We start from the raw sequence: 70553 nt of genomic DNA on the forward strand, positions 1-70553 counted from the left end.
ACGCTGACCTCTGGAGCCAAAAAATCTTACCGCGTTATAGGTGAAACCGCGTTATATCGAACTTGCTTTGATCCACCAGAGTGCGCAGCCCCCCCCCCCCCGGAGCGCTGCTTTACTGCGTTATATCCGAATTCGTGTTATATTGGGTTGCGTTATATCGGGGTAGAGGTGTATAATGGTATTAACGCTTCCCTGTCTCTACTGGAAATACCTCGCCTGATGCATCCTAGGGTTGCATTAGCCTTTTTTATGGCCACATCACATTGAAGTGAAACTAGATATTCTAGTGTGACAGAATACACTCCTGTATTCACACCCTACACACTATTGTAATCTCTGTACAAGGTATGCCTTGTAAGGGATCATTTGAAAACTCATAATTTGCTGGTCAGTATTGTCCTGTTAAAATGTGTGGCAACACTGTATGTAAAGTTACAAAATTCCCCTGTATGGTGTTAACACATGTTCCAAATCCCACAACCCTGCCCAAGCAGAAGAGGTTTGTTTTGAACAAAAGAGTGTGTTTGCCTTAATTTGCATGTAAGCAGTAAACAGAGTCAGCAAGCAGGAAGGGGAAACAAAGGCAGCTCAAACAGGTGAAGAAGAAACAGCAGGGAACATCCTTCCACACAAACTTTGTCTCCTAGTGCCCAGCTGGAAATGGTTTTCAAGAGGGGGGACTGAAACTATAAAAAGAAGGGGTAAACAGCCCAAGGCAACCCCCCCCCCACACCCCCGTGTGTGTCCCTGTCTCTCTGGCATAGGAAAACAGCTGTTGGACTCTGAGTGGTGGGGGTGGGGTCCTGACCTGAAGAGTTTGGTCAGTAACCGTGCTGGAAGCATGTGGTGAGAAATTTTGCTTGACTCTAATATAGCTTAATTTAGACCCCAGTAAGCAATTTATCTTTATTTTTCTTGTAACCATTTCTGACTTTTATGCCTCATTGCTTGTACTCACTCAAAGTCTAGCTCTTTGTAGTTGATAAACCTGTTTTTATTGCTTTATCTAATCCAATGTGCTCAAGCTGAAGTGTCTGGGCAACTCTATTTAAGATAATAAGCTGGCATATTATTCCTTTTAAAGGAATAATGGTCTTAATATATTTTGCACTCTCCAGCTGAGGGCTGGGCAATACAGGACATACATCTCTGGGGGGAGATGGAGGGCTGGGGATGTGCAGGGCTCACCCTGCAGTGTAACCAAGGCTGGTGAGAGCCAGAGTGTAGCTGGCTGGAGCGGTCCTGGGGGGAGCTACTTCAGCAAGGCATTGGAAGGTACCCAAGGTTGCAGGGCAGGGGGGACACAGCCCCTGCTCCCCAGCCTGGATTGTGCCCTGGTATGTCATATAGAGGGATAATGGAAACATGGTGGACTAGTAGTGATGACTGGAGCACAGGTATTGAAGGGTGTGTGTTGTTCAGTAAAGACAGCCGTAAAGGTGGTGTGGCATTGTATGTTAACAATGAGGTAGACTGTAAAGGAACTAGAAGAGAAGGAATGGATAAATACAGGAAAACACACCTTTCCATGGGGCCTCGCCAAGGGGCGTTCGCATTGCATTCTCTCACACGGCTCCCTGCGCCCTCAGGTTTCTTTATACTGCAAGTTCCGCAAGGGAAACCAAGGAGGAGAAGTGACTTGCCCGAGGCTCAGCGGCAGAGCCAGGAAGAAACCCAGGTCTCCTGACTCTCAGTCCAGTGTCCTATCCACGTGACCCTGCCACCTGCTTCTCCGGGGCTGATTTGACCTATGCCAGGTGCCACGCCAGCCCCTCGAGCAGCATGGCATCTGTGAGGCACAAAGATGGCTTAGAGCCATCCCTGCCTGGCTCTGAGAGGGGCAGCATAGAAACTGTCCCAATGTCTTCAGGGGAGTAACTTCCCCCTTGCTCTATTAGCCCCCTTCTTCCCATCTCTGCTGTCCCTCCCTTTCTGCTGGCATCCACAAGCCCACCCCCTCTACGCTGCTCCCCCTCACACGTGCCATGCTCTCCCCTGCCCCTCCCACTGCAGCCCATCAGCTTTGCCACTCTCAAGAGATCAAAAATCATGAGATTGGCCCTCCAAATCATGAGATTTTAAAAAAAGATTACACTGGGGGGTGGGGGTGGGGTTGCTCCATCTTTTGATGAACTCCCCCTGCCCATCTCTAGTGTGTGTGAAATAATTAGTGGGGAGTCAAGGAAACAGCCACCCAGGCAGGAGAGCCCATTTGGTCAGGGCAGCCAGCTGTGGGGCAGGTGGGTCTCCCTGCTTCCTCGCCAGGGTCGGCTCCAGGCACCAGCTTGCCAAGCAGGTGCTTGGGGCGGCCGCTCCGGAGAGGGGCGGCACGTCCAGGTATTCGGCGGCAATTCGGCGGACGGTCCCTCACTCCGCCTGGGAGCGAAGGACCTCCCGCCGAAATGCCGCCGCAGATCGCGATCGTGGCTTTTTTTTGTTTTTGTTTTTGTTTTTTTGTTTTGGCTGCTTGGGGCGGCCAAAACCCTGGAGCCGGCCCTGTTCCTCGCGTGCCTTTAGGCTCCCAGCATTATTTACGGGGAGTTGGGATCCCTGGGCTGCTTTAAAATGGCTACAACAGTGCTATAGCCAGAGTCCATGTCAGGGGCCTGGTTTTCAGGGGCACTCTGCCCCCCCATCCCCAGCTGCCACTTTAGCAAAATAAGGGACGTTAAACTGGGTGGAAACAGAAAGAGGCTTCTGGGATTCCCCATGCACTGGGGAGTGCCCACTGGCATGGCACTGAACTATGGGATCTCCGCTGGCCTGATCCCAGGCCCATTTCAGGGGGTGGATCGGGGCATGGCCAGGGAGAGCTGTGTGTGAGAGCAGCCCTGAGGCTGCTCTAATTTACATCAGGGCCAGGAAGGACCCTGCACTTCCCCAGAATACATGGGACCTGATTTTCCATTACCCTGGTCATTTGCAGTAGTGCAAAGTGGGTGTCAATCACTATCGTCAGGATGGCAGCATTCACGCCCACTGTGCACAAGATGCGAGGCCATGGAGTATGAGGCCCTGAAGTACAAAGGTGGCTTAAAGCTACCATAACACCCTGTCTCAAATACAGGGACAGAGTGATGGAGAATCAGGCCCCAGGTCTCTACGTCGCTTGAGGGGTACAAATCTGGGCCTGTACCAGAGACTGGGCTACCCCAACCGTGGCAGGCATGGGAGAAGGCTAAGGAAGGAATGAGCCTTGGGAAATTAGCAGGGAGGCGGGAGAGGGCAGGCCGTGCCTGGAAAAGTGGGAACTGGGGTGGGGCTGGCAGTCCAGCAGGGGGACACTAGTGGGCCCTAAACTAAAGGCAGGCCTAGGAAGTGATGACACAATGCTGCTATGTAGGGTGAATTTGGAGTCTGTCCTGTCAGCCAGCCTGGGTTCCACATGCATCCGGGCCGGCCACACCAGCTTCCCCCTCCACAGAATTCAGTGCTTCCATTGACACTTGCCCTTTGGCATGCTGTTGTGCCCCACACCTGGACATGGATGCCGAGGTGCATGCAGCAGTCCTGCACACATGCTCCCCCCCAGCCCTGCACACACCAGCACTACACATATACACGCGCCCACCAGTTCCACAAGTGCTTGCACACAGAAGCCCTGCACAGGTACCTCAGCTCAGTCCACACACCAGCGCCCCTCCCTGCATGCATCAGCCCCACTAACACAAACACACATACCAACCCTGCTCATTTGTGTATACCACAGCCATGCACACAACCCCCCTCCTGTGCACAAGCCCCACACCCCAAAGGCGCAGCAGCCACTGCACAAGGGGAAGCTCTCAACCCCCTGCCACGAGGTTACTTGTTTTTAATCACAAGCTAAAAAGGAAGTGAGGTAACAAGACTGAGGGTGAGAAAAACATACAAACCACAGACTGCCTAGAAGAGGGGCTGGGAGACTGGCTTACGGCTGGGGGGTTAGACATGGGCTGGGCGGTTGGGGGCGTAGCATCCCTCAGGCCTGTCTGTCAGGCAGGAGCGTAGACACCAGAGAGGTGATTGCCAGGGTGCCCAGGGAGGCGGCCACCAGAGTGCCCCGTGAGAAGGGCTGTGTGTTCCTCCTCAGCCACTCGTACTCCTCCTCCAGCTGGCGTCTCTGCAGCTCTGGTCCCACGCGCTGGCGGATGGTCTCATAGTACGTGTTGAGATACTGGATCTGCAACCAGACAGGAGAAGGCCATGAGCGGTAGGTGTGATGGGCAGCTCCAGCCTGCCCCGAGAGCACCCACTCACCTGGTCCTCAGACAGGAAGCTGATGTCGATGAGGTTCCGGTCATAGGGCACCAGAGACACCACCTCGAAGGTCAGGTAGGCCTTCTCCCCTGCCCCATGCTGCAGCAGGAGAGAGAGAGTGAGGGTACTGAGCCCACCACCCTCGCCAGGCTGCTGTTTACACTCTGCCAGCCCTCCTGAGCTCTGACCTCCTCCTCCTCATGGTGTGTCATGGCCCCAGAGCCACAGCCTCGCCTATCTGCCACCACATCCCTCACTCGCTGCTGCGTGTCATGCAGTGCCTAGCTCTGTGCCACATGGTCAGTACACTGGCATGAGAGACACTCCCCCCTCCCTTGTGACCTGTGGCCAAGGGAAAGGTGCACGAAGCTAAAAACCCACACGTGGGGGTTTCTAATCCCAGCGCCTCCTCCACTGACTGGTCTCCATGCCCTTCACTACCTGCATCCTCCTCTCTCCCCCCACCAAAGCATCTCCCCATTTTGCAGATGGGACAAGGTCACTGTAGACCCCCAGTCCCAGCCCCTGGGCCAGCTGCCTTGTAAATGGCTGGGCCGGAGCAGCTCCCTGTGTGACACATTGTCCCACCCGTGGCTAGAGCTCACCGAGGTTTGTGAGGCTGCTGGTGGGCCCTGTGGTGTCACTCAAGCACTAGAGGCACAGGCTTACAGCTGCCCCGAACAGGGTGCACCTGGCTTTGCTGTCTCTGGTCACTGGAGAGGAAGGCTGGCCCAAAGGTTTGGCATTAGCCAACATGGGAGACCTGGGAGTCAATTCCCTGCCTTGCCACAGACTCCCTGTGTGACCTTGGCCATGTCCCTTAGCTGCCACTGTTACAAGCTCTGATTTGGGTGGGTCACAGCCTCTCCCCCTGCAATTAGCACCCAGGCCTCTCCCACATGTGAGCCAGTGTGGACCTCCCTCCCTTCCCTCTAGCAGTGGCAAGAAGACAGAGCATTTCCCTACTGTTGGTAACCGCTCCCCCCCCCCACACACCCAGCCCAATCGGGACAAATGGGGCATGGCTTAGTGCAGAGGCCAGTGCCTAATGGGGATGCTCAGTGTTGCTTATCTGGGGCCAGCAGACAGCCTGGCTGGAAGCAGGGCATGCAGGGCCTAGCAGAACAGCCCTTCCCTGCAGGCAAAGTAGGGGAAACTGCTCCTTCCCCTCCTTCAGCCTGGCCTCAGGGAAGGGGCCAACTGGCCAAGCCTTGCTGACCACTCATGGACAGCCAGACTCCCTGGAGCACATGTGTACAGCCAGCCCTGCAGCTCTCTCCAAGCAACTCTGTACTGGAGCTGCTCAGCGCTCAGGGACTCCAGAGCAAATGGGCTCAGGGGACAAGGAAAAGGGGGTTTCCCTGGCGGCTGGTTCTGCAGACTCCCTGGGACACATGAGTCCTGCTGGGCTCTCTCCAGCCCATGCATCGTCACCGGTATCTGACCCAGCAGGGGCATCCCCCTACATACAGCTCCAGGGAACCATCGTACAACTGGACTCCGCTATCAGCGCTGCGTGAACGGGACTAGACATCATAAGAACATAAGAACATAAGAAAGGCCGTACTGGGTCAGACCAAAGGTCCATCTAGCCCAGTATCTGTCTACCGACAGTGGCCAATGCCAGGTGCCCCAGAGGGAGTGAACCTAACATGCAATGATCAAGTGATCTCTCTCCTGCCATCCATCTCCATCCTCTGACGAACAGAGGCTAGGGACACCATTCTTACCCATCCTGGCTAATAGCCATTTATGGACTTAGCCACCATGAGTTTATCCAGTCCCCTTTTAAACATTGTTATAGTCCTAGCCTTCACAACCTCCTCAGGTAAGGAGTTCCACAAGTTGACTGTGCGCTGCGTGAAGAAGAACTTCCTTTTATTTGTTTTAAACCTGCTGCCTATTAATTTCTTTTGGTGACCCCTAGTTCTTGTATTATGGGAATAAGTAAATAACTTTTCCTTATCCACTTTCTCAACATCACTCATGATTTTATATACCTCTATCATGTCCCCCCTTAGTCTTCTCTTTTCCAAACTGAAGAGTCCTAGCCTCTTTAATCTTTCCTCATATGGGACCCTCTCTAAACCCTTAATCATTTTAGTTGCTCTTTTCTGAACCTTTTCTAGTGCTAGAATATCTTTTTTGAGGTGAGGAGACCACATCTGTACACAGTATTCGAGATGTGGGCGAACCATGGATTTATATAAGGGCAATAATATATTCTCAGTCTTATTCTCTATCCACTTTTTAATGATTCCTAACATCCTGTTTGCTTTTTTGACCGCCTCTGCACACTGCGTGGACATCTTTAGAGAACTATCCACGATAACGCCAAGATCTTTTTCCTGACTCGTTGTAGCTAAATTAGCCCCCATCATGTTGTATGTATAGTTGGGGTTATTTTTTCCAATGTGCATTACTTTACATTTATCCACATTAAATTTCATTTGCCATTTTGTTGCCCAATCACTTAGTTTTGTGAGATCTTTTTGAAGTTCTTCACAATCTGCTTTGGTCTTAACTATCTTGAGTAGTTTAGTATCATCTGCAAACTTTGCCACCTCACTGTTTACCCCTTTCTCCAGATCATTTATGAATAAATTGAATAGGATAGGTCCTAGGACTGACCCTTGGGGAACACCACTAGTTACCCCTCTCCATTCTGAGAATTTACCATTAATTCCTACCCTTTGTTCCCTGTCCTTTAACCAGTTCTCAATCCATGAAAGGACCTTCCCTTTTATTCCATGACAGCTTAATTTACGTAAGAGCCTTTGGTGAGGGACCTTGTCAAAAGCTTTCTGGAAATCTAAGTACACTATGTCCACCGGATCCCCCTTGTCCACATGTTTGTTGACCCCTTCAAAGAACTCTAATAGATTAGTAAGACACGATTTCCCTTTACAGAAACCATGTTGACTATTGCTCAAGAGTTTATGTTTTTCTATGTGTCTGACAATTTTGTTCTTTACTATTGTTTCAACTAATTTGCCCGGTACCGACGTTAGACTTACCGGTCTGTAATTGCCGGGATCACCCCTAGAGCCCTTTTTAAATATTGGCGTTACATTAGCTAACTTCCAGTCATTGGGTACCGAAGCCGATTTAAAGGACAGGTTACAAACCTTAGTTAATAGTTCCGCAGCTTCACATTTGAGTTCTTTCAGAACTCTTGGGTGAATGCCATCTGGTCCCGGTGACTTGTTAATGTTGAGTTTATCAATTAATTCCAAAACCTCCTCTAGTGATACTTCAATCTGTGACAGTTCCTCAGATTTGTCACCTACAAAAGCCAGCCCAGGTTTGGGAATCTCCCTAACATCCTCAGCCGTGAAGACTGAAGCAAAGAATCCATCAGCTCCCTCTCCGCAGCCTGTGAGTCACTGCAGTGACAGCTGGGAGCAGCTCTGGGGTGCTGTGGCTATTTTGTCAGTCATGACTTTTGGCCCTTGCCTGAGCTATGATCCCTTCACTCCCCTTCCCTTCCCAGGGTGTGCTTGTGAAAGGAGCCGTCACACCTTTCCCACTGCAGGCTCCTTCGCTGATCCCAGTCTGGGCTCTGCTGTGACCTGGCCTGGAAACAGCTCTGCTCCCTGTCCTCTTCCTTTCCTAGCTCTGACTCCTTCCAGTGCCTCGCTCCCCTTGGCCCCAGCCCAGCCCCCAGCCCAGTGAGCTGTGCTGAGGAACTGCCTTCCCAGCAGTGCAGCGTCACTGCCATGGTTCCGGTCCCACCTACATAGTGGCTCCCTTCTGGGATCCCACCATGTTCCTTTCTCCAGCTCCTGCTCCTTGCTCCCTGGCGTTGCCCCTCCGCTCACTCCCAAGCCGACTCACCCATGCCTTTCCACACCTCGCTGCCTGTCTGGGTCAAGCTTCCGGGGCTGTTTCTCCACTTCCTGTGGCTGGACGGCTGAGACAGATGTGTTTGCGTTGAGCAAGAGGTGCCTGCCCTGTCACAGCTCACTGCCTCTCCCTTCCGACGTGGTACCATTTGCCACACTTCCTACAGCCCTGTGTGGCCTGTCCTGCTCTCATACCTGGGGCTGCCAAGCCTCCATAATACCACCCAGGGGTGAGGGCTACTCCTCTCAGCTCCTGCTCTGCACACAATGTGCTCTGAGCTGTGATCGGCTCCATCCCAGCCCGTGCCGCACCCTCCACGTCCGTGCTGCAGCCTCTCCCAGGGATGCTGCCAAAGTGGCACCGAGTTCACTGATACTGGTGCAGCCCCATGTGTGGATCCCTTGTGGGGCTCACAAGACCCACGCTGACTCAGTGGCATTGGTTTAACACATGGCTTTAAAATCACCCTGTTGGCTAGCACCAGGAGACCAAATCCAGCTGGACACCTATCTGGTCTCCCTGGTGCCCTGCCTAAGGCCCCCCCACCTCAGCTGGTGGGTGCAGCGGGGCACAAGGGCTTTCATCTTGCACACATGCCACGGGGCCCCATCCCGCTTCACAGACCCCGGCACACACAGCTGGGCCCCTCTGCCCCACACAGACCCTGGCACACACTGCCGGGCCATGCTGATCCTGCAGCCAGCAAGCTGAGCTCTTTGATGATCTGGCCAAGAACATGAATAAGTCCACACTCAATCTCCTATGTGTTCAGAGATTCACAGACTCCAAGGCCAGAAGGGACCATTGTTACCATCCAGTCTGATCCCCTGTATCGCACAGGCCAGAGACCTGCCCCAGAATAATTCCTAGAGCAGATCTCTTAAACATCCCTGGCCTCACACACCCTTCCCCGAGTCATTGCTAAGCGGCTGGTAGGGAACTGTCATCAGCTGTCTCCCAGCTAAGCCCTCAAATCCCTTTGCCCTCACCCGGTCTCCAGGTCTGGCCCAGCCCTCTAGAACTGAGGGAGAAAGTGGGGGGAAGGAGGGGAAGGGAAGGTGGCTGCCGACTGATGATGCGTCAGCAAGGCCTGTCCCATCGGGGCAAGGAAGATGAGTCACCTTGGTCTGAGCTTCCACCACCAGTGCCACGTCTTCAATGCGGATTCCAAACTCACCCTCCTGGTAATAACCGGGCTCTGGGGAGCAGACACAGGGAGGCCAGTGAATCCAGAGCCCTGACAACCCTGTAACTGGGGTCTCCCACACACCCTTGGGATCACAGAGCTCCAGCTGCATGATCCCCACTTTGCCAAATACCTCCAGGCCACATGCTAGACACCAGGGCCCTGTCCCACAGCACTACCCCCCACCCCCTAGCCCTGGCAAGAGCCTAGGACTGCCATGGGAATGCATGGGGTCTGGGAGATTTCATGAAGGGCGATGCTGCCTGAGATTAGAAGGCACAAGAGCCCACGTCTCGGGGCACAGGGGTATTGGAAGTGCCCGGGGTGTGGAGGGGCGGGGGTTGTGAGGGACACACGTACCTATGGACGTGAACATCCCTTTGACCAAGGGCACGTTGTTGGACTGGAATCCCACTGGCCCTGCAGGGAGAAGATGCCAAGTTTATTTCTCCTTCTGGATGCTGGAGCAGGATGAGCCCTGAGACTGGAGACATCCACTCCCTCCTCCACAAGCAGGATCTATTGGAGAGGTGGCTGCACCTTCCACTTGCATAGGGCCTGGGGACCTGTGCTTATCGTGCATCTACCCAGAGCCCAGCATGCTTAGCAACCCTCGCTCCCTGGGACTCCCAGTTGATTCCCTCCACTGGGCCTCTCAGGCCAGCCAGGCATCCAGCAGGCTGAGCTGCCACACTGCCCAGCCATCGGTATCCTCCAGGCACCGTGATGACAGGTGCTGTGCTCCCTGGGGCCATGGCGAAGTCACTGGGCAGGTGTGGGGCATCCAGTTGCCAGCAGGGGATTGAGAATTCTTGATGGGCAGCCACCACTGGTGTAGGGCGCCTCTATCCCAGACACTGGCCGAGCAATGGGAGCAGGGAGACAGGGAGAGGCAGAGCTGTTGGCGCAGCTCCCCTGTGCCTGTCCAGTCCAAACACACAGGGGTAGGGGTGAGAGCCAAGAGGGCACAGGCCCTTGTGCTGTTTCCCTTGGGGACAGGCAACCAGCAGAGCACCTACACTCATGGACAGACAGAAAATTGCCAATGCCATGGCCAGTCCCGTGGCCGTAGTTGAGTCCAACCTCCCACAAGGCTCGGCGTGCGAAGGCCTCAACCACTCTCCCTGAAACACAAAAAGCCAAGTCCTGAGAGGAGAAGCCATGCCCATCCCCAGTGTGCCTGCCTGCGTAGCAGAATGCTAAACTATATTATACTGTTCAGCCACTGGGTGTCGCTGTGTGTGTACTACCTTGTTTAAGCTAACCTTAGCCATACCTGGCAGAGCACTAAAGGATCTTACAGTGACCAGGGCTGGTGTGTCTCTCTCTGGGAAGGAAGCTCTGTGTCCAGTCAATAGCTGGTACAGAAGCCTGACCTGCTAGTAGCAGCCCTGATGCTATGTACAGGAAGTACATGACATGGTGTCAGAAGTAAACTAATGCCAGAGAAGAACAAATAGAAGGAACAAAGCAGCAAAGATTGCAAACAGAAGGGAAAAAGGAGGAAAGGTTGCAGGATCTCATCCACATGCCATTCTTCAATGCCCCTGAGAACTTCAGCTTTGACAAATGGACAGACTGGAAGCAGTATTTTGGAAGATTTCCAATTGCTACAAATTTATTTATTAATTAATCTTTAATTTACACTGTGGGGAAGCAGGCAGAGCATATCTTTAAATCCTTTGACTTTACTGAAGCCAGTCACAAAGATGACGAAGAAAGGGCTCTGGCTATATTTGATGCATACTTTATACCTCAGCAAAATGTGGCTCATGAAAAAGCACATTTTCACCAGAGAATTCAAGGACCGGGGGAAAATGGTGGATGTTTTATAAGAGCTCTGCATGCATAGGCTGAAAACTGTGATTTTGGAACTGCAAAACATGAAAATATCAGAGACAAGCTGGTTACGGGGGTAACAGATAAAAATCTTTCACAGCAGCTACAACTGAAGATGACTAGCTGTAGCTACGGATAACAAAGCACTCTGAACTAGTCAAACAGCAGAACAAAAGGCTGGAGCATCTTCAGAAACCTGAAACTAGTTTAGACACTGTAAACAGACACCTGAGAGCACTAAAAGCCATTATCATAAAACCCCTGAGGCAAGAAGAGAGAACTCCAGAGGGATAAATTCCAGCCTGCATGCATGAGGTGTGGAAAAAGTCCTATCCCAAGAGATGATGCATGTCCAGCCAGAGGCAAAAGATTCAATACATGCACAAAATATGGACAGCACCAAAGCAGTGAAATTGAATATTCATGGCAAGACTATTGACTTTAAAATTGACTCAGGAGCTGAAGTCAGTCATCTCAGAAGGGACTTACAAAACCTGACTAGCCCTGGAGGGATTCGGAACTGCATGGGCCAGTCCCCCACAGAAACAACTTTCAAAGACAAAAGCTTTGCATTCAGAGTGCACATATGAGCAAAGGACCACAGACCAGCAGCCTTCTCAGCCGCAGCATGGCTGCCAGGATGGGCCTAGTGAAGAAGATGAAAGAACTCGACGGACTGTTTGGTGATATTGGACTTCTGAAAGGGGATCCGGTACAAATAACCTTAAGAGACCATGCTGAACCATATAGTGTACGTACAGATCGCAGGATTCCCATCCCGTTACTTCATAGAGTGGAAATCGAGTTAAAGAGAATAGAGTGGACTGGCATAAGCAAGAAAATCTCTGAATCAACGGCATGGTGTGCTCCAGTGGTGCTGGTTACAAAGAAAAATGGGGGGGAAAAATTGGTGTGACTCTTAAGAGACTCAATGAAGCAGTTAGTTGTAAGAGAAACATATATTCTCCCAACTAGGGTTACCATATTTCAGGTTTCCAAAAAGAGGACACTGCCAGAGGGGAGGTATTGGAGGGGAAGGGGGAGCTGGAGGTGGGGTACAGTTGGGGGTGCTGAAGGGGGTACCTGTGGCGGGGGTACTCACTGGAGGTGAGGGGCAGTGTTACTCCCTGTCACAGTGGCAAGGTAGTTGGCACAAGCCCAGGATGCAGCAACAGACGTCAGTCAGCCTCTCCCCAGGGCTAGGAGCCCGCCTGGGTGGGCAGGATCCAGCAGCTGTGCCTTGTAGGGGAATGGACCAATCAGCTGCAGATGCATAGGAGGGACCAATCGGACAGCAGACCAATCAAGGCTCTTTCTGAGCTGCTGCTTGCCTGCTATGCAAAACCCCCAGACATTGCCTGTTATTTTTTAAATCCCCCAGGGACAGAGAAAGGAGAATCAAAAAAGAGGCTGTATCCAGGGAAACCCGGACGTCTGGTAACCTAACTTCTAGCACTGGGTAACTTCCCCCTCAAAGTGAAAGGAGCTACAGTATTCTCCAACCTGAATGCCTCGAGCAGATTCTGGCCAGTTCCTTTAGCCAAAGGAAGTGCTAAACTGACTCCATTGATCACACCCTTTGGGGGACTTTGCTTTTGAATGTTACCTTGTGGGATTCCCAGTGCACCTGAAAGTTTCCAAAGAAAGATGGCAGAACTGCTAACAAACACAAATGGAGGTGTAGGTTTCATGGATGATATTATGGGTCTTCGATAGGAGAACACAACAAATCCCGCAACCAAGGTCTAAGCCTAATCAGTTGGTCTGGACTGAAGCTAAACAAGGAAAAGTGCATTTTTACCTACCCCAAATCAAGATTTTGGGACAGACAATAAACAAAGATGGAATCAGTCCTAGCCCTGAGAAAGTGGAACCAATTCGAGAATAGAATGCACCAACGAATGTACTGGAACTGAGACGAGTACTGGGGATGGTACATTGCCCTGGTCAATACCTACAAGACCCTTCTGCAGAAACAACCCCCCCAATTGAACTGTTAAAGTCCAACACATCTTGACTGTGGGGGCCAAACCAAGAAATTGCCTTTAAAAAGGTAAAAGAAATGATCTCAACAGCTCCAGTTCTCAAGTACTACGATGTGAACAAACTCACAATGGCCGGTGCAAATGCAAACAAGCTACAGCCTAGGTGGTGTACTATTGCCACAACATGGCTCTGAGCGGAAGCCAGTTGCATTTTGCTCTCTCACTCACAGAAGCAGAAAAATGGCAGGCATAGATTGAAAAGGAGGGCCTGGCAAGAACATGGGCATGTGAGAACTTTCTCAGATCTCTGTGTGGACTGGATTCATTTACACAGGTAACAGACCAAAACCCCCTGGGAAACCTCATCCACGGAAAAGACCTGGATCAAGCACCACTGAGATGCCAGGGCTCTTGGGTAGGTTGATCCATTTGAAAAGCCAACTCTGCCCCAGAGCATTGAATCTCAGGTTCTCCCCAGCCTTGTTCTCAGCATGGGGTACAGCCAGCAATCCCAGGGCAGGGCTGTGCCCAGCTTGGCACCTACCTGATGTTTCGGAAGGGAAGACAAGCCTGGCCAGGTCGATGTTTCCCATCAGCACTCGCGTGTATGCTTCCTGCGTGGGACAGAACGAGTCAGTGGCCACCTGCAGCACTTGTCGTGGCTGCGGTGATAGCAATGCAGGGGGGCAGGGTGTCCATGCAGACCCACAACCCCTCTTCTGCATGGCATCTGCTGGGGGTCCTGGGCCCTATGACTGCTAGCAGCTAATGGAGACTCTCCTCTAGCTAGGTGGTGGGGCCCGTGTTTCTGCAGCAGGGGAAGGTGGGCATGTTCCAGCTGGCGCCATGAAGTCTCAAGGCCCATGGAGTGTGGTGTTACCGCGGCTGTGAAGCTCAAGCTGGCTGTGGATTTGAACAGGGTGCTGTCCTGTCCTGCTGCCTCTGGGCCCTCCAGGATCTGGTGTCTGGGAGCCAAGAGATGGAAAGAGGAGAGGACCCTCATTACTGACACAGCCAGGGAGTGGGGAGCCCTTGCCATCTCCCCCACCAGAGATGCACATCAGTCCAGGACTGTGGCACACAGTGCCTGGGACCCAGCCGCAGGCCAAGGGCAAGGGGTCCACATATGGGCATGCTCAGTACCTTCTGGAAAGGGGTGGGCTCTCCCCAGTGGACAGTCCGGGTTATGTCCGTGGTTCCGTCCCTGCAGCAGAAGGAAAAGTCATAAGCATCCCCAGAAGCCGGGCCATGACCTTGTGAGCCTGGGACTCCCTGCCTGCAGAGTGCTGAGCCGGTCCCTCTGCCAGAGTGCAGAGCAGCTCCTGCCCTTCCTCCTGCCTGCTGTGGGACCAGAGGGGCACAGGGCTGGGCATGCCCTGGGGAAGGCGGCTCAGTGTAACCACCATGGTTTGCCTGTTTCTGGACATGGTTAATGCTGTTCTTGTGGGGACAGAGCTGAGGCAGCACGAACATGAGGCCAGGCCATACGCACAGATATTGTCCTCCGGAGTCCGACAGGTACATTTCATCCACAGACAACTTCCGGCTGCTGACGTTGGATGGACTGAAAGGGAAAACCCCCACAGTAACCAAGAGATTCCACTAACAACTCCAGGGGACACCCCGACAGCTGCCTCGTGTGCATGCTCATGTACACTCACATACGTGCTCACACGCTACAGCGGGCCAGTCCGAGGGCGTGGAGAGACAGATAGAAATGGGAAAGCTCTGCAGGCTGCAGGTCTCCTTCCCCTAAGAATGCCCATCTGTCCAGGTGTGTGCCCAGCCCTCCTCACCACAGCATCAGAGCACCCCACTGTGTGGCAGCAGGGCCCCCCACACGCCATGTGTGCAGCGGGGAGCTGAGGGGAGCATGGCATTCAGCTCTGAGAGGGCTACAGCTGGCTTCCCTCTCTAGGGCAGGGAGCCCCACTACCTGGGCCCAGCTCCTGGGGCAGTTCTGTCTCCTGCCCTGCTGGCTGAAAGATTCCTGGTCCCGTGGGCAGTGAGTGGGGGGGAGGTCCCGGTTGTGGAGGGTGCCAGGGCCTGTCCCAGTGGCACTGATCCCGTCCATGGAGAGGCTGCTCCATTGGTACCTGTAGTGGGCCAGCGCTGCGTTGAGCCCGCTGGCAGAGATGGTCTCGAAGCTGGCGCCCCTGCAGTGCTCCTTCTCTCTGGAAAGGAGAAAGGATCCCAGGAATGCGGGAGGGATGAGACAGTGCAACCAGGCCTCTGGGGGTGAGGAGGGGGCAGTGTGGCTGCCTCCAGGGACTGGGAGGGCAGGGGGCATGGCTGGGCCCTACAGACCCTGGAGGGGCCAGATCAAGCCCTGGGGAGGGTGCAGCTGGAGTGTGAGGAAGGGTAATCTAGCTGGGCCCTGGCACTTGGTTCTCTGGGCTCCCTCCCCCCCACCCCGCCCCCAAGCCATGCATTCCTTCTTCCTCTTGGTTCCCAGCCTGGGGGTGGTCTGGGGAAGGGAGGGCACGGCAGGCTGGGGCTCGCCCTGGCCATCTCCCCCAACACATCTCTCCTGGGGCCTGCTCTCCCCTCAGGCGGTGTACAGCTGCCAGGGAATGGAAGGGTGATCAGCCTATTTCTTCCAGCGCTCAGCTCTACGACACCATCAGACGTCAACATCCCCTCACCACTAGGGGGCGCTGTTGGCCTATATAAACCTGGCCAGTGGAATGCTGGCCATGGGCACCCTAATGCCTGCCCTCCATGCGGCGCTACCCCAACAGGGCACAGGGGTCTGCAGGAGTCCCTGTGCGGCCGTGGCCAAGCCCTGCTCACTGTGGGGGGCACCAACACAGAGCAACTCCCGCTCTGGTCACTAAGGGCTCGTGCGGAGCGTGGGCCCCAGAGCCAGATCCTGCCGCATGGGCCCATCTCCCACGAGGTCTGTGGCCCAGTCAATGTCTCATAGGGCGGGAGTGGGAATTGCCAAGCTGGAGCCCGGGCAAGGGTCACGCTCGTACTGACCTTCGTAGCTTGTCCACATAGCGAGCGCCGGAGAATTCATCCACCAACCCCTTGGGAACGTTCTTCTCCAGCCAGAGCAGGTACTGGATCACAGCCACGGCGTCCCGCACCTGGGGGCGACCCGCCGGGAGCCTGATTCTCCCAGGTGAGAGAAGCACCAGGCCCTTTCCCATGCCAGCCAGTCCCCACCCCCAGGCCAGCCCCTCTGCAGAGGGAGAGCCAGCACTTACATGGGCTGCTCTCAGCAGCGTCTGCTCCTTGGCATTCTTCACTGCCTTGGTCGTCATCACGGGGGAGTAGCTGCTTTCCACCAGCTTGTCCTGCAATGGTCAGGATGGGCCAGGTGTCAGCTGGCCAGAGGAGCGAGGCTTGCCAGCCACGCTGCCCCCGAGTGCCCTGTGCATGCTGGGAGCAGGGGGACGGCTATTCACCCGAGCTGCTGGCACACAGCAGCACAGCTAGAGCCTGTGGCGGCTCCAGGCCCTGTACGTACCACCTGGCAGAAGAACTGGCTGGTTTCTGGGGGGGGGGCAGTGGGTGGCGAGTCACACACCTGGGTCCTCTCAACCCCTCCCTTCACACACCTGGGGTCTCTCAACCCCCCTTCCCTTGCACACATGGGGCCTCTCACCCCCTCCCCACACACACCCAGGGCCTCTCAACCCTCTCCCCTCACACATCTGGGGCCTCTCACCTCCCCCCACCACACACACACCCAGGGCCTCTCAACCCCCTCCCCTCACACACCCGGGGCCTCTCATCCCGCCCTGCCCCCCCCACACACACACACCCAGGGCCTCTCAACCTCCTTCCTCTTACATACCCAAGGCTTCTCAACCCCCTCCCCTCACACACCCAGGGCCGCTCACCCCCTTCCCTTCGCACACCTGGGGCCTCTCACCCCCTCCCCTCACACACGGGGCCTCTCACCCCCACTTCCCTCGCATACCTGGGACCTAACCCCCCTCCCCTTGCACACGCAGGCACATCACTGCTGTCCCCTCCTTGCATGCCAGCTCCTTACATGGGTAATGCTACCCCTGGTGCCCCTCACACAGGCAGATTTGCCAAAGCCACGCCCAGCCCTGGGCTGGCTCGGCCTGTCCTGCAGACGCGGAAGAGAGGAGGTGGCAAAAGCCTAGCCCCTTGGTACCAGGAGAGCTGGGGCCAATGCTCACCTGGGGGATCACTCCGTAGAGCCCATAGGTCGTGTATTCCGTCCCGATCCAGACCCGGACGTCTCCCTGGGCATAGGCCTGCACGCTGGCTCGCACCTGGTCATACTCCTCCACCTGCACGCACAGGGGCCCCGGGCACTGTGCGCTCAAGGACTGCAGCGCCTCTGTGCTCAGGCGGTTCCTGTCCACAAACAGACTGGGGGGAAGGAGCTCAGCTCAGCTGGGCTCAGCTGCGGCCCCCACCACTGTCCAGATTGGGGATGTGGGGCCAGTCCTTGGAGGATTCACGGGCTCAGAGGGGATGGGGCAGCTAGTACGGTCCCTGGGGGACGTGCTGGGGCTCAGAGGAGCTGGGGGAGCCAGCCTGATCCCTGGGGGGACACTCTGGGTTTCAGAGGGGCTGGGGGAGCTGGAGGCCAGTAACGAGGGATGTGCTGGGGCTCAGAGGGGCTGGGAGAGCCAGCCCAGGCCCCAGGGGATGTGCTGGGGATGGGGAACTGCTCTGTACCTGATGTCTGATGTGGTCAGCAGTGCGTAGGAGAAGAAGACAGGGTTGTACGAGATGTCATCTCCTCGGAGATTGAAGAGCCCTGTAGGAACAAAGGTGTTATAGACCCTTCCTTGCACACCAGGTTGCCTGCCCTGCCCTGGCCTAGCGTCGCTCCCCGCTGGGTTCCTGGGGCAGTGCTGGCAGAGGGTATGGGCACGAAGTGACACTAGAGTGGTGCCATCGGTCAGGACCAGCACAAGGGGCCCAGATCTCACCCCTGTAACATTGAACAGCCAGGCCAGGCAGGCAGTCTCGGCTTGCTGTGGGATGCCCAGCAGGGAAGCTGCTCTGAGTGGTGCTGAGGGCATTGGAGCAGTGTTGGGGGGCTGGGAGGGTCTGAGGGGTGCTGGGGGCAGTGGGGGGCTGTTGGGGGGCTGGGAGGATCTGAGGGGTGTTGAGGGGACTGGGGGGGTCTGTTGGGGGGCTGGGAGGGTCTGAGTGGTGCTAAGGGCCCTGGGGGGACTGTTGAGTGCTGGGAGTGGCTGAGGGTTGCTGAAGGCATAGGGGGCTGTTGGGGGGCTGGGAGTGGCTGAGGGGTGTGGAGGGCACTGGGGGGCTGTTGGGGGGCTGGGAGGGTCTGAGTGGCGCTGAGAGCAATGGGGGGCTGTTGGGGGGCTGGGAGGGTCTGAGGAGCGCTGAGGGCAGTGGGGGACTGTTGGGGGGCTGGGAGGGTATGAGGAGCGCTGAGGGCAGTGGGGGGTGTTGGGGGGCTGAGGGGTGCTGAGGGCACTGGAGGGGCTGTTGGGGACTGGGAGGGTCTGAGGGGTGTTGAGGGCCCTGGGGGGCTGTTGGGGGGCTGAGCGGGTCTGAGTGGTGCTGAGGGCACTGGGGGGGTCTGTTGGGGGGCTGGGAGGGTCTGAGTGGTGCTAAGGGCCCTGGGGGGGACTGTTGGGTGCTGGGAGTGGCTGAGGGTTGCTGAAGGCACCGGGGGGCTGTTGAGGGGCTGGGAGTGGCTGAGGGGTGTGGCGGGCACTGGGGGGCTGTTGGGGGGCTGGGAGGGTCTGAGTGGCGCTGAGAGCTGTGGGGGGCTGTTGGGGTGCTGGGAGGGTCTGAGGAGCGCTGAGGGCAGTGGGGGACTGTTGGGGGGCTGGGAGGGTATGAGGAGCGCTGAGGGCAGTGGGGGGTGTTGGGGGCTGAAGGGTGCTGAGGGCACTGGAGGGGCTGTTGGAGACTGGGAGGGTCTGAGGGGTGTTGAGGGCACTGGGGGGCTGTTGGGGACTGGGAGGCTCTGAGTGGTGCTGAGGGCACTGGGGGGGGGGCTGTTGGGATGCTGGGAGGGTCTGAGGGCCCTGGGGGGGGGGGCTGTTGGGATGCTGGGAAGGGCTGAGGGGTGTTGAGGGCACTGGGGGGTTGTTGGGGGGCTAGCAGGGGTTATGGGGTGCTAAGGGAACTGGGGATGCTCTTGGGGGTGCTGGGAGGGTCTGAGGGGCACTGAGGGCACTGGCGGGGCTGCTGGGGGCCTGGGACACCGGGGCTGCCAGCGAGAAGCCAGGGGTGTGGGCTGAGGCCATGGTAGGGGGGTGCAGTGGCAGGATGGTCCTGGGCTGCAGCGCTCACAGGCCGTCTCCTCCAGAGCTGACAGCAACACGGCTGTGGGGCTCCTGGAGTGCTTCTCCATCTGGCTCCGGATCCCGGACACTTTCTCCTGCCAGGTGCTGCCTGAAAGGACAGTGGGGGTCAGGCATGAGAGTCAGGTACATGCAGGGCCCCCTTATGAGCCCCTGGCCCATCCCTGCTGGGCTGGAGGGCATTCGTTCCTCCAAAGCTCTCTCCGTAGCCTCCCATAAATGCTGTGCCCTCAGCGAACAAGCCAAGGACGTCCCTGCCTGACCCAGCCCAGCCAGACTCCTCCAGGGGAGCCCAAAACATCTGGAGAGCTCCGGGGAGCACAGGCACCTCCCTGGGGCCAGCTGTGTGCGTGGCACTCAGACTTCTACCCTCCATCAGCATGAACAGGTACACCCTGCTGACATCCCGGCATGCCCGGCAGCACACAGGTGATCGCTCTCCAGTGTCACCAGCAGGGGGTGCCAGAGAATGGGCTCATGTGCCACGCCCACCCGCAAGGAGCGAGTACCGACCCGTGAAGGTCTCTGGCAGGAGGTAGATCTTGCTGGTGGGCGAAGGAGGCCGCTGCGTGCCCCACACCAGGTCCACAAGGTTGTCCTCGATGGGAACCAGGGTCCTGCTGGAACCCTGCAGAACGCGGGCGTAACTGTTCCAGAGATCTGAAAAGGGATGCAGCTGTCGGTTAGGCTCTGAGATATGGTCAGTCTGCTGCGCCCTCCCCAGGCACTGCTCCGGCCAAGGCTTCAGGGGTGAGAGCCAGGGCAATGGGAGCTGGGCTGCAGTATCAGGCCCTCCACCCCCTGTCCTAGGCCTTAGGGGCAGGTACTGTGGAGTGGAATGGGGGGATGGATGCTTGGCTCCTCAGGGCAGGTAGGAGATGCAGGGAGCAGGGGCGATACCAATGGAGAAGAGGAAGGGATCCAGTCCAATGTTCTCGCCAGCGGGAATCTCCTGGAGCAGCCACTCGCCGATGGAATCAGTCCAGACTGCAAGACAGGGCACAGCATAGTGGCACACGGGTTCTGGGGGCGGGGGGAGACGGGCAGGCAGGGAAGGGAGAGCAGGGCCAGGCATGGAGAGCTCAGGTGGCTCGTGTGTGGCACACCTGGAGAAAGGCTCACAGGTCCATAGCTGCTGGGCTGCCAACCTGGCTCTGCCAGGAGCCCAGGGCTCTGAGTCACTGCCAGACTGGCAGCCTCATGGTACCAGAGGCTGCTGTGTACCAGGCCGGGTTTTCCTGGAGCTCTGGAGACCAGGGCTCCCCAGTGAGAGGCTGGGACTCCCCAGCGCTAGGCACTCATGGCAGCGGCTGGGCACAGAAAGGCTGCTGAGGCCCTGAGACTGAGGGCGGCTCTGGGACTGGAGTGGGCAGCAGAGGTCGGGCTTGGCACAATCTCCCTGCCCATCGTAGCTACTGACCTATCTTCTGTAGCTCCCAGTTGCAGTCCATCTGGCGCTCAGCCTGGGTCCAGTACCGACTGTCTGTCCACAGAGCCGCCTTCTTTGTCGTCACCACCCCCGTCCCTGAGACGGGAGAGGAGAAGGCTCATTAGCCCGGCCTTTGCAGACACCACCTTGCAGTGGTGCCAGTTGGGGGGGGCTGTGGGGAGGGAATGCCCCTTCCAAGGGGGTTGAGGGAGGACCCAGTGGGCGCCCTGTTGTGGGGGTGGGGCCCGGAATTTGCTCCCCCAAGGAGTCTGTGAATTGGTGCCACTGGCAGGCACGTCTCACTGCCCCTTCCCTCCCAGAGGGGCTCTTGTCAGGACAGTTGCTGGGGGCGGGCGACTCAAGCAGGGACCCGTTAGCCCCAGTGCCTAGTGCATCACTTGCCCTCTTGCTAATGCAGGGAGGGGCTTGCGTGGCACTGCACGCTGGCCTGTTCTGCAGCTTCGCACAGAACAAATGACCCATCTTCCCAGTCTGCCTCTGCGGCGATGGCAGGGGGCAGCAGGATGGTGCCATATGCCAAGAGCTGGCGGGCGCAGATCGCAGACCCATAGCCCTGGAAGGGACCTCAAGGGGTCATCTACCCCCTCCCCCTGCGTGGGCTTCCCCTTGCTGGGACTCCCACCTGTCTCCAGGGCAACAGGGACATGGGAAGCACCCATGTGCTCACCAGCCCCCAGGGCTCCTTGCCCCGCACCAGCACATGCCCCCCTCACAGTGAGTGATGCTGTAACCTCAGTGCAGTGAGCCTGACAGGGGAGCCTGTTCCCGCGGTTCTGCCTGCTGCCCATCAGTGCCCGTCCTCAGCCCCCTTCCTCCTCCAGACACCGCCCAGCCAGGTGGCAGCAAGACAGCTGGTTCCAGGAGGTCCCCCATAGCCTCAGCAGTGCATGGGCTGGCTTCCCCTCGGCAGCTCGGAGCCCCTCTCTGGCTAACAAGGAGTGCAAGGGATGGCCGACCCAGGGTCTGTATGCTATGGAGGGGGCAGGTCTGACCAGAGCTAGGTCTCCCCCCTCCCCCCCCCCCCCCCCCGGCTGGGACGCAGTCAGCTGGAGAGCTTGGGGCCTGGTTACTTCGTGTCCTGGGCGTGGAAATGGCCCCCCTGCGGGTCAGGGAGAGAGCACACAGGTAGAGGCGCCTTGTTCGGAGGGGGTGCTGTGAGGGGATGGGCCCACCAGGGGCATAATGAGGGTGCAGCCTGGCTAGAGGGCCCTTGGTAGGGGGATCCACAAGTGGGGGGCGGGGAAGGTGAACGGGAACTCAGACAGGCTGTGGGGACGCGCTCACCTGCAGATCCCGTGAAGCTGCTAATCCACGCCAGCCGTGCATCCCGCTCAGCAATGTACTCGCTCTGGGACACAGAGAGACATGCCATGACAGCGCATGCCTGCCCCCTCCCCCCTGCAGAGACACGCCATCACAGCGCACGCCTACCCACCCCATGCAGAGACACACCATCACAGCGCACGCCTACCCCCCACGCAGAGACACGCCATCCCAGTGCACGCCTGCCGCCGCACGCAGAGACTCGCCATCACAGCGCACGCCTGCCCCCTCATGCAGAGACACACCATCACAGCGCATGCCTGCCCCCACCTCCACTCAGAGACACGCCATCACGGTGTATGTCTCCCCCCCCCCCCCCGCACGCAGAGACACGCCATCACAGCGCACGCCTGTCCCCACCCCCACGCAGAGACACGCCATCACGGCACACGTCTTCCCCCCCCCACGCAGAGACACGCCATCCCAGTGCACACCTGCCCCCCCATGCAGAGACACACCATCAGGGCGCACGCCTGCCCCCCCCCGTGATGTACTGGGGATTTTCCCTTGTTAATGTTGTATGTGAACCTAAGTGAGTCATACTGTTGTGCATGAATGCTGTGTGTGCCTCAGTTTCCCTGTGTATTGCACCAATGTCTAGGTCAGAGGTGGGCAAAGTACGGCACGCGGGCCACATCCAGCCCGCGGGACCATCCTGCCTGGCTCCTGAGCTCCCGGCCGGGGAGGCTCGCCCCCGGCCCCTCCCCTGCTGTTCCCCCTCCCCTGCAGCCTCAGCTCACTGTGCCGCTGGGCAGCTCAGCACCGGCGCACTCCCCCCGCGGGGGTGGGGGCAGGGGAGAGCAGGGAGGGAGCCTCACCCACAGCCTCAGGGGAGCAGGCGGGAGGTGCGGGTGGCAGGAGCGCAGCGAACGCAGGTGGAGGACTCAGGAGGAGCACTGGGCGGCCGCGCAGCCGGACGGAGAGAAGCAGTATGGCTGCCCCTGCTCCTCCTGAGTCCTCCTCCCATGTTTGCAGGGCCACATTCCGAAAGGGGCTGGGTGTGTGTGTTTGGACAGGGGGTGGGATCCCAGGGGGGCGGTAAGGGGCAGGGGGTCCCAGGAGGGGGCGGTCAGGGGACAGGGAGGGGGGGTTGGATAGGGGGTGGGGTCCCGGGGGGCAGTTAGGGGCAGGGGGTCCCAGGAGATGGCGGTCAGGGGACAGGGAGGGGGGGTTAGATAGGGGGTGGGAGTCCCGGGGGGCCTGTCGGGGGCGGGGATGTGGATAGGGGTCAGGGGGGCAGTCAGGGAACTGGGAACAGCGGGGTTGGATAGGGGAGGCGGTTAGGGGCGGGGGGGTCCAGGGAGGGGGCAGTCATGGGACAAGGAGCAGGGGGGTTGGATGGGTTGGGGGTTCTGAGGGGGGCAGTCGGGGGCGGGAAGTGGGAGGGGGCGGATAGGGGGCCGGGGCCAGGCTGTTTGGGGAGGCACAGCCTTCCCTACCCAGCCCTCCATACCGTTTCACAACCCCGATGTGGCCCTCAGGTCAAAAAGTTTGCCCACCCCTGGTCTAGGTGGTGGGAATAAGGGTGTGTGTGACTTTTGCGGGGGCTGCTCCGGTTGCCTGCACGGATGCAATGGCTGCCCTTCGTAACCTGAGACCCACGGGGGGGGGGGGGGGGGGGGAAATGCGACCAGGTGACTCTTGGCCCGGGAAGCGAAACAAAGGCCATAGGCGGAGCAACGGGCAGGGCAGGGGCCAGGCAGCTGGAAGCGAGTCAGTCACTGATTTCTGTGCTAACAAGTTCTGTCCTACGCTGTATTCCTGTCGACTAATAAACCTTCTGTTTTACGCTGGCTGAGAGTTACTGCTGACTGCGGAGTTGGGGTGCAGGGCCCTCTGGCTTCCCCAGGAGCCCTGCTCGGGTGGACTCGCTGCGGGAAGCACACGGTGTGGAAGGGGATGCTGGAAGCTTCGAGGTCAGACCCAGGAAGGTCAAAGCTGTGTAAGCTTCTTGCCCTGGCGACAAGAAGGCTCCCCCAGAGTCCTGGCTGGCTTCGTATGGAGTAGTTCCAGAGCATCACCCCGGTGACTCCATGACACCCCCTTGCAGAGACACCTCAGCACAGTGCACACCTGCCCCCACCCCCCACGCAGAGACACCCCAGCACAGCACACGCTGCCCCCCACCACAGACACGCCATCACAGCACACACCTGCCCCCCCGAGACACCCCACACAACACACGCCTCCCCCCCCCACAGACACCCCAGCACAGCACATGCCACCCCTCCCCCCCACTCCTCCGACACCCCAGCACAGTGCTGCTGCCCAGGGACCAGTGCACTGAACAGCCCGTACACTGGCAGACACCAGCTGCCCAGTGGGACTCTGTCCTACAGCCCCTCTCCCCAGCAAGGCTCAAGCCCCTGGGGGGCAGAGGCAGTGCACGAAGGGGAACAGGATCCAGGCAGGAGAAAGGGGCAGGAGTTTGGGCCAGAAGCGCTGGGCCAAACAGCTGCACTCCCAGGGACAGGCAACGAGGGCCTGAGCCGCAGGCAGGCAGGCACTGTGCAAAGGTGCCCATTCCTGATCAGGGTACAGCAAATGCTGGGGCCCCTGCCCCGGGGCATGGAGGGTGGGGTAGATCCTAGGGCGGGACAGAGACCCAGAGACTGGTAGCCTGAGCCTTACCATGTGTGCATCGGTGGCTGGGACAATGTAGGCACTGATGTTGTAGAACTGCATGCGCTGGCGCAGGGCATTCAGCTGTGCGCTTGTGTCTGTCACCGTGGGGGGCAGGAACTGAGGTCACAGAGAAACACACTAATGAGGGGCCGATCCCCAGGGCAGCCCTCCGCCCTCCTGGCCTTCTGCGGGGGCCCTGTGCTGCCAGCATGGAGAGCAGGAGTAGCGTGGACGTGCAGCTACGCTGAGCACTCTGCTCCCGTGTGCTGCCAGGCAGCGCAGCATGTCAGTGAAATCACCCAAGGGCTGGCTGGCTGCTCCCTGGGGCCCATAACAGAGTGCCCTGGCAGCATGTGGACCCTCTGATGTGGACTGCCTGCACTCGGGGCTCTGGGGCTCAGAGCTGAGCACAGAACAGGACAGAGACAGTCTTCAGAAAGGCAGGGAGGCGCCCCTGTCTTGTGGGGGGCTCGGCTGAGGCTCCTCCCACCAGCCCCTTCTTCTCAGGCGCCAGCTGGCTGCCCTTTGGCTATGCTGCCAGGGCATGTGGATCCCTCGACTGGCACTGAGAAGCAGGGAGAAGGCTGGAGGCTGAGAAGGGCAGAGAGGAGGGAGAAGGTCTGGGCCCGAGAGAATCTGGCTAGTGGGGGGTGCAGTCAGGCCTGCCCTTGCGGGGGAAGATCTTACCGGCGGGGATATAGTGCAGTTTCTGATGTCACTTGTGGCAGAGCTGCTTTGCTTCGGCCATCCCATGGCACAGCCTAGGAGCAAGGGACAGAACCACGTCAGCAGCTGCTAGGATGCGCCCCCCTCCCCAAACCACTGAAATCCCTCCTCCTCATTCCCTGCCATGTGTTCCTGGTGCCCCTCAAGCCCCAGCACCGTGAGCCCAGACCTCCCTTCCTCTGCAGAGCATGGCAGCTCAGCAGGCCATGCAGAGACAAGGAAGATGCCAATGCTCTAGCAGTGGGCTTGTGGGGCCCAGAGCCAAGAATCAGGGCCTATCTCCATGTCACACTAGTACGCAGCAAAGAGCCTGATTGTGAGAAAGACTTCCCTCAGCTTGGAGACAGTACAAAGCCCGTGCTGCAAACGCTGGTGATAGCTGATGCCTTTCCTAAAGCTCCAGCTCCCGGAGTCCTGTGAGTTTGGAGAATCTTAGCTTGTGCTTTGTAAAATATCGTATGTTCCCAGACCATGTGGTTGTGGAGAGAAGCCAGATATCATCGGCCGAGTGCAGCTGGAAGGTTCAGAAACCAGGAGGTTTACATTTATTATTGTTTTCAGCCAATCTCATGATTTCCTGACTCCTTGTTTTTGAGTGCTTGGGTTGGTGACACTCAAACCCTGGACCTGGCCTGGCATCTGATCAGTCTCTACCACTGCCCCCTGCAGAAGAGCAGCAGAGGCTTTGTTCACTCCCCTGCCCTAAAACAGAACACGAGCTGGGTGTCCTGCGTTCAGAAAATAGCAAATTCACTGAAAAATGCATGTTTCAGGGCCCTGAATCTGTTCAAGAATTTGCATTGAATTCAGCCAGTCGTTTCAGCCCCAAAAAGAAATATTTTGGAAATGTTGACTCAGTCAGTTTCAACAATATCAATTCAAAACAACGTTTGAAATGCTTCGTTCGACCCAGTTTTCATTTAGTCAAGAAACCAGTTCTCACTGTCCCAAGGTTTTTTTTCCTGTTCAGCCACAAAACTCCCAAATCAATGATTTGCTCAGCCCAAGCGGAACAGAGCTGTGGCCTGAGCGGGGGGGCAGTACCTGGGACAGAGCACATCCTTGGGCTGGGCTTCGGTGCTAGTGTGGCACTCAGACTCACCTCGGCAGTAGATTGCTTTCTGTTGGACATGACCAAGTTAGACTCCAACTCAAGTTGCTTAAATATTTTAGCATCAGGGTGAAATGTTCAGACGTTGCTGACTGTAAGTGAACTAGGTACGTGGGGTAGGTTCACACAGTGTGTGTAGGGTGTGTGTGTCTGTGTGGTGCATGTGTGTATACTAGGGCTGTCAAGCAATTAAAAACATTAATCGCGATTAATCGCACGATTAAAAAAATTAATAGAATACCATTTATTTAAATATTTTTGGATGTTTTCTACATTTTCAAATATATTGATTTCAATTACAACATAAAATACAAAGTGTACAGTGCTCACTTTATATTTTTTTATTACAAATATTTGGACTCTAAAAATTATAAACAAAAGAAATAGTATTTTTCAATTCACCTCATACAAGTACTGTAATGCAATCTCTTTGTCATGAAAGTGCAAATTTCAAATGTAGAATTATGTCAAAAAAAACCCTGCATTCAAAAATAAAACAATGTAAAACTAGAGCCTACAAGTCTACTCAGTCCTACTTCTTGTTCAGCTAATCGCTCAGACAAACAGGTTCGTCTACAAGTTTGTTTACATTTGCAGGAGATAATACTGCCTGCTTCTTGTTCTACAATGTCAAGTATCAGAGGGATAACCGTGTTAGTCTGGATCTGTAAAAAGCGACAAAGAGTCCTGTGGCACCTTATAGACTAACAGACGTATTGGAGTATAAATAATTTATACCTGCCTCTGGAAATTTCCACTACATGCATCTGACGAAGTGAGTATTCACCCACGAAAGCTTATGCTCCAATATGTCTGTTAGTCTATAAGGTGCCACAGGACTCTTTGTCGCTTGTTCTACAATGTCACCTGAAAGTGAAAACAGGTTTTCTCATGACACTGTTGCAGCTGGCGACGCAAGGTATTTACGTGCCAGTTGCACTAAAGATTCATATATCCCTTGATGCTTCAACCAACATTCCCGGGAACATACGTATATGCTGATGATGACGCATTCTGCTCGATAACGATCCAAAGCAATGTGGATCAACGCATGTTTCATTATCTAAGTCAGATGCTACCAGCAGAAGGTTGATTTTCTTTTTGGGTGGTTTGAGTTCTGTAGTTTCCGCATTGGAGTGTTGCTCTTTTAAGACTTCTGAAAGCATGCTCCACACCCTGTCCCGATCAGATTTTGGAAGGCACTTCAGATTCTAAAATCTTGGGTCGGGTGCTGTAGCTATCTTTAGAAATCTCACATTGGTACCTTCTTTGTGTTTTGTGAAATCTGCAGCGAAAGTGTTCTTAAAACGAACAGCATGTGCTGGGTCATCATCAGGGCTGGTGCAAGGATATTTTGCGCTCTAGGCGAAACGTCCACCTTGCGCCCCCGCTCCGGCCCGGGGAGCCAGGGCCGTCCCTAGCTACTTGGGTGCCCTACGCAGGCCCTCCCCCCCGCGGGGGGACTGTGTGGGGCCCCAGGCCTCCACGGGAGGGGGGGCTGGTCCCAGGCCTCCGTGGGGGAGCGGGGCTGGCCATTTCCTGCGGGAAGTGGAGTAACCCGGCCCCAGCCTGCTCCGCTCCCCTGGCTCCCAGCCGCGCCGCCGGCGAGTGCGGGGGAGCGGTTTCCCCCTCCCCCCACGCCTGGGAGCCAGGGGAGCGGAGCAGGCTGGGGCCAGGTCACTCCACTTCCCACAGGAAGTAGCCAGCCCCCCGTCCCCCACGGAGGTCTAGGGCCCCAGCCCGCTCTGCACCCCTGGCTCCCAGGCTTGGGGGAAGGTGGAAGGGGGGAACCACCCCCCCAGCTAGGGCCGGGTCGCTCCACTTACCATGCGGTGAGAGCAGGGTCGGGCCTGGCTGCAGTCTTCAGGGGAGTGGGGGCGGGGCTGGGGCGGAGCAGGGGCGGAGGCCATGGGGCAGGGGCGGGGAGCCCCCCCTGCAGCAACTCCCCGCCCCCCCTCCGCCCAGGGAGCCCCCCCTGCAGCAGCTCTCAGCCCTGCGGCGCCCCACGCGGCAGCTCTCCGCCCGGGGAGCCCCCCCTGCGGCAGCTCCCAGCCCTGCGGCAGCTCCCCGCCCCTCCCTCCACCCGGGCAGCTCCCCCTGTGGCAACTCCCCGCCCCAGCTCACCTCCGCTCCGCCTTCTCCCCTGAGCACGCCAGCGCCGCTCCACTTCTCCCACCTCCCAGGCTTGCGGCGCTAATCAGCTGTTTGGCACGGCAAGCCTGGGAGGGGAGGAGAATTAGAGCAGGGGCGGTGTGCTCAGGAGAGAAGGCGGAGCGGAGGTGACCTGGAGCGGGGAGCGGTTTCCCTGCACACCCCCTCGTTACTTGCTGCGGGCAGCCCTCCCCGCGCCCCCCTGCCCCAGCTCACCTCTAGTCCATCGCCTCCCCTGAGCGGGCTTTTTGGCGCCCCCAACCACTTGGCGCGCTAGGCAGCTGCCTAGTTCTCCTAGTGGTTGCACCAGCCCTGGTCATCATCAGTGTTCCCTCTAATTTTTCCCACCATGTGCGGAATGAATTTTGTTATGTGCACCAGTAAGGAGGTGAGATGTGTAACACATCACCTCCATATTGGTGCACATAACAAAATTCATGTGGTGTGGGTGGGGCCAAGGGGTTCGGAGTGTGGGAGTGGGGCTCAGGGCTGGGGTAGAGGATTGAGGTGCAGAGGTGTGTGAGGGCTCCGGGGTGGGGCTGGGGATGACGGGCTTAGGGCTGGGGCAGAGGGTTGGGGTGTGGGGGGGAGTTGAGGGCTCCGGTTGGGGGTACAGGCCAGGGATGAGGGGTTTGGAGTGCACGCTACCCGGGGGCTACGGCAGGGAGAGAGGACTCCCCACAGCTCTCTCTCCCCGCAGCAGCACCTGGGCTAGGGGGTGGGGGGAGGAGAGGCGCCTCTCCCCCAGCTGGAAATAAGGTGTAAATTTTAACACTGAGAGTAATTAACCATTGGAACAATTCACCAAGGGTCACGGTGGAGTCTCAATCACTGAACATTTTTAAATCCAGACTGTCTGTGTTTCTAAAAGCTTTGCCCTAAGGATTATTGTGGGGCAGGTCTCTGGCCTGTGCTATACAGGAGATCAGACTAGATCACACTGGTCCCTTCTGGCCTTGGAACCTATGAGTCTAAGGCTGTGTCTACACTGCCACTTTCAGCACTAAAACTTTTGTCGTTCAGGGGTGTGAAAAAACACACCCCTGAGTGACAAAAGTTTTAGCGCTGAAAAGCGCCAATATAGACAGTACTTTTTCACCAGGAGCCGTGCTCCTGGCAATAAAGCTAGCACCGCTTGTTCGGGGTGGTTATTTTATTGCTGGGAGAGCTCTCCCCCGGCGATAAAGCGTGACTACACTGCCCATGTCAGAGTGCGGCTGCGGCCATGCTGTAACGTGGGTACTGTAGACACCCTAAGAAAGGAGAATAGTGTTCTTACAGATTCTGGGTTTAAGGGATTATTCTTGGAACTGAGATGTAAAATAAGGCAGGGAGCCTGCAGGGTCTGAGGAGCACCCTGGGACAGCACCTGTCTACAGGTAAGAAGACAGGGCAGAGAGAAACGTATCCCATGGGATACAGAAGGGCCAAGGTTTAGATAATGATACTGCTTTTGGGGGCTGGGGGATTGGAAATGTCCCCCACACGGGGTATCCTTCCACTCCCTTTGCTGATCTCGAGGAATAGCTTGAAGATGCTCTTCCAAGGAGCACTTCTCCCCAGCTGTGTTGTTGTGTTTCCATGTCATTGTCCAGCTGGCAATTGTGAGGCGCGAGTTCCGTGAGCCGTATGGATTTCCCAGCATTTCTGGGACACGTGGATTTGATCCCTAGAGAGCAAGACTCAGCTTCAACAACATAAAACTGCACATCAAATAAAAACTGTGCAGTGTCTCACCCTCTAAACATGAGCCAGAGAGCACCAGGATTGCAAGAGAGAGTTCCTGGAATCAGCCAGAGAGCATGAAGGTGTTTACAGCTGTGAGAGGGAGACTGAGTGCAATCAGGGATTCTAGACACGTTCGAGGTTTCCAATAAATATGTTTTCCTGCATCCAAAGGAACCACAAGCACCTCAGTCCCAAGAGAGATGCCTGCACCGGAGACCAGAACCAGAGGAGTCAGAGCAAGGTGCAGAAATCTGGAGAGGTTGTGGGCAGTGCAGATGGGAAGGGAAACAGAGTAGAGTCAGGTCGTGCTCCATGTACTGGGGGAGCAGAGTGGACGGTTGTGACAATTGGGCTGTAACTTTTCCCTGCTTTGGAATTTATCATGGAAACTAGGTCATGTTAGTTTCAATGAAGAACGTTATGAACAGGTGCAAGAGAACCGCAGAGACACTGGGTTAGTCAGAACCAAACAGGCCACGTTGATGTAATCCAAGGAATGCTGAAATGATGCTAAGTAAAAACAGATGATGATGTGGAGCCAAAATTGGGATGTTGGATATTAGGCCTAATTGGTGGAGAAAATAATGAGGGGCTGGACCATTCTGCCCACCTTTCCCTTTGTGGGTCCTTAAAGAAAGAGCCTTTGGGGGGAAAGATGGAACGAAGACGGAAGAGGAAGAACAGATGGAGGCTACTGGAGCAAGCTTCACCATCATAGGTGCCATCCCCTGCCCCCGTTTCCTGGGACCCTGGGCCTTGGTCATCCTACTCCTGAGAGATGTCCTGACCAGACCGAGCCAGAGGGAGGAACCTAGCTGACATCGCCACCTCTCTCAGCTCCAGCTGAATTACCAGCACCTGGGATGACAGTTTTACCACCCCTTGACACTGTCAAAAAAGGGCTATTCTGTATAAAATCACCTTTTACAGCAGCTCACGCCCACCTCAGCCAACTTCATCTCTTTTCCCCCAAAAGACAGGCTCTCCCCTTGTATCGGGGAGGGGGAAGCAGAGAGGAGCCTGGCACTGGCTGTATATGGGCAGGGGGAGCAGAGAGGAGGCTGGGCACCCACTGTGTATCGGGGGAGGGGGAGCAGAGAGGAGGCTGGGCACTCGCTGTCTATCTGGGGGCGGGTAGAGAGGAGGCCAGGCAGTCGCTGTGTACTATTTACTATGGCTAAACATAAATGTGTCCAAAGAATGCAGACCACATGTACAGGGTGGGGGACTCTATCCTGGGAAGCAGTGACCGTTACAAAGATTTCAGGGGGTGGATAATCAGTTGAACATGAGCTCCCAGTGCTACATTGTGGCCTAAAGAGCGAATGCGTTCCTGGAATGCATAAACAGGGAATCTCGAGTCAGAGCAGAGAGGTTATTTTACCTCTGTGTTGGGCACTGGTGCGACCGCTGCTGGAATCCTGTGTCCAATTCTGGTGTCCACAACTCAAGAATGATGTTGATAAACTGGAGAGGAGTCAGGCAAGAGCCACAAGAACGATTAAAGGATTAGAAAACCTGCCTTATGGTGAAGGGGCTTGATCTATTTAGCTTAACAAAGCGAAGGTTAAGAGGTAACTTGATCCCAGTCTATAAGTACCTCCATGGGGAAGAAAACAATCTAGCAGAGAAAGTTATACCACGATCCAGTGGCTGGAAGTTGAAGCTAGACAAATTCAGATGGGAAATAAGGCACAATTTTTTATCTGTGAGAGTAATTAACCACTGGAATAGTTTACCAAGGGTTGTGGTGGATTCTCCATCACTGACAATTTTTAAATCAAGATTGGATTTGTTTCTAAAATATCTGCTCTGAGAATTATTTTGGGGCAGTTCTCTGGCCTCTCTTATACAGGGGCAGAGGGGTCAGACTAGATCAAGGGTGGGCAAACTACGGCCCTTCAGATGTTTTAATCTGGCCCTCGAGCTCCAGCCGAGGAGCGGGGTCAGGGGCTTGCTCCATGCAGCTCCCGGAAGCAGCAGCATGTCCCCCCTCCAGCCAGGGGGCTCCCCATGCCGCCCCTGCAGCTCCCATTGGCCAGCAACCATGGCCAATGGGAGCTTCAGGGGCGGCGACTGCGGACAGGGCAGCCCATAGAGACGCCTGGTTGCGCCTCTGCATAGGAGCTGGAGGCGGGACATGCCGCTGCTTCCAGGAACTGCTTGAGGTAAGCACCACCTGGAGCCTGCATCCTTGACCCCCTCCTGCGCACCAACCCCCTACCCCAGCCCTGATCCCTATCCCGCCCTCCAAACCCTTCAGTCCCAGCCTGGAGCACCCGCCTACACCCCAGAGCCTGCACCCCCAGCTGGAGCTCGCACCCCAACCCCCTGCCCCAGCCCAGAGCCCTCTCCCGCACCCTGAACTCCTAATTTCTGGCCCCACCTCAAAAGAGCCTGCACTCCCAGCCAGAGCCCTCACCCACTCCCGCACCCCAACCCCCAATTTCATGAGCATTCATGGCCCGCCATACAATTTCCATATCCAGATGTGGCCCTCGGGCCAAAACGTTTGCCCACCCCTGGACTAGATGATCACAATGGACCCGTCTGGCCTTGGAATCTATGAGCCTATGAGCTAGGTAGATCTGCAGCATCATGGGAGGGTGGGCAGGAACTGCGATTAGTGGGGACTTGCTGACCAGCAGACCCTGCCTGGAGCTTACACCCCATGCCATGGTCCTCCTAGAGACTCTGGAACAGGGCTCCCTTCTGGTGGATGCTTGAGCCATTAAAAAACTAAGGAAATTACTGGACAAAAAATGTTGTTAGTATGAGGTTAAGGTTCAGAGCGTGCCCACAGATTGGTCAAATTAGGGTACAAATCCTCACAAGAATGGTGTGGTTATCAAAAACCAACCGGTAAGCAGCCAGGCTATTCAGAGCCAAGGTAACTTTACAGCGATGCAAACATATCAAAGCATGCAAATCCACAGCAAAAGCGGGCAACCCACCTTGTAGTGGTACCCCAAGGTGATCAGAAATGGAGCCAGGCTTAGCCATTCGCCACAGACCAAGATCTTCACACAAAGCTAGAATGGCCCATGCACAGGACCAACAGCTGTATTCTGCAGATTCCTGCTCAGATACACAGCTGACTCCTGGAGGCTGCTGTTCCACACACTCTGCTGCTTACTCAGGGGCTGGTCCTGACAGAGGCTGCTCAGCACAGCACAGGATCGGATCCTGCCAACTCCACAAGCCAAGATGCTCTCTTGGCTGAGTTATGGACTGAGCCTCTGCTTCCAGAATTAGAATCGCTCTGAGCTTAGTTTGCCACTGCTAGGATTTTAATCTCTCTTGCTTTCATAATGTCAGTCACAGCAGGCCACCGGAGCACACTCCAGATCACTTGCCATCTGCTTGTGGGGCTGCCCAGTTGGGCCACTGATCTTCCCTGCACGAGTCCAGGCTGCACTGACCAGCGCTTTGGGGTTGGAAAGTCCATTGCACATTCCCACAGCTTGTCCTTTAGTCAGTCTGTCATGCAGGGGCTACAGGTCAGTGCCCACAGGACACAGGGCCGGCTTTAGGCCGATTCAGCCGATTCGGCTGAATTGGGCCCCGCGCCTAAGAGGGCCCCGCAGCTGTCCACCCCGCCCCCGCCCCCAGCTCACTTCCCCATCCTCCCCTCCCCTGAACGCTCCGCCCCCCTGCTCCTCCCCCTCCCCTGCTTCCCGCGAATCAGATGTTCCGGGAAGTCTGAAAAGAAGCAGGGGCAGGTGGGCAGCAGCAGGTAAGCTGGGGCGGGGGGGCGCGGCCCGGCCCCGGCCAAGCACCCCCAGCCCCGGCCCCAGCGGCTCTGGCTCCAGCCTGGCTCGGGCCCCGGGGCACCGGCCCCAGTTCCGGCCGAGCACGCCGGCCCGGCCCCGGCCGAGCACCCCCGGCCCGACCGGCTCTGGCTCCGGCCCGACTCGGGCCCCGGGGCGCCGGCCCGGCCCCGGCCAAGCGGCTCTGGCTCTGGCCCTGCGGCGCCAGCCCGGCCTCGGCCCGAGCAGCTCCGGCCCCGGGGCACCGGCCTGAGCGGCGCCGGGGCCGAGCACCCCCAGCCCCGGCCCGAGCGACTCTGGCTCCGGCCTGGCTCGGGCCCCGGGGCACGGGCCCCGGGGCACTGGCCCCAGTTCCGCCTGAGCACCCCTGGCCCGGCCCCATGGCTCCGGCCCAAGCACCTCTGGCCCCAGCCCTGGCGGCTCTGGCTCGGGCCCTGGGGCACCGTCCCCGGCCCCGGCCGAGCGCGCCGGCCCCGACCCCGGCCGAGCGTTGCCGGCCAAGCACCCCCAAACCCAGCCCCAGCAGCTCCGCCCCGGACCCAAACCCTGCGACCACGGCCGGCCCTGCCAGAGGGACAGGCCCCCGGGGCCAGCAGGAGCTGGAGTACTCCGTGACAGGTCTGGGGGATGGGGGCAAGGAGCAGCAGTACTATTGCCCTTTCTAAGAAGAAAACCTCACTTGTTTTCTCTGGGATGCCGAGCAAAGAGACTTGCCTTAATTTAACCCTAAACTTCCGACTCAGTCCCGAGACAGGTAAATTTCCGACTCAATCCCGGTCCAAGGCAGTGAAGGGAAAGGCTAGACATTCGATGGGGTGAGGAGGATAGATTAGATAGATAGGCAGGCTCAGTGGGAACAATGGTTTGTCCCAGGCTCAGCCCGTCTCTTCAGGCTGGTGCCATCTGAATGAAGATTCTAACCAACATACCAGAAAGGAGAAGCATCCAGGCCCATGTGGTCCAGCGAGAAGAGGGCATGTTTCCTTGGCAGTCCGGAGCCGCCTTCTGCCAGGTGGGATCAAAGAGCCCAAGTCTGAGTCTCTGTCTGACTCCCAATCCCCGTCCTGTGCCCGCTAGATAGCAATTCCTTAGTCAGCAACAGGCTGGCTTTCAGAATCTTTTCACTTCCTCTGCCCTCCAGTTCAGATTCTTGCCACCAGATAAAAGCAAACAGATAACACAGCAAGGGACAGGGTCCCAAAGTCCAAAGATCTGCCCAAAGGCAGCAGCAGTGACAGACAGTATCAGAGAATCCAGTCTAGGCCTGCTCCCCTGGCACACTCCTGGGTAAGGCTGGGACTTGAAAAGGACTGGAAAAGAAGCAGCATATGGGTATGTGCCTTGCTTTGCTCCTGCTGGCTCTTTTGAGGGACTGAAAGGAGATATGTCTGACCGAGTGTTTACGCTAGAAAGGTCAGAGATACGGGGTCTCCCTGGAAGTCTCACAGACCCAAAGATCTGGCGTAGGGGCACCCTTTGCTCTCAGCTGGCAGGAGTGGGGCGCAATCCTTCACATTCAGACGTTTAAGGTCACCAGGTTTACGAAAGCCGGCAACATTTAAGGGCTTTAAACAACCTAAGTGAAACCCCTCCCTTCTCAAGTGCTCAGCTTGCAGTTCCTTGAGAGATTATCATCCTGAGTTCCCCAACTGGCCACAGAGCCTTTTAGAAGAAAGAAACAAGGGAGACAAGACCCAAATGTATACCTTAAAGAACAAGCAGCAGACAAACAAATCCCTTTGCAGGCCCTCTTTCTGCATCATAAAAGCCACACACAAGGGCACAGAGCCAATTATTTTCCTTTGCAGCTGACCTTAGTCCAGGCCAGAGGGAGGCTGTGGGGCTCAGGTGGGGCCCTGCCAGAACAGAAGTGCAGGAGACAGATGGACCTTCCTTTCCTTCCCCCAGTCTCCTGGCCTGTTTGGGGCAGAGGAGGGCAGGGCTTGGGCCCCACTCACCCCAGTGCCTACTCTTACACTTTCCCTTCAATTTTGGTACTTTTTGACAATTGCAAGTTAAACACACTATGAGCCTGACCCACTCTCACCCCTCACCCCCACTACTGCAGCCAGATATTAACATGCACAGCTAGGGCTCAGGGATGTCCTCAGTGGGAGGAGTGACCAGATCCAAGGCCCCCTGGCTCTCGGCCACTTCTTGTTCTCCGGACAGTTCCTGCTGCAGAAGCCAGGTAGGCTGTGGGTGGGAGCTGTCTCCTGGCACCTGCGTTTGCTGCTCCTGGTGCAGGAGCATAGTCAGTAACACCCCAGCACACCAGAGTCCTCGCTGGCTTTACTCAGATATTGTGTGAGGGCCTCCCCTAGGGTCAACTCTCAGGGCTAGTGATGACCTTGGTGCGGAGGGTGTAGCTGTGACCTGGGCAGGTTATCAGCCACTTGCTGAGTGGAATTTATCCTTCTGCCTGACCTGCCTGGGTGTGACTGATTGCCAGTCTTGTCGCTGTCTCTCTTCTGGCGCAGCTTCCTGGAGCACAACGCCGCCTGCGGTGCCTGACTCGAGGAGCACGTTAGATGTTGGCACTGGGGTTTTTAATCTGTCTGACCATGAGCCTGATAAAGAATCAGGGTGTGCCAGGGCCACCCAGAGGATTCAGGGGGCCTGGGGCAAAGCAATTTCAGGGGCCCCTTCCATAAAAAAAAGTTGCAATACTATAGAATACTATATTCTCGTGGGGGCCCCTGCGTGGCCCAGGGCCTGGGGCAAATTGCCCCACTTGCCCCCCCCTCTGGGCAGCCCTGGGGTGTGCTGCAACAGCCTAACAGGGACAAGCATGGATCTGCTGAATCTAATTTCTTATCAAGCTCTTTGCCACCTTCCTCCTAGCCCATTAGTCAGGGCTTACCGTGGCTGGCGTTAACACAGCTGTCAGAACCGCTGAGGACAAACATGAACTGTGGGCCACTCCCCGTCATTCACTCCTCTGGGCTCCGCTCCTGCACTGCCTAGGAGGAAGAAAGCAACCGCCAAGGCCCAGGCCTTCCTTCAGCAGCATTGGGAAGGAGAGAGGCAGAGCTCCAGCTCCCCTGGGGCAGGGGAGGGATGGGGAGGGAGAGGCAGCGAGGCATCTGGAGGAGGAGAGATTGCAACAGGAGAGTGGCAGGGGAGGCATAGGGAATGCATGGAGCAGAGAGAGCACTCAGTGGGCAGGGCCAGCCAGCCATGCTCAGCAAGTCGATGATGGAGGGCCCGGCAAAGACACAGCTGAGCACAGCCACATGCCATCGGCTTCCAGCAGCTGGAACATCTCACATGCCTCCTGACAGCCCCCCCTGCCCTTCCCCCTGCTGCCAGAGCACCGCCCTCCTAGCCCTCACCCAGCATGTTCCCCTCTCCCAGCCCTGGTCTATGGCAGGCCCAAGAGCCTGAGTCTCATAACCCATGTGCCCAGTACAGAACTAAAGCTCTCGGGAAACATGCCCAGTTTCCTCCCCTAGCCAGCCACCGGCCAGCTGCCTGTGCAGAGCACCGCTGGGGCATGCAGCACACAGCCGTGCAGCTGTCGGAGCACTCGGAGGGCCCCCGGCAGTTATGGAAACATAATAACGGCTCATAAAATGACATCGGAGCAGCTTGTGCAGCGAGCCAGCTCCAGGACGGGGGAGAGTCGGCTGCTCCCATTCTCCCCTTGTAGAGCAGGGGCATTGTGAACCATATCAGCTTCCTGCTCCCAGCCGCAGTTGTGCCCTGAAGGGATCGTGCCTGGGGGCAGGCCGGGGTGCAGCAGAAAGGTCCTGCAAACCCAGCACGCATGAATTCTGGGGAGTTGCGGGGGGCTAGCCTGCTGGTCACAGGGGGCCCCTCTGCCTGTGTCTGTTCCAGCCCCAGCTTCCCAACCTGGCTCTGCAGCTCAAGCTGTGAGACTCATGCTGTGAGCTTCGAAGGTCTGTGGTTCAGTCGCAGATGTAAGGCCAGGAGGGTGGTCGTCACATACCCACACAGCCATCTTCCCACTGAGCTCCAGCAGGCATCTCAGCTCCTATCCTGTTGCTGCTGAGGGGTTGTTGGCATGGCACCTATCTCTGCCAGCTGGGGTCTATGCTCTCGTTAGCCCAGAGAGCCGTGGCGAGGTGTTGCAGGTGCCCTGGAGTACGCTGTGCCCCCCTCACCTCTTCACCTCCTGAAAACCCTGCACGTCACCAACCTCAGTATCCAGGAGGTGACCGCAGCACCCTCGTGCTGGAGCCGGACCTGCTGGCACAGCCCTGCCTCCTGTGGCGACCAGCGAGCCAGCAAACGAGCTGCCAGCACAGCCAGGGATGCTCCTGTCATGCTCCAGCCCCACTTTGGGAAGCCACGTGCGTGCTGGTCAGTTAGCCTGGGGTAGTACCCGGAACAAGCACTAGCATCAGTCACCTGAGCCCAGCGGGAGGGGTCCACTGAACCACTGAAGAGCCTCTAGGGCATGATAGTGGTGTACCGCGTCCACTGAAATCAGGCTCTCCTTATGCAGCTCAGTGCATGGGTACATCCTTGTGTGTGCCGAAGCCCTGAGCACACTGGCTAATCCCATCCTCTCGTCTCCCTTCCATTCCTGGGTCATGGGCACTAGCGTAGCTAGCGGGGTGCAGGGGAAACAGCCGCTTTCCCCGCCTTTCCAAAAGCGGCCGGAGGAGCGAGGGGGGGCGCAGGCTGGCGGCCCGGCAGCCGCGGCCAGGCCGGAGAGGAGCGAGGGGGGGGCCAGGCTGGCGGCCCACAGCGCGGCCCGGCAGCCGCGGCCAGGCCAGAGGAGCGAGGGGGGGCGGGGGGCCCAGGCTGGCGCCCCGCAGCGCGGCCCGGCAGCAGCGGCCGGGCCGGAGGAGCGAGGGGGGACGCAGGCTGGCGGCCCGGCAGCCGGGGGCCGGGCCGGAGGAGCGAGGGGGGACGCAGGCTGGTGGCCCGGCAGCCGTGGCCGGGCCGGAGGAGCGAGGGGGGGCCAGGCTGGCAGCCTGGCAGCCACGGCTGGGCCGGAGGAGTGAGGGGGTGCCCAGGCTGGCGGCCTGCAGCGCGGCCGGCAGCCATGGGGGGGGTGGCGGGCGCGGCCGGAGGAGCGAGAGGGGGGGCCACGGGGGTGGCATGGCAGGGCCGGAGGAGCTATGGAGGGGGAGGGTCGGTGCGGCCGGAGGAGGAGTCAAGTGGGCGTGGCCAGAGGAGGAGCCAAGGGGGGCACCTTTTTTATTTTTGCTCCCCCTCCTCTTAAAAGCTGGCTACGCCACTGGTCATGGGTGACTGTCCCAGAGCCCTGCCAGTGGCCAGGAGCCCACCCTCACCCCGGGCACCTCACCAAGTCTGCAGAAGCCTTACTCACTGCCCTTGCTACGCAGCTGCGCTGGGCCTACCTTGTCTGGGATGCACACTTGAGAAGCTTGGTGAGAGATCAACGGCACATGCCCAAAGCGCAACGCTAACAGGGTCACAGCTTGGTCAATCGAACCCACTTCCCCCCACAGCAATGAGAGCCTCCACGCCTCAATGAAGACATGCAAGTCGCACCCCGTTTTGGCCCTTCCCCATGGGAAATCCATGCTCAATGGCAGTTAGTACCCTCTGGCTCAGATTTTGTTACCAGGAGACACATACAGCTGTGCACATAGACACACACTCAGCATGCACACAAAGTTGAACAAACACACACACAAGTGCTTATGCACACACACGCACGCACACACATAGCTACACACACAAAAACACAAACTGATGTACACCCCCCAGAACTGTACACACACAGCATGCACACAAAGCTGCATGCACACACACCTGCGTGTACATGCACATACACAGAGCTACACACACACACAGATACACGCAAGGATACAGACCCTCTCCCCTTATAAATAATCCCTGTTGTGACAGCTCAGTTATTGCCAGGAAGCAGGGCCTTCAGCAGAGCCAGTCTCCAGGCCACCTAACAAACGCAGCTGGCATGCAGCAGGTAGGGTGGCCAGGTGCCCGGTTTTCCACCGGAACACCCAGTCGAAAAGGGACCCTGGTGGCTCTGGTCAGCACCGCTGACTGGGCCGTTAAAAGTCCGGTCAGCGATGCAGCAGGGCTAAGGCAGTCTCCCTGCCTGCCGTGTCTCCGCGCGGCTCCAGAAGCAGCAGCATGTCCCCACTCTGGCTCCTACACCTAGGGGCAGCCAGAGGGCTCCACATGCTGCCCCTGCCCCAAACGCCGCTGTGCAGCTCCCATTGGCCGGGAACCACAGCCAATGGGAGATGCGCGGGGCAGCGCGCAGAGCCAACTGGCTGCGCCACTGCGTAGGAGCCGGAGGGGGTAGCCGCCTGTAGCCTGAACCCCCTCCTGTGCCCCAACCCCCTGCCCCAGCCCTGATCCCCCTCCCACCCTCTGAACCCCTCGATCCCAGCCCGGGGCACTCTCCTGCACACCAAACCCCTCATCCCCAGCCCCACCTCACAGCCCGCACCCCCAGCCAGAGCCCTCACCCTATCCCTGCACCCCAACACCCTGCCCCAGCCCTGATTCATTTCCTGCCCTCCAAACCCCTCGGTACCAGCCTGGAGCACCCTCCTGCACCCCAAACCCCTCATCCCCAGCCCCATCCCAGAGCCTACACTCCCAACCAGAACCCTCATCCCCACTGTGCCTCAACACCCTGCCCCAGTCCATAGCCCCCTCCTGTACCCCGAACCCCTCATTTCTGGCCCCACCCTGGAACCCACACCCCCAGCCCGAAGCCCATACCTCCTCCCATACCCCAACCCCCTGCCCCAGCCCGGAGCTGCCTCCCGCACCCTGAACTCCTCATTTCTGGACCCACCCTGGAGCCTGCACTCCCAGCCAGAGCCCTCACCCCCTCCCATACCCAACCCCCTGAGCCAGCCAGCCCAGTGAAAATGGGTGGGTGAGTGAGTGAGTGAGTGAGCGTGGGGAGAGCAAGCAACAGAGGGAGGGGGATGGAGTGAGCAGGGGGCTGGGCCTCGGAGGAGGGGAGGGCGGGGGGGGCAAAGGTGTTTGGTTTTGTGCGAGTAGAAAGTTGGCAACCCCAGCAGCAGGCTGCCTGATTGGCTACGCTGCCGGCCTGGCTGGAGCAGTCAGCAGACCAGCTCTTAAGCCCAGCAACAGTAGCAGGTCAGTGGCTGCTCAAAGCATTCACCCATGGCTGCGATAGCTCCTGCTCCTTGCTCCCGCTCTGCTCCTGCCTTGACCCCAGCCTACGCCCGCCTTAGCTCACTTACCCAATCCTGACCCTCAGCTCCGACTCCTTTGGCGCTGACTCTCAGCTCTGATTCCTGGCTACAAACTCCTGCTCTAACCACTGGGCCTATCTTCTGCTCCAGCCACGAGGCACGACCACCCACTTCCTGGTCATTGACAGCTTTCAATAGAGGAGGTTTTGGAACAAATTGATAAATTAAGCAGTAATTCGTCACCTGGACCAATACTCACCCAAGAGTTAAAGGAACTCAAATATGAACTGCAGAACTAGTAACTATGGCATGTAACCTATCACTTCATCAGCCTCGGTACCAGATGACTGGAAGATAGCTAAGGTAATGCCAATTTTTAAAAAAGGCTCCAGAGGTATCCTGGCAATTACAGGCCTAACTTCAGTACCAGGCTGTCACGGAGTCCCTGGGCGATGCTCTGGAGCTGCTCCCCACAAAGCCAGTCAGGACTTTGGGGAGCCTCCTCTCCCATGAAGCAGACTGTCTTCAGGGCAAGAAGCTCACATGGCTTCACCTCTTGGGTCGCTCCTGGGAACATTCAGCATATGCCCCTCCGTGCGCTTCCCACAGCAAGTCCGCCCAGGCGGGGTCCTGGGGAAGCCAGAGGTCCTGCACGCACCCCAACTTCGCAGTCAGACGTGACTCTCAGCCAGCCAGTAAAACAGAGGTTTATTAGATGACAGGAACACGGTCTAAAACAGAGCTTGTTGGTCCAGCGAACAGGACCCTTCCGCCGGGTCCATTCTGGGGTCCCGCGAGCGAGACACCCCCGTCTGCCCTCACTCCGTCCTAGTCCCCAGCCAGCTCCAAACTGAAAACCCCCTCCAGCCCCTCCTTTCTGGCCTTTGTCTCTTTCCCGGGACAGGAGGTCACCTGATCTCTTTGTTCACCTTTAGCTATTTCCTTGCAGGGGGGAAGGGCCCTGACCATTTGTTGCTAGGAGATAGAGTGTCAGTGATTTATGCACACTGGCCTTTATCCCACCTCCTAGAGACTGGGTAGGGGAAACTGAGGCACCCACACAGTATTCAGAGGAAACATTAAGAACAGTCCCACTTCGTCACACAGGCAAATTGGTTGAAACTAATAAAGAACAGAATTATCAGACACACATTTTAACACGCTATGTTGAGGAAGAGTCTACATGACTTTTGTAAAGTGAAATCATGCCTCAGCAATCTATTAGAATTCTTTGAGGGTATCAATAAACATGTGGACAAGGGAGATCCAGTGGATATAGTGTATTTGGACTTTTAGAAAGCCTTTGACAAAGACCTTCACCAAAGGTTTAAAAGCAAAGTAAGCTGTCATGGGACAAGAGCTTCTCATGGATCAGTAACTGGTTAAAAGATAGGAAACAAAGGGTAGGAATAAATGGTCAGTTTTCAGAATGGACAGAGGTAAATAGTGATGTTCCCCAAGGATCTGTACTGGGACCTGGGCTGTTCAACATATTCATAAATGATCTGGAAAAAGGAGTAAACAGTGAGGTGGCAAAGTTTGCTGGTGATACAAAATTACTAGGGCTGTCAAGCAATTAAAAAAATTAATCGCGATTAATCGTGCTGTTAAATGGTAATAGAATACCATTTATTTAAATATTTTTGCACGTTTTCTACATTTTCAAATATATTGATTTCAATTACAACACAGAATACAAAGTGTACAGTGCTCACTTTATTTTTTATTACAAATATTTGCCTATAAAAAACAAAATAAATAGTATTTTTCAATTCACCTAATACAAGCACTGTAGTGCAATCTCTTTGTCATGAAAGTTGAACTTATAAATGTAGAATTCTGTACAAAAAAGCCCTGCATTCAAAAATAAAACAATGTAAAACTTCAGAGCCTACAAGTCCAATCAGTCCTACTTGTTCAGCCAATCGCTCAGACAAACAGATTTGTTTACATTTGCAGAAAATAATGCTGCCTGCTTCTTGTTTACAATGCCACCTGAAAGTGACAACAGGCATTTGCATGGCACTGTTGTAGCTAGTGTCGCAAGATGCCAGATGCACTAAAGATTCATATGTCCCTTCATGCTTCAACCACCATTCCAGAGGACATGCGTCCATGCTGATGACGGGTTCCACTTGATAACCATCCAAATCAGTGTAAACCAATGCATGTTCATTTTCATCATCATGAGTCAGATGCCACCAGCAGAAGGTTGATTTTCTTTTTTGGTGGTTTAGGTTCTGTAGTTTCTGCATCAGAGTGTTCCTCTTTTAAGACTTCTGAAAGCATGCTCCACACCTCATCCCTCTCAGATTTTGGAAGGCATTTCAGATTCTTAAACCTTGGGTTGAGTGCTGTAGCTGTCTTTAGAAATTTCACATTGGTATCTTCTTTGCATTTTGTCAAATTTGCAGTAAAAGTTTTCTTAAAACGAACAACAGGTGCTGGGTCCTCATCCGAGACTGCTATAACATGAAATATATGGCAGAATGCGGGTAAAACAGAGCAGGAGACATACAATTCTCCCCCAAGAAGTTCAGTCCCAAATTTAATTAACGCATTATCTTTTGAACAAGCATCATCAGCATGGACGCATGTCCTCTGGAATGATGGCCAAAGCATGAAGAGGCATATGAATCTTTAGCTCATCTGGCACATAAATATCTTGCGACGCCAGCTACAACAGTGCCATGTGAATGCTTGTTCTTACTTTCAGGTGACATTGTAATTAAGAAGTGGGCAGCATTATTTCCCGTAAATGTAAACAAACTTATTTCTCTTAGCGATTGGCTGAACAAGAAGTAGGACTGAGTGGACTTGTAGGCTCTGAAGTTTTACATTGTTTTGTTTTTGAGTGCAGTTATGTAACGAAAAACATTTGTAAGTTGCACTTTCATGATAAAGAGATTACACTACAGTACTTTTATGAAGTGAATTGAAAAATACTATTTCTTTTGTTTGTCATTTTTACAGTGCAAATATTTGTAATTAAAAATAATATAAAGTAAGCACTATACAGTTTGTATTCTGTGTTGTAATTGAAATAGATATATTTGAAAATGTAGAAAAACATCCAAAATATTTAGTAAATTTCAGTTGGTATTCTATTGTTTAACAGTGCAATTAATCGCAATTAATTTTTTTGAGTTAATCACATGAGTTAACTGCGATTAATCGACAGCCCTAAAAATTACTCAAGATAGTTAAATCCAAAGCAGACTGCAAAGAGTTACAAAGGGATCTCACAAAACTGGGTGATTAGGCAACAAAATGACAGATGAAATTCAGTATTGATAAATGAAAAGTAATGCACATTGGAAAACATAATCCCAATTATACATACAAAATGATGGGGTCTAAATTAGCTGTTACCACTCAGGAAAGAGATCTTGGAGTCATTGTGGATAGTTCTCTACAAATATCCGCTCAATATGCAGCAGCATTAAAAAAGCTAATAGAATGTTAGGAACCATTAGGAAAGGGATAGATAATAAGAAAATATCAATGCCATTATATAAATCCATGTTACGCCCACACCTTGAATACTGCGTGCAGTTCTGGTCGCCCCATCTCAAAAAAGATATGTTAGAATTGGAAAAAGTACAGAGAAGGGCAACAAAAATGATTAGGGGTATGGAACAGCTGCCATAGCAGGAGAGATTAAAAAGACTGGGACTGTTCATCTTAGAAAAGAGATGAGTAAGGGGGAAATGACAGAGGTCTATAAAATCATGAACGGTGTGGAGAAAGTGAATAAGGAAGTGTTATTTACCCCTTCACGTAACACAAGAACCAGAGATCATCCAATGAGATTAACAGTCAGCAAGTTTAAAACAAACAAAAGGAAGTATTTCTTCACACAACGCACAGTCACCCTGAGGAACTCATTGCCAGGGGATGTTGTGAAGGCCAAAAGTATAACTGGGTTCAAAAGAGAATTAGATAAGTTCCTGGAGGATAGGTCCATAAATGATTATTGCCTGGGACGCATCCCTGTGCTCTGGGTGCCCATAAACCTCTGACTGCTAGAAGCTGGAACTGGACAACAGGAGATGGATCACTAAATAATTGCCCTGTTCTGTCCATTCCCTCTGAAGCATCTGGCAGAAGACAGGACACTGGGCTAGATGGACCATTGGTCTGACCCACTGTGGCCGTTCATCAGTTCTTATGTTCTCATGAGTTTGCATGTAACAATGAAATCTATGCCTCGATCCCCCACATCCCATTCTTTACAAAGTATGGCTTTCACAGCCACTTCCTCCCAGACTTGCCTGTAGGATCCCCAGTACCAGCCACTGCAGATTTAGTCTCCCACCTACTCTGGGTGCACTAAGCGCAAGAAACACCTGCAGTCTGCAAAAGATGCCTATAAACACCATGCAGACCAAGACCGTCAGGCTGCTCCCAGTCTGGCCATAGGGACAAGGTGCAGCTCTCTGCTCAGAATCTTAAATTAAGCGGCTCATCCACTAAACTAGATGACCAATACCTGGATTACAGAACAGGTAAACCCCGTGTTTACTGCTGCCCGAATCCTTGAAGATCCACCTTGCATTTCACATCTCATTCTTAAAGCCCTACATTGAGACCCCCAAACTTCTCCAACCTACCACTGACACCCATAATAGTCCGTGGACAGATGGAGCACTTTGTCCACCGAATCCTTGACTCTCAGCGGGTCAGGGCAGGCTCCAGTACCTGGTGGACTTGGAAGGCAACAATCCGGACAAGTGATCTTAGGAACCGGTAGAGAACATCCACGCTCCAGGCTTACTGTGAGAGTTCCATTGAAAGTGCCTTGAGAAATCGGGCCCTGAGGCCCCAAGGAGGTGCCCGTGCGGGGAGTGCTGTCAGGAATCAGGTCTGTAGCAGAGCCAGTCACCAGGCAAGCTAACGAATGCAGCCAGCCTGTAGTAGGCTGCCTGATTGGCTACGCTGCCTGATTGGCTGGAGGAGTCAGCAGACCGGCTCTTAAGCCCACCAGCAGCAGCAGTTCAGCAGCTGCTCAAAGCATTTGCCCATGGCTTTGATAAGCCCTATTCCCACCTTGTTCCAGCCCTGCTCCTGCCTAAGCCTTACCCCTGTCTTGCCTCACACCAGGTAACCTGGTCCTCACCTCAGCTCTGATTCCTGACTTCTGGCTCCCGCTCTAACCACTAGGCATGACCACCCATGTCACGGTCACTAACAAACACTGCATGTCCCTGCTGGGAGGTGAGCTGTATAGTGTAGGGCTATACTGCAGCACTGGTCCTTTCTATGAGATTCTGCCATCCTCTGTTATGTGAGAAGCCCGCCACATGGTGATGCTGCAGGCACTGCATGTCAGGGCTCCTGAGTCTCCAAACAAACACAGCACTCATTTATTTGCAGGACTCGCTCTCCCCATGGTATGTCCAACCTGGCCAAACCACGAGAGCGGAGGCCCAACAGGCAAACATTACCACAACACTATAAACCAGTGGCTTACACAGGAGCCAGGGATGGGGTGGAGCTGTCCATGGAGAAAGCAAATGCAGCCCCAGCCACGTCCACAGCCACAGCCACATTGGGGGGGAGAAAAATGTGCAGGCATTAGAAATGCTCCTGTCCCAGTGCACCCCCCAGCCTCTGCCTGAGACCAGCGGGTGGGGGAAGCTATGGGTTGGTTATTCAGTTATTGGTTGGCTTCTTCTGCAGCCTCAGCTATTGGTTGCTGCTGGAGAGAGGATACTGGAGCAGAGGGCTCCTGCTCAGGGCTAGTCTGAGCATGCTCCTGTGTTACAGAGGCTCTGATTCTGAGCTGTGCTTCTATGGTGGTGGTGGTGGCGGCGGCGGGCTGGGGATGGGAGGGGAGAGAATGTCTTTTAGCCAGCTTTGCACCTTGTGTGTAAGCTAGAACAGTTCCAAGAGCTGCTCTTACTTATAACGACTTTGAATGGCACCTATGGGCTACTCTGCTGGACCAGAGTAACCAGAGGGCGGAGACTTCATGTCATGCTGCCTCATGTCCTGCCCAGAACCCCATCACACCTCTGCACTGGGTCCCAGAGCCTGGGCTCCAGGTCAAGCCACAATGTCTACACAGCAATTTTACAGGCCCCACAAGCATGAGTCAGCTGTCACAGGCCAGCCACAGGTGTTGAATTGCAGTGTAGACATGCCCTATGGCTCAGTGTTGCCTAGGGAGCCCCTCTATGTTCATTGGTGGATGGGGTAGTCAGGATATGTTCATCCTCTTTTCAGAATCACATCTTCTAGGATAAACTTCTGATTCCTTTGCCTGTTCAGTGAGGTCCATTTGCCCACTCTTTGCAATGCCTGGTTTAGCACCTGCCGCTGATGCTGAAATATGCTTTGGGAATCAATTGCTTCCTTGCCATAGTTGCGGGATGTCTGCTCCCAGAGGTAGGCGCTGCCAAAGGAAGCAATGTTCTATGGACACCCGGCTACCTCAGGAGTGGAAAATTACTGTCAGGCAGGCTGCTAAAAGGGCAAACAGTCCCAGTGAAAAACGCTATTGAATGTGCTGCTAGGTAGGAAAAGCAGCTCCGAAGGGGCTGGATAAAACACCATTCCTCCTGCTGTCTGTGCTCTGAAATCATGCCTTCCAACGCTGTGCTTGGCTACTGCTGATAGCTGATTCCAGCTGCAGCCAGCGCAGCATGACATCCTCTCAGAGGAATGGCCATCGCCATTAAGTGGCTGTTGTACCAGAGTTTGCCTTCAAATATTTTTCATCACATCAGAAATGAGCAGCAGAAATTGGCCTTTTGCTGGTAGTTTGATGTTCAGAACAGTGACAGGAGGGGAAACAGCTGCCAAAAGTGCAAGCTCACAACTCCACGGCGACTCAGCAAGTTCTTTAATACTCGCCTTGGTTTCCTTCATAAATGTTCTCCAGGCATTAAAGAACAATCTGCATGGCAGAGCCTGCCCCACAACTGCAGGGTGTTACAATAAATAGCTTCCCCATAGGGGGCGCTGTAGTATGATTAGGTCTAGGCGCATAGGCTGTGTTTGCACTTTTGGTGGCATATAGGAGGGTACACAAATTGCACACACACACACACCAGCGTGGGTATAAATACCAGTGTAGTCAGTGAGGCACAGCTTAGATGAGTAAAGACCATGGGCATTGGGGGGCATGGGGGACATTGCCCTGTCAAACTGCAAGCCTTGGGCAGGCACAGAATTTGCCCCCCCACCCCAATGTGGCCCCATTGGCCTGACTGGAGCTGTCCCCTGTCCAAATATAGAAGTCAAACTCCACCTATGGTAAAGACCATACACCAGATACACCATAATCTGGGGGGCGGGGGGGAAGGGGATGTACCTTACATGGCTCTCTACACACCCAAGCAGTGCCTCCTCCATCTACACTGCTATTTTTATGGGGAAGCAGCAGCGAAAGGGTCAGGCAGTAGCAAAAGGCTTTGACCGGGGGGAGGAAGGGGGCAGGGAAAGGCTCTGGCAGCTCCTTGCTGTCAGAGCCTTTCCCTGCTGCCTCCCCCTGCCAGAGCCTTTCACTGATGTATGCTCTGCAGGGTGGATGCAGCCTGCTTTTCATTGTGGTGCGTAGCTACATGTACCCTACATGCTGCTGCTGTGTGGACAAGTCCTTAGATAGCCCTGCTTTCGGGGAAGTGCTTGAGAGTAGGCAGTACATGTGGAGGAAGGCAGAGACTGAAGGTTGCACTGTGCTGGTGTTCTCTTTTTATGCTCTCACACAGAATGTGGTGTTAGAAGTGAGTTGGCTCCTGCAGGTACATAAAACCAGAAACTTCATGTTGGAAATACTGAGGGGGAAAAGAGAAAAACCAAACAAAAACAAAGAGCAACCACTAATCCTGGCAGCATACCAGGTTCCTGTCCCTGAACAGATGGACAGGAAAGGGGATGTGTTTAGCAATGGGAAAACTATAACATTGAAACAGGGCTGGATAGAAAGGGAAAAAAAATAAGAGCAGCCATCTACTAGTTGTAATGGGTGAAGCCTGCCAACTGCTCCAGCAGCATCTGTATACACCAGCAGCAGACTGGGGGGGACCCATGCAAAATCCTATAAGTGCTTCAAAAGCATTTTAACCTACAAAATATATCAGATATGAAAGGGATCTTTTCAACCAGTGTAATCCAGAACCTGGGGAGACAATAGGTCAGTCTATTGCCAAACTGCGCAAAAGGGCTGACTCCTGCAATTATCAAATCTTAAGAGCTGACAGATTAGTAATAGGGACAAAAGATACAGGAGCTCAAATAAGAATGTTCAGAGAGCCCACACCAACTGTACCAACACCTACAGACACAAACAAAGCTGGTGAACAAGCTCACATGTGGCACTAACACCGAGATAATTCACCAATAGCCAGGGCCGGCTCTAGGTTTTTTGCTGCCCCAAGCAAAAATTAAAAAAAAACCTCCAGGAGTGCAACTGCCGAAGCAAAAAAAAAAAAAAAAGGTGTCCAGAATGCCGCCCCTGAAATTGTGCCGCCCCAAGCATGTGCTTGGTTTGCTGGTGCCTACAGCTGGCCCTGCCAATAGCAGAGGGGAAGCATGAAAATTCAGAGAAAAATACATCCAAAATTGTGCAAAAGCAAATGTACAAATACAAAGTGGAGAAGATAAATGAATTGCAACAGAAAACCTGTGGATACAATGGAGAAAAACATGATAATGCAAAATGCTCTACATGTGAGGTTACAATGGCGTGCACAGGTGTGACGTTATTAATATGATCTGTGACCGTATAGATCATCGTTGCAACCAAGGTCCAATAGTGGCACCAAAACTTGTACAAAGGAGGTCACGTAAGGTGTCCATGAAAAGGTTATGATTTGCTGGTTATGATTATGCTATCTGTATCCATGTATCATTTTTGTATTTGAAGTTATGAATATTGGCTATGTACTTGTATCTCAATGTGTTTGATTCTAAGCAGCACCAGTGAAGCATTTGGCCAGCTTATTGAGAAGAGACTCTTCAGATTAAGTGCCCAGTCAAGAAACACTTAACTGACAGTAGACCTTGGGAGACTCCAATCCACATATGAGGAGTCTTCCGGGGAACATTCAAGGTAGTATGGGAGCAATGGCTGCTCTACCTGTAAAGAACTGAGTCATGCATGGACATGTGACTTGCCCATGTGACTCCAAACTCCACCTTGCTGCTGTGATTTTCCACAGTAAGAACAAAGGGTCCTTCCGCATGGCAGAGGATATAAAAGGCCCTGGAAACCCCTCCATTTTGTCTTCAATCCTGCTTCTAACCTCTGGAGGAACCTTGCTGCAAACTGAAGCTCTGAACAAAGGACTGAATGACCCATCCAAGCTGTGGATGTACTCGAGATTTAATTTGAGCCTGCAGTTTATTCCATCACTGCTAAAAGCCTGAACCAAGAACTTTGCCATTACTTTATGTAATTGATTCATTTAACCAATTTTAACTCTCATCTATATTTCTTTCTTTTTATGAATAAACCTTTAGATTTTAGATTCTAAAGGATTGGCAACAGTGTGATTTGTGGGTAAGATCTAACTGGTATATTGACCTTAGGTGACCAGACAGCAAGTGTGGAAAATCGGGACAGGGGGTGCAGGGTAATAAGCGCCTATAGAAGAAAATGCCCCAAATATCGGGACTGTCCCTATAAAATAGGGACATCTGGTCACCCTAATTGACCTGGGTCCGGGGCTTGGTCCTTTGGGATCGGGAGAAGCTATTTTCTTTTACTGGGGTATTGGTTTTCATAACCGTTTGTCCCCATAAGGAGTGGTGCTAGTGGTGATACAAGGGAACTGGTTATCTGAGGGAATTGCTTGTATGACTTCTGGTTAGCCCAGGGGTGGGCAAAGTACGGCCCGCAGGCCGTATCCAGCCTGTCAGGACTTTGGATCCGGTCTGTGGAATTGCCAACTCCATTGCGCCGTGGGCCCCACACCGTTGCTGCAAGCGGCCGGCACCATGTCCCTGAGGCCCCTGGGGAAGGAGGGGCAGAGGGCTCCATGAGCTGCCCTCGCCTGCAGGCACCGCCCCCCGCATCTCCCATTGGCTGGGAACGGGGAACCGTGGCCAATAGGAGCTTGGGGGGAGGTACCCGCAGGCGAGGGCAGCGCGTGGAGCCCTCTGCCCCCCCATCCTAGGGGCCGCAGGGACGTGGTACTGGCCACTTCCAGGAGCGACATGGCGCAGGGCCAGGGCAGGCAGGGAGCCTGTCTTAGCCCCGCTGCCACCCCGGAGCCACTCCAGATAAGCGGCGCCGGGCTGGAGCCCGCACCCTGCACCCCTCCTGCACCCCGCACCCCAACCCCCTGCCATGAGCCCCCCAAGCCCCTGCCCTGAGCCCCCTGCCACACCCCCTGCACCCCAACCCCCTACCCCAGCCCTACATTCATGGCCCTGCATGCAATTTCCTCACCCAGATGTGGCCCTCGGGCCAAAACGTTTGTCCACCCCTGGGTTAGCCAGTGGGGTAAAACCGAAGTCCTCTCTGTTTGGCTGGTTTGGTGTGCCTTAGTAGTGGAGAACCCCAGCCTTGGGCTGTGACTGCCCTGCTCTAAGCAATTTGTCCTGAATTGATACTCTCAGTAGTGTCCCGCCAGAGGCCGCATCGTTACAGCAACTCTACCAACAGCTACAGACACAAACAAAGCTGGTGAACAAGCTCACAGGTGGCACTAACACCGAGATAATTCACCAATAGCATAGGGGAAGCATGAAAATTCAGAGAAAAATTGTGCAAAAGCAAATGCACAAATACAAAGCAGAGAAGATAAATGAATTGCAACAGAAAACCTGTGATACGGTGGAGAAAAACATGATAATGCAAAATGCTCTACATGTGACGTCACAGGGGCATGCACAGGAATAAAAATTTGGCCGCTTTTGGGGGAGCATTTTCTGTGCCCCACCATGGCTGGACGAACTGGCTCTCTCCGCCCTGGAGGAGTTCTGTGCCCCCACTGCTTGGGGGGCCCTGTGCTTCTGCTTGCCCCCTCCTTGCGCACACCCCTGTGAGGTTATATGCAATAATTGTGGCCAAAAAAAAATCATTATCTCAAAGCTTGCAAACAATAAAGCAAAGAAAAAAGTGCACCATATCAAGGAAGCAAGCAGTGACTCAGAGCACGAGATTTTGCATGTATATGACATTAATGCAATGTAAAACAGCAAATATAAATGGTTTGTAAAGCTCAGACTTGCAGCAGTTGCAAACACAAGGGAGCAGCACACAAACGAACTGGAAACTGAATGCCAGTGTAGTGAGCCGGTGTGTTGCCCCTCCGTCCCGCATAGGGCCGAACTTCCCCTAACCCCAACGTGGGCGGAGCCACCGGGTCCGGCGCCCGCCCCTCTGAGGTCACGGCCCCGACCCGGAAGTATAAAAGCCCGCCGGCAGAGCTCAGTGGAGCCCAGGCCGGCAGAGAGAGCAGACGTCCCGGGCCGAGCTCCTGCTTGGGAGACAGCCGCGAGCCACCTGCTATCCCACCGCGCCGGTCGAGCCTACCTCTCGCCAGGTACCCCAAGGAGGACTGGCCAAGCCTGCCCCGGACCAGCTACCCCGAGGAGGAGCCAAGCCTGCCCCGTGCCAGCGACCCTGGTGGAGACCTGCCGGCTCGGCCCCCAAGCCCTGCACCGGAGGAACCGATGCTGCTGGACTGGCCCGAACCCGGCATCGCCAACAAGGTAGGCCCCGAGGGGGAACATGGAAGTAGCCCGGGGGTAGCCGACCCCGGTCAGGCTGCAGAGGCCTGTGAGTCGATGTCAGTGTGTTTCGGTCAGGATACCCCACTGACCAGCAGCGGCAGTAACCGCTGTTAGGGCCCCGGGCTGGAACGCAGTGGAGTGGGTGGGCCTGCGTTCCCCCCTGCCACCCCCGCTCAGGGGTGGCAGGCTTCCCCCTCACCCAACGCTCAGGTGTAGGAGCCTGGGCTCCTTAACTGTTTGTCTGCTCAGCCCCTGCATCCAAGGGCCTGAGCTGTGACTGTTTGTGCCCCACCCTGACCCAGGGCCTGGGCTCCTTAACTGCTTGTCTGCTCAGCCCCTGCCCCAGAGGGCCTGAGCTCCTTGACTGATTGTTTGCTCAGCCCCTGCATCTAAGGGCCTGAGCTGTGACTGTTTGTGCCCCGCCCTGATCCAGGGCCTGGGCCTGCATAAACTCTTGATTATTGCTCAGCCCCTGCACCAAAGGGCCTGGGCCAGCTGAGTGTTTGCTCAGCCCTACCTGGGGGCCTGAGCTCCCTGAACTGTGGGTCGCTCAGCCCCTGCGTAAAGGGGCCTGAGCTTTGACTGTCTGTACTCTAGTGAGCCGGTGTGGCGCCCCTCCGTCCCGGAGGGTAGAGCCCCGGCGCGACCCTACTACACGTGGTACCAGAAGTGGGGATCTCTTGCCCAGAATGTGGGCACGAGCCCTAGACCCCTGTGAGAAGGGGTCCGGGGGGGAGCGGTCCCCCACAGGAGACATGGATTTAACGAAGCTTTTCACGCTCCTGACGGAGAGTCAGGAGCGACAGCAGGCGGCCCAGCTTCAGCAGCAGCAGTAGGCCGCCCAACTTCAACAGCAGCAGCAGCTCGTCCAGCAGCTGGGAGCCCAGCAGCAGCAGCTGATACAGGACCTGACGGTGAAAGCCCGGGAATTCCAGCAACAGTGTCTACAGCAGTTGGCGACCGCTCTGCCCCGACCCGCGGGGCCCCAGCTAGGAGACCCGGACGGGGCCCCTCGTTCCACCCTGCCGGTAAGGCTGACTAAGATGGGACCACAGGATGACCCTGAGGCCTTCCTAGTGACTTTCGAAAGAGTCGCACACGTTGCCGGGTGGGCGCCGGACCAGTGGGCTACCCTCCTGGCCCCATACCTGACCGGGACGGCACAAACCGTCTACTGGGGATTATCCACGGAGGAGGCGCGAGATTATGTCCGGGTAAAGGCGGCGATATTAGACGCCTTAGACATTAGCCCCGAAACCTTCCGACAGCGGTTCCGGGCTCTGTCCTATACCCCGGGCGCCCGGCCTCGGTTGGTGGCCCAGGAGCTGAGGGACCTGTGCCAGTGGTGGCTACAAGCCGAGAGGCGGAGCCCCGAGGAGCTCGCCGAGCAAGTTCTCTTGGAACAGTTCCTTCATATCCTCCCGTCCCGGGGGAGGGCTTGGGTTCTCCGCCACCAGCCTCCAACTGTAGCAGCTGCCGTCACCCTCATGGAGGACTTCCTGGCGGCAGAAACCCCGGTGGGGCCGGGTATGTGGGGTCACCCTTCAGGGCTCGATCGCCCCAACCCCGAGAGACGGACGAACCCCCGAATCGAACCACGGAATCCCCCGGGGGATCAGGAGCCCCGGTATCGACGTCCCGAGGGTCCCCCTCAGCCTGCCCCCGTGGGACCTGAGAGCGGGATTGGCCGTGGCCCGCGGAGTCCCCCTAAGAACCCAGTGCGGGGCCCAGCCCGACCCGGGCGACCAGAAATCGGACCCTGTTCTCTTGTGGGAAGCGTGGGCATCTCCAACGTGACTGCACTGAGATGGACTGCAGCTTTGGGCACGTGTGCGCCGGGGAGAACCGTGCTCGACCCCCGCAGGCCGCCAAGGTCACCGTGCCCATCGTTGTTGGAGATTGCCAGACCCGAGCCCTGGTTGACTCGGGCTGTGGACAGACCCTAGTCCGCCAAAGCCTGGGCTTCCCCAAAGACCCCCAGCTGGGGAACATCCTCCTGCAATGCATCCATGGGGACGTTCGCCCTTATGCCAGTGCCCGAGTCCCACTGACCGTTGGCGGGGTCACGCGGACCATGGTGGTGGGCCTGGCCCCGCGACTCGCCTACCCCGTGATTTTGGGGCGGGACTGGCCAGAGTTCCCGAGCATCCTAGGCTCCCATGCGCAGGAGACTCCTGATATCACCCCCCGCCTTGGAAGGGGATTGCCACGAGGACCCCCCGGAGGAGACTGACGAGGCGGGACATCGGAGCCAGGAAGGAGGGCCTAAAGACCTCCCGCTAATGCCAACAGACGACCCTCAGATCGCTACTGACTTCTGCCGAGACCAGAGGGAGGATCCCACCCTGGGCAGGGCCTATGAACAGTTGAACGCCGTAGACGATGCGCTGATTGATCCCGCCCGGGCCAAGGGATGGCCCCGGTTCGAACTATGACGTGACCGTCTCTATCGAGTCGACCGAGACTCCCGCACTGGGGAGGTCCAGAGGCAACTGATGGTGCCCTGGTGCCACCGTCGGGCCGTGATGAAACTCGCCCACGACGTCCCCGCGGCCGGGCACCTGGGTCAAGAGAAAACCCTCGCACGGATTCTGTCCCGGTTCTTCTGGCCGGGAGTGCACCAAGAGGTGCGAAACTACTGTAGCTCCTGTCCAGAGTGCCAGCTGGCTGCTCCCCCACGGACAGCCCCGGCCCCACTAGTCCCGATGCCCATTATGGAGATCCCGTTTGAGTGGGTGGCCATGGACTTGGTGGGACCCCTCCCGAGGAGCCGGGCCGGGTTTTTGTATATCCTGGTCATAGTGGACTACGCGACCCGTTTTCCAGAGGCTGTCCCGCTCCGGAGTATCACCGCAAGGGCCATTGCCAACGAACTCGTCAAGGTCTTTGCCCGCGTGGGCTTGCCCCGGGAGATCCTCACTGACCAGGGCACCAATTTCACCTCCCGGTTATTACGACAGGTATGCCGGCTCCTTGGGATTAAACAGCTGCGCACCTCTGTATACCACCCGCAAACTGACGGCCTAGTCGAGCGCTTCAACCGCACCCTGAAGGACATGCTGCGCAAGTTCTCCCCTGAGGACCTGCGCCAATGGGACCAGTTGATCCCGCCATTGCTCCTGGCCGTCCGTGAGGTATCCCAAGCATCCACCAAATTCTCTCCCTTCGAGTTGTTATACGGCCGGCGGCCGAGGGGACTGCTGGATCTCATAAGAGAGACCTGGGAACAAGCCCCGTCACCCACTCAGGGCCTTCTCCAATATGTCCTCCAGCTGCAGGGACGCCTAGCACAAGCGGGAACTCTCGCTCGGGAGAATCTGAAGGCCGCGCAGGAAGCCCAGGCCCAAACCTATAACCGAGAGGCCCGAGTCCGCGAGTTCCAGCCGGGCGACCAGGTTCTCCTTCTCTTACCCTCCAGTGAGTCCAAACTACTGGCGCGGTGGCAGGGGCCATATGCGGTGATCCGGAAGGTTGGGCCGGTCACCTATGAGATCAACCAGCCCGACCGCCGAAAAAAAGTCCAGCGGTATCACGTCAACCTCTTGAAGCCCTGGAGGGAACGGGAAGGCCTCCTGATTAATCCCTGTCCACCCGAACCCGAGTTAGGGCCTCGGGTTACACCGGCCGAGGACGTCGGCACGCCGCAGCTCGGAGAATCCTTGACTGTGGAGCAGCGGAAACAGACGGAGTGCCTCCGTCGTGTACCATAACATTCAGACAGAGCCGGGGGTAGTAATCCGCGAGTCAACGAGACCCCTTCCCTATCGTATGCGGCAGGTCGTCGAAGAGGAAGTACGAGCGATGCTAGAGCTGGGCGTCATTGAACCGTCCCAGAGCGAGTGGCGCAGCCCAGTAGTTCCGGTTCCCAAACTGGACGGCACACAGCGCTTTTGCATCGATTTCCGCCGGGTTAATTCCATCTCGAAGTTCAATGCCTACCCCATGCCCCGGGTAGATGAGCTGCTGGACTGGTTAGGCAAAGCCCGCTTCCTCACGACCCTGGATCTATGCAAAGGGTATTGGCAGATTCCCCTTGACCCCACGTCACAGGAGAAAACTGCTTTTGCCACCGCCACCGGCCTCTATCAATTTACTCGGATGCCCTTCGGTCTCCATGGTGCCCCTGCGACGTTCCAGCGACTCATGGACCGCCTCCTGCTTCCTCATCGGGAATACGCGGCCGCATACCTGGACAATGTAGTCATTTATAGTGACCGGTGGGAGAGCCACCCGGAGCGGGTAGCGGCTGTCCTGAGGTCTCTACGAGCTGCCGGGGTAACCGCCAACCCAAAGAAATGCCGGATCGGGTGGCAGGAAACCACCTACCTAGGCTACACGATTGGAGGAGGAGGACAAGTAAAGCCACTTGTCGGGAAGGTTCAAGCCCTAGCAGCGTGCCCACCACCCACTACGAAGCGCCATGTACGCCAATTTCTGGGACTGGCGGGCTATTACCGGAGGTTTATCCCCGATTTTGCCTCCATTGCGGCCCCCTTAACAGAGCTCCTTACCAAAACCAGTCCCAGACGGGTGGAATGGACCCCGGAGTGTGACAGTGCCTTCCGGGCCCTCAAAGACTGTCTCTGCCGCGAACCCGTCCTGTACAGCCCCGACTTTGACCGAGGGTTCGTCCTCCAGACCGACGCCTCGGAGGTAGGACTAGGGGTGGTCCTGTCTCAGGAGGTGGATGGGGAGGAGCACCCCGTTATATATCTCAGCCGAAAATTATTCCCGCGGGAAAGACACTACGCGGTAATAGAGAAGGAGGCCCTGGCGGTAAAATGGGCCTGTGATGCCCTACGTTATTACATCCTGGGGGCCCCCTTCATACTAGTCACGGACCATGCCGCGCTTCGGTGGTTGGCCCGCATAAAAAACAATAATATGCGGTTAACATGGTGGTACCTGGCGTTACAGCCCTATGCCTATACATCCACCATAGGGCCGGTAAGGACCACGCCAACGCGGACTTTCTGTTCCGCATGGGAGAGTTAGATGGGTCCGGCCCCGAGGGACGGGAGCCGGCCTTGAGGGGGGGGGGGGGGGCAGGGGTGTAGTGAGCCGGTGTGTCGCCCCTCCGTCCCGCATAGGGCCGAACTTCCCCTAACCCCAACGTGGGCGGAGCCACCGGGTCCGGCGCCCGCCCCTCCGAGGTCACGGCCCCGACCCGGAAGTATAAAAGCCCGCCGGCAGAGCTCAGTGGAGCCCAGGCCGGCAGAGAGAGCAGACGTCCCGGGCCGAGCTCCCGCTTGGGAGACAGCTGCCGGCCGCGAGCCGCCTGCTACCCCACCGCGCCGGTCGAGCCTACCTCTCGCCAGGTACCCCGAGGAGGACTGGCCAAGCCTGCCCCGGGCCAGGTACCCCGAGGAGGACTGGCCAAGCCTGCCCCGGGCCAGCGACCCTGGTGGAGACCTGCCGGACCGGCCCCCAAGCCCCGCACCGGAGGAACCGATGCTGCTGGACTGGCCCGAACCCGGCATCGCCAACAAGGTAGGCCCCGAGGGGGAACACGGAAGTAGCCCGGGGGTAACCGACCCCGGTCAGGCTGCAGAGGCCTGTGAGCCGATGTCAGTGTGTTTCGGTCAGGATACCCCACTGACCAGCAGCGGCAGTAACCGCTGTTAGGGCCCCAGGCTGGAACGCAGTGGAGTGGGTGGGCCTGCGTTCCCCCCTGCCGCCCCCGCTCAGGGGTGGCAGGCTTCCCCCTCACCCAACGCTCAGGTGTAGGAGCCTGGGCTCCTTAACTGCTTGTCTGCTCAGCCCCTGCCCCAGAGGGCCTGAGCTCCTTAACTGTTTGTCTGCTCAGCCCCTGCATCCAAGGGCCTGAGCTGTGCCTGTTTGTGCCCTGCCCTGATCCAGGGCTTGGGCCTGCGTAAACTCTTGATTATTGCTCAGTCTCTGCACCAAAGGGCCTGGGCCAGCTGAGTGTTTGCTCAGCCCTACCTGGGGGCCTGAGCTCCCTGAACTGTGGGTCGCTCAGCCCCTGCGTAAAGGGGCCTGAGCTTTGACTGTCTGTACTCTAGTGAGCCGGTGTGGCGCCCCTCCGTCCCGGAGGGTAGAGCCCCGGCGCGACCCTACTACAGCCAGATAGACAGAGAGGCATCAGTGAATGTGCTGTGCTCAAAGACTTCCTTAGCAATGTGCAAGAGAAGAAAGCAAAATTGCAACCAAGCAAAGGTAATTAAAATTATGTAATGGCATGAGCATAATAACCACTAGAACAATGTAAATTACAAGCAGAATACCAAGAAAAAGTACAGAGGCTGAAACCTCAAGTAATACAGACAGCACAGAAGCCACTGCTTTCAAGTTAAAATAAGTCAATTCATGAACCTAGGAACATTAAACTTGGGACAAACGATTCAGACAACGGACACACAAGCAAAACAAAAGCCACACCCAGAGCAGACAATGTACGGTGGCATCCATGCAGCAAAGCAAAGCTGCTAAAAGATTACCAAGATGTTCCTGAAAGATTGGGATGTCTTCCAGGGATGTTACACCTGGAAATGGATCAATAGATTCTAAGGCCAGCAGGGACCATTGTGGTCATCTGCTCTGACCTCCTGTCAGAGAACTGCCCCCAAATAATCCCTAGAGCAGAGCTTTTAAATCTTAAAAATGGTCATTGATGGAAATTCACCACAACCCTTGATAAATGTTCCAATGGTTAATTACTCTAATGTTAAAACTTTCCTTTTTATTTCCAGCCTGAATTTGTCTAGCTTCAACTTCCAGCCATTGGATCATGTTAGACCTTTCTCTGTTAGACTGAAGAGCCCATTATTAAATATTTGTTCCCCACAGAGGCGTAGCGAGCGCCCTCCGTACCCTCCAACCAGAGGGGGCCCCGCAAGGAAGGGGGCCCCTAAAAGTGGCAAAATAAATACCGCATTCCAGTTTCTGCATTGTAAGGGGCCCTGCCTGGACATATGTTCGGAGGGGGCCACCGTTCGGAGGGGGCCACGTTCTTTGTTGCTACGGCCCTGGTTCCCCATGTAGATACTTATAGACTCTGATCACATAACCCCTTAACCTTCTTTTTGTTATGCGAAATAGATTGAGCTCCTTGTGTCTATCACTATAAGGCAGGCTTTCAAATCCTTTACTCATTCTCATGACTCTTCTCTGACCCCTCTCCAATTTATCAACATCCTTCTTGAATTGTGGGCCCCAGAACTGGTCACTGTATTTCAGCAGCAGTTGCACTAGTGCCAAATACAGAGATAAAATAACTTCTCTATGCCTACTTGAGAGTCCTCTGTTTATGCATCCCAGGATTGCACTAGCCCTTTTGGCCACAGTGTTGCACTGGGAGCTCATGTTCAGCTGATTATCCACCATGACCCCCAAATATTTTTCAGTCGCTGCTTCCCAGGACAGAGTCCCTCATCCTGTAAGTATGGCCGACATTCCTTTTTCCTAGATGTATGCATTTACATTTAGCTGTATTAAAACACTGTTCCCTGCTTACCAAGTGATCCAGATTGCTCTGAATCAATTAACTTGTTCTCTTCGTTATTTACCACTCCCCCAATTTTTGTGCCATCTTCAAATTTTATCTGTGATGATTTTATGCTTTGTTCCAGGTCATCGATAAAAATGTAAAAGAGCATAAGACCAAGGTAGCCGGTAAGAGAGCTGCAGGAGGAAGTGGCTCATCTGTGAAGCATCTGGGAGCACTAGGACTTCATTGATAGGATGCACATGGAAACATCTGGGAGTCGGAGGATGCTCGATGACTACAGATGACTACAGTGGCACCACTGGCTGCTCTGTGGGGAGGAGACTGGTTGCTGGGCACCTTGGACAGTAGACAGGGCTCCACCCCCCACCAACCAGGTCCTGGTCCCCTGTCCATCGAACTGAAGAATTGCTATGCTAGACTTGCAACAGGAGGTGAGGAGCAGACTCCCGTGACTGAGAAGGAGGAGCCACCTGTCCCCAAGGCTGAGAGGCTCATGGCCTCAGCACCCAAAAGGAGGAGGTGTAAGGGTGGGAGGGAACTACCTTCTGAGGGAGATGGAGGCATCCATTTGCCAGCTTGACCTGATGCCCCGGGAGGCGTGCTGCCTGCCTGGAGCCCACGGCTGAGACATGATGGAAAGGTTGCTGAGGCTCATCTGTCCCTCTGGTCACTACCTCATGCTGCTTACCCATGTGAGCACTAATGATACTGCCCAGGGATTAAATTCTCACTGAGTATTTCCCAGAGCCCCAGGGAGGCTCAGGGACTCGGGACTTCAGCCCTGCAGGAGGTGCAGGGGCTCAGGGCTTCAGCCCCATGGGAGGCGCAGGAGCTCGGGGCTTTAGCTCTGCGGGGCACCAGGGCTCCCGTGGGTTTGAAAATATTTAGTGGAGCTCCACTCTGGAGGTCTCCGGCTAAATTTAAGCCCTGGTCCTTACAGGTCTGACCCTGAGCAGATCAGCAGTGACTACAGGGCTCTGGGAAGAAGGGTGAAGGACCCAGGGGCACAATTTGTGTTCTTATCCATCCTCCCAATTGAGGTAAGGGCCCAGGCAGGGACACGCACATCCTGGAGGTGAATGCTGGCTGCACAGAAGATTTTGATGGAAGGGCTTCAGCTTCCTCACCCAGGGGATGCTGTTCCATGAAGGTCTGCTGGGACGAGATGGGGAAGAGCATCTCCGTGCACTGACTTGCCAACCTAGGTTCACATATGATAAAAGCCCACAGGTAAGCATAAATAAAGACAATCTTACCAGAGGGCTAGAAGTTACGGGGGACAGGGAAAATTACAATAGGGTCATAGAGCAACAAGAAGGAAATCAGTGGGGAATCTGCTCAACATCTTAGATGTCTGTACATAAATGCAAGAACATAAGCTAAATTATTACTTAATTAGTCTACGTCTTCACTACGGGGGGGGGGGTGGTCGATTTAAGATACGCAAATTCAGCTACGCGAATAGCGTAGCTGAATTCGACGTATCCGAGCCGACTTACCCCGCTGTGAGGATGGCGGCAAATTGAGCTCCGTGGCTCCCCCGTCGACGGCGCTTACTCCTACCTGCGCTGGTGGAGTACAAGCGTCGATTCGGGGATCGATTGTCACGTCCCGACGAGACGCGATAATTCGATCCCCGAGAGATCGATTTCTACCCGCCGATTCAGGCGGGTAGTGAAGACGTAGCCTCAGTGTCACAGAGACTTGGTGGGATGTCTCGTGACCGGAATATTGTGAAAGAAGGGTATAACGTGTTCAGGAAGGACAGGCAGGAAAAAAAGATAGGAGGTGTTGCATTATCCATCAAGAATATACACCTTTACCCCGATATAACGCTGTCCTTGGGAGCCAAAATTTTTTACCACGTTATAGGTGAAACCGCATTATATCGAACTGGCTTTGATCTGCCGGAGTGCGCAGCCCGCCCCCCCCGGAGCACTGCTTTACCGTGTTATATCTGAATTTGTGTTATATCGGGTCGCATTATATCGGGATAGAGGTGTATAACTGTTCTGAGGTCAAGACAGAGTTACGAGGCAGACTAGTTGAAACACAGGCGCCGACTTTCTTCTTTCTGGATGGGTGCTCCACCCCAGCTCCGCCCTGAGGCCCTGCCCCCCTCTGCCCCACCCCCAAAGGCCCTATCCTCATTCCACCTCTTCCCGCCCCTGCTCCACCTCCTCCCCCAAGCACCTTCTGCCTGCTACCAAACAGCTGATCGGCGGGGCACACATGGAGTCAGCACCTATGAATTGAAAGTCTTTGGGTAAAAATAAAAGAGGAGAAAATAGGGATGCTGTCATGGTAGGGGTCTGCTATAGACCACCAAATCAGGAAGGGGAGAGGGATGAGTAGGGTTACCATATTTAAAATTTTTTAAAAGAGGACACTCCACGGGGCCCTGGCCCCACCCCTTCCCCACCCCTGGACCCGCCCCAACTCCGCCCCCTCCCCTGAGCGCCCCGCATTCCCCCTCCTCCCTCCCAGCCACGCGAAACAGCTGCCCGAGCACCACCAGCTTCATGGTTTGCCGGGCAGCAGCCAGACCTCCAGACCCTGCGCCCCCGGCCGGGCGCTTCCCCAGCGCAGCCGGAGCCCGGGAGGGGAAGCGCCCGGCCGGGGGCGCAGGGTCTGGAGGTCTGGGGGCTGCCCGGCAAACCGTGAAGCCGGTAGCGCTCGGGCAGCTCGGCTCTTCAGCTACACAGAGCTGAGGTGTCTGGGGGGGCAGCAGCAGCCGCTGCCGCGGGGGAATCCGCCTGCAGCTCGCAGCCTGCCGGAGCCGCTCTAAGGTAAGCAGGGGACTAGTATTTTCCCGGACATGTTCGGCTTTTTGGCAATTCCCCCCGGATGGGGATTTGAGGACCAAAAAGCCAGACATGTCCGGGAAAATCCGGACGTATGGTAACCCTAGGGATGAGGCATTACAAGCACAAACAACAGAAATATCCAAACCACAAGACCTGGTAGTAATGGGGGGCTTTCACTACCCAGATGGCTGTGGAAAAAGTAATACGGCAATACACAAAATTTCCAGTAAGTTCTTGGAGTGTACTGGGTACAACTTTGTGTTTCAGAGAGTGGAGGAGGTAAGCAGGGGGACAGCCATTTTAGATGTGATGCTGAACCAACAGCTGGAAATTACACCTGCAGCTCCAGTGTAGACATGCCCTAAAATGGCAAAACCGAAGAACAGATTGTCTCTAACACACGTGTGTCACGACACATTGCAGACTCTGGTAAAGCACTCATGTGTCCCTGGGACTGCTGCTGCCCCTGCGAAACAGCATCCACAATCTTCTCTAGTCACATAAAACCCTTTGCATTTAGACTCCTACGCCCTGTCCCACCCCACTCCTTCCCTAGGTGCTATGTGTATCTCAGAATTGCCTTCAGCGGGAAGACGGGAAGACTACATTCTGCTCTCAGGACTTGTCTGCTGCAGGGATTTTTGTATTGATGTAGCTGCACCAGTACAAACCCCTATTGTAGACGCAGGGTGTAAATTTAAAATCAATCTAGTTTAAACCAGTGCAAGTCCTTAATGGAGATGCCCTTAAACTGGTTTAAGCTGCACTTAAATTGATTTAGCTTGTTGACAAATCATTGAACTAAGCTAAACCAGTTGCAAGGAGGGTGAGACCAGTGTAAGTGCATCTACATGAGGGGCTTGCACCAGTTTAAACTGGATTGGTTTAAATTTAGTTTAGTTAAACAGATGCCACTTTTCTAACCTAAGGCAGGCCTGTGTGGAGAGCAGAGTGCAGTGGAGCACTGTGAGGCCTGTGGTCTCTTCTCTTCTGTGAGGGTGAGTCCCAGAGCACAGGCCCAGGCATGGGGAAATTCTGTCTCCTGCACAATTTGCTGGTCCAGTAGGAACATGGCTGTTAGAGGAGGTCATGCTGAGAGCCAAAGAATGGAGGGTGTAGGGCAGTGGGGAGAGCTGGGATCCCAGGTACCAGCATGCAGTGCAGGGGCAGGCTCCTGAAGGGGATTTTCACGTAAGGCCGACCCTGACCAGAATGCTGTTCTCTATGGGGAGTCAGTGCAGAGCCCGAGGGTGAGGGGTGTGCAGGGCACTGGGCTGCTCCAAGAGTGGGTAGCACACAGATTGCTCCTGGGGCGTGAGTTGATGAGCACGTGTCGGGGAAGCACCAAGGCAGGCTCTCTGTGCCTGCCGTAAGCCGTAGACAGCCATAGACAGCAGGAGAGAGAGCTGCCTAGGCACTTTCCCAGCACATGCAGTTCACCAGCCAGCAGTCCGCGGGCAGGGAGCTCAAAGGGCACTCGGGGGGGGAGGGAGGATGCTGTTAGCTCATCTCACTCCCAGCATGGAGCTGCCCCGGTTGGCACTCAGTATTCAGATTGGAAAGGGCTGGCTTGGCAGCAAATCATTCCCTGTAAACACAGGTGCCCACAGCCCGCACAGCGCAGATTAAAGAGCCAGTGCAGAGGAGGATAAAAATGCAATGCCTGAGGCCAGGCGTGTTCGTCTGAGCCAGTGCAGCGCAGTCCCCATGTTAGCCTCTCTCTCAGCTCTGCTGTCATTTTGCATGTGAAGCAAACCCAGCACCTACTGTGTCCTGGGGGAAATGATTGTTGGCCAGAACAAACAGCCTACCCCTTCCATGTAGCACCACATGATACTCATGCCAGCTGACCTCAGAGCACCAGGGTCTAGTGACACAGATATTCAGGAAAAGCTTGGTGTAGCTGCAGCCTGGCTGAAAAGGATGCAAGTCCCATCCCAAACCCAAACCCAAACCCAAGGATTGGGGGGGGGGGGGCCCTAGAGAAAAAAAATGGCACTTTACACTGCACCCCCTGTAGAGCACACCCTGCCCTCGCATCCGCCTCATGGGACCTGCCAACTGCTTGTGCCCACTTCTTCCTGTGTACGCCAACGTGCAGAGAGCACTAATGCAGGGTGGGGTCAGTGCAGAATGGGTGTGCAGCCTGGCTGCTGAACCATGCAATGCTGCTAAGTGGGCAGCCAGGCTCAAGGATGATGAGGGGAGAAGATGCAGCCAGGCTGAGGGGCGAAGGGGCAGCTGGTCTGGGGGATGATAGGGGAGGGGCAGCTGGGCTGAGGGGTGACTGGGGGGAGAAGGAACAGCCGGGCTGAGGGAGGAAGGGGAGGGAAGCCAGGCTGAGGGGTGAAGGGAGGAGAGAGGGCAGCCGGGCTAAGGGGAGAAGTGGGGAGAAGGGGCAGCCGGGCTGAGGGAGGAAGGGGAGGGCAGCTGGGCTGAGGGGTGATGAGGGCAGAAGGGGCAGCTGGACCAAGGGGTTATGGGGGAGGGGCAGCCGGGCTCACAAGGTGACACAGGGTCAGCTGAAAAGAGCAGGGTTGAAGAAGGCAACACAAAGATGCTGGCACTGACCAGGCCAAGCTCTGGTGTCTGGCTGATGTTCCAGGAACTCTTCTGCACAGAGGCAGGGTAGGTCGTAAGAACCCTCCAAAACTAGGGTATCAATGAAGCTTCAAACAGATCTGCAGATTTAGAGAGGTCCAGGCCAGAAGGGATCCTTGTGATCATGCAGCCTGATCTGCAGAGCAGCCAGAGACCCCAGTGAGTTCTGCAGGGAGCCAGCGCGCTGAGCCCGCGCAGTAGCAGCAAGTCAGGCGGGTGAGGAGTTAGCAAGCAGACAAGGCTGGAGAGGCAGCACAATGACGTCCTGGAAGTCAGGAGAACTGGGACTATTCTCCACTGGAACATTTGGGCTGGTGTGCTAAAAATAACAGGGTAGCTGGGTGGCAGCTCGGACTAGCCACCTGAGTACATACCTGCCCGGCCCCTTTGGATACATATTGGGTGGCTAACGTGTTCTCCTGGCTAGCACAGGTATGTCTGCGTGAGCTGGGAATCACACCTCCCAGCTTGAATGTGGCTGTGCCCCTAGGCACGGAGCAGACACGGTTAGCAGCCTGCAGGGCGCTGGTCCCTCTGAGCCCTTTCCCCTGGGCTGAGGCAAGTCCTTCACCATCTGAGGCCTGAAGCTCAGCCTTCCCCTGGTGGGGCAGGACCTGACGTATCATTCTGCTTCAGTTAACCCCCTCCTGTGTTACCTCCTTAATACCACTAGATGGTGCTCCAGGTGCACCAGAATCACAATTGGAGTAACACGGTGCTGTCAGGGTCAGGTGCAGGACCTCTCAGGGCCAGGTCGGCTCTCCTCCTCCTGCCCGTGTGTGTGTGTCTGTGTGACGTTGGCGGCTGCACACCTCACTCTACCAGCCACTGCACTGTGTGTGCGCTGCGGAGCAGAGGTGATGAGGCTTGGCAGCGCCTCTCCCCCCCAGTGAGACGGGGGCAGCATCCGGGAGTGTGGGGCGCTTAGCCAGCACCACGCCAACCCCATGGGCCTGAGGCGGCAGCAGGGCTGTCTCAGGTCAGGGAAAGGGGCCGGACGGGTTGGAAAGTGACTCGACCCTCTCAGGTTGGGTGGGCTTGGAGCCGGTTCGGGCTTAGCCCGGAGCAAACGTCTGCGATGCAGGCTCTAAGCACACGGGGCTGGCTCTGTGCAGTGCCACAAGCTGCGCCCATCTCGCCCTGAGACCTCAGCTCCAGGAGGCACAGAGGGGTGCGATTTGCACATGTTGCTGGAGTGCGACCTGCCCAGCACTAGCACTGTCGACTGTGCCCCCCCCCATGGGCAGCCCTTGGAGCAGGCAGTCAGAGGCTACGGAAAGGCCACTATTGCGGTCTACTAGCTTCCCAGTGGAGTAACCAAGCCCCCTGGGGTGTGGCCCATAATCTGGCAGGAAAGCCACCTCCCAGGCCTGCTGGGGCCAGCTCCAGCAAATCTGGCCTCCTGCAAAGCCATGCAGCTGGGGCCCCAACGAGGAAGCCCAATATTCAGTATGCAACCTTCTCCTTCCCCCCGTGCCTTGGAGCCCAGCTGGGGCTGCTGTGCACAGGGAACCATCCTGACTTCCGGGGGAGGGGGCTTCCCTAATCCCCACTCAGCTCTCAGCAGCACCCAACACCCCGAGCAGCAACATCCCTCCGGCATTTGGCCCTGCCCCAGCAGCCCTCTGGGATGGCTGGGCAGCAGCATAGCTGCAGCGCTCCAAGCCAAGGCCTCACCTAGAACGGGGGTCGTCCCCTGAGGACATTGCAGGGTGGGAGTGAGCAGGCTCGGTGCTGGGCGAGGTCTTCATAGGCCAGCTGGGCAATGCTCTCTCCTCCCTTGTCCCTTCTGCCACGCTGACCCTAGGGAAGGCATACACACACAGCTTCCCCCGGGCTGCGGTCACACCTCAGTGCTGCCAGCTCCCTCCAGCAACACGCTGAGACTTGACACATTCAGTTCATCAATGACCTGCGGCTGGCAGCGTCCCCTAGCCCCTTCACCCATGGGCACTCAGCCCCAGGAGGCCCCTACCCGAGGGAGGGATGTGCTGCCTGCTTGGGCTGAATGGGCTGGAGCAGGGCTGCCCCTCTTTGGGCCCAGTGGGGACCAGACGGCTCTGGTCCCAGAAGCTGCCTTTAATTGTTATGGCAACGAAAGTTTCTCAATGATGTGAAGTGAAGTTGCCTTGGCAACAGAAGGCCGAGGTTTATTTCCACCGCAGTAATTAGTGAAAAGTGCAAACGAATCTCTCCCTCCCCCCTTCGTCGCTCCCCCAGGCCCCTGCCTGGCTGCTGTGATGGGGGCTGGGCTTCTGCTCAGCACTGAGACTGTGGAGAGCACACTGGGGGCGCTCCCTCTCCTCTCTGTCCTGACAGTTACTAACTGGGCCTTGGGCTGCTGGACAGGACCAAGGCTGGCGGGGCGCTCCCTGGGGACTCCCTGGGCCTGGGAGGCGGGCACAGGCTGAGGGAGAGCTCCATCCCCTGCCAGCTGAGCCACCCCTGTGCATGGGACACTGGTCTGTGGGCGGGGCTGGCTATTCCACCCATGGAATGAAATCCATGTGTGGACTGCATAGCCCGCGGGCTGTATCCGCACTTACCGCCCGGGCAGGGGTCACGGTCCCGGGGCAGAGGGCACAGACCCTGCATCCACAGCCTAGAGCCAATTATTCGGACCCTCCCAAGCACCACATTCCTGCACTTAACCCTGTGAGTGCCAGACAGGGGAGCCAGCTCCCACTGCACTCAGGACTCTCTCCTGGGCTGACTTGCCTCCCTGGGCCCCTCTGGGAAAACAAGGCTGAGGAAACAAAGCCTCCCCGGAGATCAGACACTCACAGGGCCCACTGAGCAGCAGGAGAAGGGAGGCTACGGATGTTGGCCAGGGCTGGGGGCTGAGGAAATGCAAAGCAAAGGTAGCAAGTCAATAATGTCCCAAGATCACATGGGGAATCTGTAGCAGAGCTGGGAAAAGATCCTAGTGGTCCTGTCTCCCTGTCCCTGCTCTAACACACCAGACTCCACATCCCTCCCTGAGCTGGGAACAGAACTCAGGAACCCTGACCCTAAATGTAAATGTAAACATCTAGCAACAAAGAATGGGGACCATACTTATATGATGGGGGACTCTACCCTGGGAGCAATGATTCTGAAAAAGATCTTTTTTGGGTGTGAGGGGGTTGGATAATCAGCTGCACATGAGCTACCAGAGTGCTGCTGTGGCCAAAAGAGCTAATGGGATGCTGGGATGCATAAACAGGGGAATCTCAAGTAGGAGCAGAGAGGTTATTTTACCTCTGGATTTGGCACTGGTGCAACGGCTGCTGGAATCCTGTGTCCAGTTCTGGTGCCCACAACTCAAGGATGTTAATAAATTGTAGAGGGTTCAGTGAAGAGCCATGATAATGATTAAAATATCAGAGGGGTAGCCATGTTAGTCTGTACCCACAAAAACAATGAGGAGTCCGGTGGCATCTTAAAGACTAATAGATTTTTTGGGGCATAAGCTTTCATGGGTAAAAAAACCCACTTCTTGAGATGCAAGGGAAGAAGTGTTTTTTTACTCACGAAAGCTTATGCCCAAATAAATCTGTTAGTCTTTAAGGTGCCACCAGACTCCTCGTTGTTTTTGAGAATGATTAAAGGATTAGCAAACCTGCCCTTGAGTGACCTCAGTCTATTTAGCTTCACAAGGAAGGCGAAAGGGTGACTTGATCACAGTCTATAATACCTACATGCGGAACAAATCTTTAATAATGGGCTCTTTGTCTAGCAGAGGAATGTCTAACACAGGGGTGGGCAACCTATGACACGTGTGCCAAAGGCGGCACGCGAGCTGATTTTCAGTGGCACTCACACTGCCTGGGTCCTGACCACCGGTCTGGGGGGCTCTGCATTTTAATTTAATTTTAAATGAAGCTTCTTAAACATTTTAAAAACCTTATTTACTTTACTTACAACAATAGTTTAGTTATATATTATAGACTTATAGAAAGAGACCTTCTAAAAACGTTAAAATATATTACTGGCACGCGAAACCTTAAATTGGAGTGAATAAATGAAGACTCGGCACACCGCTTCTGAAAGGTTGCCGACCCCTGGTCTAACACGATCCAATGGCTGGAAGTTGAAGCTAGATAAAATCAGGCAGGAAATAAGGTCAAATTTGTAACAGTGAGACTCATTAACCATTGGCAAAGTTTACCAGGGGTCATGGTGGATTTCTCCATCACTGATCATTTTTTAAATCAAGATCTAAAAGATCTGCCCTAGGGATTATTGTGGGGCAGGTCTCTGGCCTGTGTTAACCAGGAGACTGGATGATGACAGTGGTCTCTTCTGGCTTTGGAATCTCTAAATTTGTGACTCTCAGCCCTGTTCTTCAGCTACCAGCTCATCCTTCTAGCACCACAGACACGCACAGCACTTGACAGAGCAGAGCCCACGGGCAGCTCCACTGTCTGTGCTGAGTTCAGGGACAGCTAGGCCAGACTGTCAGTGCGGGGGATAACAGGTTAGGCACAGGAGTGTGAAGGGGCAGCTCAGCGCAGAGGAGGCCAGCACAGGACCTGGAGGGATTGGAAGGAGCCAGTGGCTGCACTGAGGGACAAGGACCCTGGGGGTAACCCTCAGGGCCCCACC

At 55.7% G+C, this 70553-nt stretch overlaps 1 protein-coding gene across 1 annotated transcript; it reads right to left on the reverse strand.

Moving 5' to 3' along the window:
* Nucleotides 1-3961: 3961 nt before the first annotated feature.
* On the reverse strand, nucleotides 3962-35235 carry XPNPEP2 (X-prolyl aminopeptidase 2). Its single transcript, XM_065410980.1, has 21 exons — nucleotides 35187-35235; nucleotides 25459-25532; nucleotides 24778-24888; nucleotides 22108-22171; nucleotides 20794-20898; nucleotides 20274-20360; nucleotides 19887-20033; nucleotides 19363-19464; nucleotides 17764-17845; nucleotides 17256-17451; nucleotides 16308-16397; nucleotides 16078-16187; nucleotides 15192-15269; nucleotides 14588-14659; nucleotides 14239-14299; nucleotides 13640-13709; nucleotides 10291-10395; nucleotides 9632-9691; nucleotides 9207-9283; nucleotides 4240-4338; nucleotides 3962-4162 (listed from the first exon to the last, which is right to left on the reverse strand). Exons 1-21 carry the CDS (start codon nucleotides 35233-35235, stop codon nucleotides 3962-3964), a joined length of 2040 nt encoding a protein of 679 aa, XP_065267052.1.
* Nucleotides 35236-70553: the final 35318 nt, after the last annotated feature.

The sequence above is a fragment of the Emys orbicularis genome, chromosome 9 (genome assembly GCF_028017835.1).
Source record: "Emys orbicularis isolate rEmyOrb1 chromosome 9, rEmyOrb1.hap1, whole genome shotgun sequence".
NCBI lineage: Eukaryota > Metazoa > Chordata > Testudines > Emydidae > Emys > Emys orbicularis.

Coding starts and splice junctions, on each gene's coding strand:
- XPNPEP2 (XM_065410980.1), bottom strand. CDS start 35,235: ATGCCCTCTTCTCGCTGGACCACATGGGCCTGGATGCTTCTCCTTTCT. Junction 16,398..17,255: donor TCTACGGAGTGATCCCCCAG/GTGAGCATTGGC, acceptor TGACCATTGCAG/GACAAGCTGGTGGAAAGCAG. Junction 14,660..15,191: donor GCAGCGCTGGCCCACTACAG/GTACCAATGGAG, acceptor TTTCCCTTTCAG/TCCATCCAACGTCAGCAGCC.